Below are 72089 nucleotides of genomic sequence, written 5' to 3' on the forward strand. Positions count from 1 at the left end.
CACCTTCTTTGCCCCAAGCGATAATCCATTTGTTATCTAGAGAATGCAGAGAATGTGCTTATTTATTCTCACACATTCCACAAACAAGAGAGGCCCAATCAACAAGGAGAATAAACCAGCCATATTTTAACACCTGCAGATTAGGGAATCTGGCATTGTCCTTCTACTTTAGGTCTCTTGCCCTTTAAGGCCATTAGTCAAACTAATGCTGATATCTCAAATGGGAATAAAGCATCCCCAAGTGCCATCTTTTTTGCTTTCATCCAGTTCTCATGTGCTACAGGATTACAAGGAACAAAATATCTTTCTTACCCCTATAGTGTTGCACTTATTTTCTGAAGTGTGAGGTTTGATTACTCTTATTTCTTCAGGTAAAATCACTGACACAGTTAGAAAGGAGTTGAGCTCTTTTAAAGAACCAGGTTCTCTTTAAGAATCAGGCAAGATTTTTAAACTGGCATTTCACAGGGTAATTGCTTGCTTTGTGTTATAGGATTTTTTCCTACAAACATGTTTGTTGTTGTCTATGTTAACAGACTTTGCTTTCACTGTATTGACCCACCTAATCTTGTTTTTCTAATCACTGCCTTGGGAACTAGATTAGAAAATGTTGTGTATGTGGGAGAAATGTGGAGCAACATTTTGGACACCAAATTTTCTTCTTTTTGTGCTAATATCAGTTATTTTATAGTGAGCACAGGAGAGATATAGATCTTAAAAAGATAACAAGCTGCTTCTTATAAGTATGTTGGTATATGTTGTTGGTATATGTTCAGCACTGAATGAACTATTTCTCATATGATACTCTCATAGCATACCGTGACTTATACAATGCATCAGCACAGGTGATCTCATTTGACCTACACAACAACCTTATGAAGAGTGTGTTATTATTGCACCATTTTTTATAGGTGAGGAAACTAAACCTTAAATGGACAAAATGACTTGCCTAAAGCTGCCCAACTCTGACAGTAAAGGATAGGGCTTCAAACTTAATCTTTCTGCCCCTGCTCTGGAGTTGTATTCAATCTCTAACCCTGAAGAATGTCAGGACCCTTTATCTGGTTTCATCACTGTTCTGTGGGTGACATCTATCTACCAGTCTTCCCTTATAATAGTGTGGCTTATAAAATCAATGTGTAGGTATGTCCTGAGCAATGCTGAGTTTAGTGAGGTGATCACTACCCTGCTTGAGTGGAAAATGGCATGTTTTTATAAAATCCAGGGTCATGTTCCCTTCTTCAGATGCCTTTCACATCGCTGACTCATGCTGACCCTATGATGAGGGAGCGCTTGCTGTCAAGAGATTACTAACAAGTCCTAACTCATCTTCAGTAAAATCCCGCAGTTAAATTTCAAATTCAAATTCCCATTGGATGCTTTATTCTTCCAATATTTCTAGATTTATTTTTTAATTTTGTTCTGTGCTTTGATTTTACGGCACGACTGAAATGACAAGTTTTTATTTGGCATCTTAGAGTATTTTCCAATGACTTGCAAATTTATATCCCCTTCTCATAGGTAATATTCATTCTTACTAAGGACTCATTGAACAAGGATAAATGGTATGTTTTATTATATCAAGAACTTTTAGTACCTTATGCTGAATAAAATGTTGGGAAATTTTATACACTGTTAGTAGTCTACAATAGAGGTTTTTTTCAAAAATTAATTTTTAACTGAGGTTCTATTGGGATACCCCCATGAGGTAGTACCACCATAATGCACATACCACCTACTCACCTACTCACTGTATTCTACCACCATATACCATTGTGCTTCCTTCCCTGTTTGTTCTTATTCCTCCCCCAACCCCTCCCACCCTTGGTGTTTCAGTTCTGAGGTCAGTTGTCAAGGGTTAATTTTTAGCTTGTCTTTCCAATCTAGTTATTTTGTATTCTACATATTAGTGACACCATCCAGTATTTATCTTACTCCTTTTGACTTCTTTCACTTAGTATTATCCCTTCAAGCTTCTTCCATGTGCCACAAATGGCATGAGTATATCTTTTCTGATCACTGAGTAGTATTCCATTGTATATGTATACAACATCTTCTTGATACACTCATCTATTCTGGGACATTTAGGTTGTTTCCATAGCTTTGCTATATATATAGCACTGCAATAAATATGGGAGTGCAAGTTTCCTTTCAAAATAGCGTTTTTGAATTTTGGGGGTAGGTGCCTTGGAGTGGAATTATTGGGTCAAATGGCATATCCATGTTTAATGTTTTGAGACACTGCCGTACTGTTTTCCATAGGGTCTGGACCAGTTTGAATTCCCACCAGCAGTGTAGGAGGGTTTACTTTTCTGTACATCTTTGCCAGTATTTTTTGCTCATACTAGAGTGGTATTTTATTAAAAGTATTTCTCAAATACACACACACACACACACATATATATATATATATAGTAGTGCTTTTATCTATTCAGCTTATATAAAGAATAATCCTGTATGTAAAAATATGAGATGATACTGAACATATTATAAATTGGGATCAAGGCAGCGTCAACTCACAGTATTTGAAAGTGCCTTCCAGTCAAAGGAATTCATTTCTGAAGTCACATCTCTAAGAGTCAATTGGAATTATTAGAAGAACCCATTTACTTGGTTTCTAAACTAGCAAGTAATCTAAAGTATCTATGGTATAAGTAGAAACATGTTTTTCATTAACTGGCTTATTTTGGTGCTATTATATTTCCTTATTTAAATTTTGTTTTCTGGACCTCCCTTGTGGCATAAGGAGTAAGATGCAATGTATGAAGCTGTCTGCAGCTACAGTGGCATGGGTTCTATCCCTGGCCAGGGAGCTACCCACATGGTGCAGCAGACCTCTCCTGGCTCGCCCGCTGCTCCCCTCAGCAGTGTATTTCAGTTAGTCTGCCTGTTCTGCTCCCCATTCTGTCTCTGGTGAATCCTCTCACCTCTGGCCTGTACCCCAGTTCTTGTATGCATAAGTAAATCTTTAAAAAACTAAATTTTGTTTTCTCTTCTCATTGGAAAGAGGAAGCTGTTAGGGCAGTGATCTAGCTCGTCCTAGATAATCTCCTCTCAAAGATTTCTCTAAAATGTGGGAAGTACTGGGTTTAATTTCATGCAGGTAATGCATTTTTGATATGAAATTAAACCACAAAGAAAAACTTTTGAGTTGTGAATATCATTTATGAATCATAGTCAAGATTTAGAATCTAGTCTATGTTCATTTTTATTTTGTAGTTCCTTGATCTGATTGCCTATTTTTGGCTAAGATGATAACTTCATAATTATGATACTAACCCCTGTCTTCTTTCTGAGTAATGGCAAGTGCCTATTATAGGTGTATTGCCAGGGTGCTACTGTGAGGGGAAGTCTCTCTAAGTTGGTAGGTAAACCCTAGTGTGCAGATATTTTCTCTTTTTATTAACCTCTCTTAAAGAGCTAAATGGATGGTCAGCACACAAGAGAAACAATATATCCTATGTAAGTTGTGAGTCCTTTATAGTAGGGAATTAGCCCTGACACTATCCTGGGATTGAACAAAAGTTGTGGGAGCACCCAAGGATTTATTGATCAATAAAACTCTTACTGATTTCACTGATTATCTGGGTGTTAATCTTTCTGTACCAGCAAGGGAGCACTGACTCTACACAAGGAGTATATCCAAAATGTTTGAAACCAGCATTTGCCTAAAATTCAGAAGCCTTTGCCCAATGGATGTTTTGGACTTATGCCCTTCCTTTCCCTCAGTCACTCCGGAGTACAGGCATTTTCTAGTCCATTCTACATACACCAGTGATAGCTCCATTATGTTTTTTTTTTGTTTTTGTGTTTTGTTTTTTTTTTTTGTTTTTTTTTGGTAACAATAAACATCCCAAAGGAAAACTTGACATATCAACCATGTGATGAATCACCCTAAACCAGAAATGTCATATCTCTCCAGAAAAGCTAAATACCATGTAATTCTCTACAGGACCAGTTATCAATTCTTTGCCACTGTCACTGAGCGAATAAGTTCTAAAGACTAGAAGTTCTGATGTAATTTTTAAAACATAGAAAATAATTTCTATCTCAGAAAACTTATTGTCGTAAAGTAGATCATTCTTCTAGGACAGTCAGGTTTTTGTTTTTAGTAATGTTTCATGAAACTCATGCAACTGTAAGTTGGATTAGATACCCATTTAAGCTGTGATAGTAGATAATTGTTTCCATATAGTTAGATCAAGCACAGGGTTTAGATATCCTTGCCTCTAAAGCTTTCATGTTCTCAGTAAATAATGCAAAGTTTTGAAATGACTTTTTTGAATTATGAAATTCATGAATAGCAAAGCTATAACTTGAACCAAGTTACCTTAAATACTCAGGTAACGAGTTGGAAATTCAAAGATGCCAGATCCCCTGGGACATTTACATTGTAAAGTGGTCGGAAAGTATGGGCTGTGTAGTCAGAAAAACTTGCCTTTGAATATTGGCCTTGCCCTTACTAGATACAGTTATTAAAACCTACCTTCTAAACCTACCTTCCTTATATCTATACATTTTATAGATATATAGATATAAAAATACTAATACTCTTCATAGGGTGATGTTTCAAAAAGTAAAGGCTATCTTTACTTGATGATATTTCAAAAGTAAAGGAATCACTGTAGTACCTAACATTAAGGTTTTCCTTTCTCAATTATTTTCCTATTTTCAGGATACATGAATTAAACAAACACAAATCCACATCCTAAGTTAGCAGTCCTTCTCAGAGGAAAGTTTTATATTTATTTACTCATTTGTTCAACAAGTATTTAATGTTTATAAAGATCATAATGTAAGATAGAAAAAGCTAAACTTGTGCAAAGATAACCATTCTCAAAAAAGCAGGGTCTAAACTTGGCAGAGAAATCTTCTACCTTGACAACAGATAATGTTCATCGTATTAGTATTGGAATCACACTGATTATGTATGAACTTGGTTCAGTCACTCACCAGTTGTATTATCTAGGTAATTACTCCATTGTTCTTAGTCATCAGGGCTTTAGATATATTCACTAGTGCTCGCTTCGGCAGCACATATACTAAAATTAGATATATTCACTAATGATTATAGATAGTGTCTACCTCATAAGATTGCAAGGCCTAAGTCATTATTATACACAAATTGCATGTAATAAGTGCTTAATATGTGCTTACTATAAATACTTGTGCATTTACTATACATTATTACGCAGTCTATACTTACTATAGATATATGCTTAATATACTAAAATATATATATATTTACTATACAATGCAAGTATATTTTCTAAATAATAGTAGGTGATATGTGCTTGTTATCAATAATGTCATTATTTTCATGGAAAGCAAGGTGTGAGTATGTGTGTGTGAGAGAGAATGTGTGTGTAGATATTTGGTATGTGTAGCTTATCCCAGCCTTCTAAAATTGAGGACAGATACCGTTGGTGATTTACTTCTCAAGCCATCCCAAAGAGCACAAGTATGCAGTAGCATAAAATGAGAAAGTAAATATCGGTTGGGGAGAGGTGTGGAATGGGAAATCTTAATTGGAACTGGGAAATAGGGACAGAATGGTGATGACTGATAAAAGCAAAAACAATAAGAATAAACCCCTCCGCTTTGAAAATATAAGATTTATTTTAAATTTTCACTAATTTAAACTTTTACAATGTAGGCAGTCACTTACCACTCTCTTGGCTATTTTCTCATTCAACATATGTTTATTGAGAGTAGGATTTATGAGGATGAGACAGACATGACCCTGCTTTTATGAAGCTTACAGTCCAGTGGAAATGATACCTCTTAGCACCCACTCCTAAATCAGCTTCTCTCCTCAGGCCCTTTAGTTCACTGTTTATTTGCTGTACTTTGCCCGAGAAAGAGAGTAATAAAAAATATCCTTTATATGTCTTTGAATAATTTCTATGATTAAATTGAATATCCCTAAATTATCTAATATCAGTCATTATCTTTATGCTATTGAATATAGCTTCATGTGCATTTAAAATTAGAGAAATAGAAACATTCAGAACGTAATATATTTACTCACATTTCAGTTAATTACTGAGATACAGAGCTCTCATTTGTAAGCATTGACAAAAATGTTTTCATGAGAATTTCATGAGAAAGTTCTATGTGAAGATTTAACAAAAGAGTGAATATATTTATTATGAAGGTAACCTAAGGATTTTTGTACCTATTTATGAAAAAAAATGCATTAACAAAATGAGAGATTAGCATAAATTTACTTTACTGTCCCGTAAGACATTTACGCTGTTGTAGTTTGTGGTTGTTGATATTTATGGAAGTCATTAATGTAAACATTGGGGAGAAAATACTTTAAATAAAGCAGCATAATGAGAAGCATGATCAATATGTACTATAAAAGCATTTTCTTCTGAAAGTTTTATTGGAGCTAAAGGCTTTGATTATCACAGTTGCCCAATTACAAAACAAAGTAGGTATAAAATTCAGAGAATAAAAAGTGCTTTATGTACATGCATTTCTTTTATTTTACAACATTCCCCTTTTTATTCTCAAGATAGTGACAAAATTGTGGTCACTTAAAAAAAAATCTGTGTTTCTGAAACAGGAAAATTTTATCTCAGATTTTAAATATACCTGTGCTTCCAAGAGAACCAAAAACTTCATTTCTGTGTTTTATTTATGAAAACCTTTCTATAGTTATTTCTCTAGTAAAAATGAGAAATGTTTCCTTTAAATATATTCTGAATGCACCAAACTACACAATAACAAAAAGATGTTGATAATCTGCTGTTGAACATGTTGTTTTATATATAAAGGCCAAGAAAATTGTTCGTGGTGTTTTGTGAGGATTTTTTTGTATGTCTACATAAAATACTTTTTATCAATGAAAATAATCTCTTTGAAGTTAGGTAGATTTAGTTTCAAATTCTTATTTCTTCTGAGTCTACTCTTGCGACCTTCGAAAATTACTAAAATTTATCTGGGTCTTATTTTCCTAAAATTAAAATTTGCTGCTATTTATTGACATAATTATGATGGTTAAATCATCAAAGTATAACTTAAAATCTTATTAAAGTGTCTTATACACATCATAAGATTAAGTAAATGTTCATAGGTTTATTGTCAATAATATATTTAAGATTCACAAGTTTATTGATTTACAGAAAAAGGCGAGTAAAGGCAAAGTCTAAGTATATAAAATTAAGTCAACACAAACTTCTGGTTCAATATGGTGTTTGACTAGAGAATTCTGATGAAGGTTGTCATTATCGCCAACTGAAAAATGATCTGTTAGCACATAGAAGGAAGTGAAAATGTAAGATACCTTAAAACTAAGAAAATAAAATGCTATAATTTAAGATGGTAGAATTAAAAGAGGGTAATTCACAGTTGAAACAAATCCATGTAGTTTCATTAAGAACTGCTATCCTAGCTCTGTCACATGCTTTGTTGCAAAGTAGGAAATGGAATGTCTTATTCCTTCTCAACTTCCTTCAGCTATGCATTAGAGACTCACTCTCTGTACCCATCAAAAAAATGGAACATGTTTCTTCCACTGCTTTGGTAATTGTACTTAAAGTCAGTTGCTGATTTCACTAATACTTCTTTCTCTTTTGAATGTATTTTTCTACCACTTTCAATAATAAAATACCTCAAAAATGTAAGAACAATGAATGTTAGTGGTTACAATTTGACAAGAATTTTGAGGTACAATTGGCCCTCCAGGGTGATAGTTTATTTCTAACAAAAACTTGCAAAACCCAATCACCATCATTAATTAACACTTTGCTTAAAGTTGTGCTCAAAGTTAGAGAACTCAAAAGAGAAAAAAGAAAAATCACAACTATGATAAAAAAAATTGGACAGATAATATGTTTATATAATTAAAAAAATCCAACAGCACCATTGCCCAACAAAATGGACAATGATGGGAAGTTTCAGTTAGTGACTATGAAAAACAATAGCTATAAATGGTGATTAATCATTTGAAATGTGGAATGTTCGACTAAGGACCTGATATTTAATTTAACATAATATAAATTGATTTAATGTAAATAACCAAATTGGTGAATGACAACTATATTGAACAGTACATCTCTAGAGAATCACTTAAAATCGCTTAGAATTAAAAGGTACATCTAGTTAAATGGTAGATACAATATCAGTAATTTTTATGTCTTTTTCCATACACCATTAAGTAATTGAAATTAAAATTGGAAATGCTTTCAATTCAACAGTGGGTTAGCATATCCAAAACTGTATAAAATGAAAATTTTCTTTAAACTACTGAAAAATTTAAAACATCGCTGAGAATTTTGAGAAAGATATTTGAATAAATGAAAAGAAATGTGTACTTTGGATGAAAAGATTGATTATTGTAAATATAAAAGTTCCTCCTAAACTAATTTATGGGTTTAAGATTATTTTACTAAAAACTGCAATAGGACCTATTTTGGGACTTAATTTTTAATTTAGCATAGATTTGTACCTTGTGTTATACCTTTCTCTGAAGTAAAATAGACTGAAAATGGATCTACAAAACTTCTACAAAACTTTCATAGGTTTTAAATCAAGTATCTTAGGAAATTCTTAGTTTACAAAGGGAATAGAGTTTTTTGCTTTCATTAAAGTAGTGATCTGGTATGAAGGATAATAGATTCAAACTAAGGAGGAAAACAGGACAGATTTTACAGTGCAGTGCTTTATGATTCAGGAATTTCAATGTAGGTAACAGGAAAAATCTAGGGAACACACACCTGGCTGGAACTTCCATCTTATATTTTTATCTATTCCCTTCGAATTTTAAACATTCTGGAGGGAACTAGACTAATAGATGCCTGCCTGGGAGCAGACACTGCCTGCTCCAACATAGGACACTTTGCCTGAAAAATCTTTTAGACTTAGAGAATTGTATTCCCCAGATTTTCCAGATCAGTTGTTGTTCAAATGTCATTAGGTTAACACAGAATATAGAAACTTTGCCTTTAACCTTAAGAGGTTCCTGAGCATAAAGTTGGGATTGGATGTTGGGAAAAAGTGCAACTATGCAGTTTTAGTTTCCTTTATAAAGTTAGCCAGCAACTTAACTTCTTTACTTTGGTTTCCAAAGTGAGATTTCAGCAATTATTGCTAAATCATTCTTATAATTATTTTATCTATATAATAGCCCATGGTTGTATCTTACTGGAAAACACATTCCCCCCCCACAGATTTGCTCATCTATTTTCTCCTGATTTCTCCGTGTTTGTACAAAGAATTTCACCCCAAGACTATACTCCTGTTAGGATGGATTCACAGGAAGTAACATCTGATTCATGAACCCTTGCCACTGTGGGGAAAAACAGGTATAAGACCTACGGGGGGAGGTTAACCACCTATGATGCTTGGCCTTTGGAATGGGAAGCAAACTTTCATTTGTTTGCCTACTGCAAACTTAGGTGAGGCTCAGTTGCTATTGCTATCCACTCAAAAGTTGAAATTAAATGAGGTTCCAGGTTACCCAGTGTTTGGGGGAAAGATAGAGTAAAATTCACATCCCAAGGACAAAGAATTAAAAAGTTCTAGTCAGGGTTCTAGTCATGTAAGTGTTGATCCAATGGCAGAGGAAAGTGGAATAAAAGGCAAAATAATGTAGAATTGTTAGAGTTACCCTGATAGGAAGACCTTGAAAACTGCATGGTAACCTCATAGTTTTGCTGTTGTCTGAGGTCCAGCTACACTGAGTAGTTCTAACAAAAATAATACTACATTAGCTCTAACAAAAATAATAGACTTAGTTCTAACAAAAATAATACTACATAAAAAGAACTGATGGACTGAAGATACTGCAGGCCAAATTCATTGCTTTTATCTGGGCATGGTAGGCCTAAGCCTATATAGAATTCCTAGGGGGAAGACCTTGACAAATATTAGTAGTAAAAGGAATATAAAGGAAAAGAATTAGCATTTCAAATGCACTGTAACTAGGGACTTAAACTGCATTAGTTATTTTAATATTAGTAAAAGCTGAGTAAGTATTATTATCATTTCATATTAAAATTTCTATGGCAAGACTCAGGATTTAGATTGTAGCATAAATATTATTTGGGGTTTGGTACGTCATTGTTTTAAAATATATACTTTTGTTCCCATACTATGATACACCCAAAAACCATGTTATATTGAGAAGGGCCAAAGGTAATATTTACCACATACTTCCACATACATCTCATTTGACTAAAGATTTGGTATACAGATTAATGGAAAGTCTTTAGTGCTTTATGGAATTATAATAGCTAGATTACTGAGCCATTTTTTATAGACATCTAGATGCAGAGTACACTCATCTGTATTACTTGCCCTTTAGAGAATTCAGAGGGACAACTTCTTTGTCATCAAGGTGGGAGGCAAGCAGGATAAATGCACAGATTGCCCTATAAGCCTGTCCCCTGAAAAGTGCAAGATGAATTTATGGAATTAGGATTGAGCCTGTTACTATGAAGAATAGGATCAAAACTTAAAGATCCTTGAAAAGAAGCTTAAGAATCTAAGTTACAGTAAAACTATGCATGGGTCTTTGAAAGTCTTAAGCTGCAAAAGAGTGTGCTGATAAGAAGTATGAAATGGGGAATACCAGAAACACACAAAGAGATTAAAATGCCAGCTACAGGAATAAATGACTTCAAAGGGGATTAAATTAAGATATAAAGGACAGAGGAATTTGTGGTTGGCTCAGGTTGTTGGTGAAAGTTATAAAAGGTTTTTTTTTTGTTTGTTTGTTTGTTTGTTTTTAACTAATTTGTGCGCCTGAATGTAGTTTAGGCTATTGTGGTAAACTGGATACTAATAATCACTGTTTGAGCTTTCAGCATAGATGTTAGTGCATGTTTTTCCAAATCAGTTAATTCCAGACCCAGTCCTTTGTCATTCTGAGAACAGGTTGGAATTGGATAAGCATTTTTTATTTGCTGTTTTGTCAAATACACAAAGATTTGCCAAAAATATTGCAGGAAAATGCAAATCAAATTGAGACTATCAGGCTAAAAGATAAAAATGGTAAAGATTCACTCCTTCATGTAAATAATATTTATGGAGTACTTACTATATACTAAGCACTAGAGTAATTGCTAGGCAACAATAGTCAATGCCCTGTCAATCTTATAGTCTAGTTTTATCAAATAACCATATACTTAAATGTAGGACTGCAACTATAGCAAGGGTAATGAAGAAGAGGTAGATAGTGCTTATAAAGTACATTTAAAATTGACCTTATCAGGTGATCAGGAAAGTTTTCCCTAAGGAGATGATTTTTATTCTTAAATCTTTTGAAGAATGAGTAGGTGTTAAATAGGAGAAAATGATGAGAAAAGTTCTCCCATAAAAAGGACATAATATCTGCAAAGCTTTCTGAGGCAGTAGGTAACAAAATGAATTTATGAAACTTAAAGAAGGAGTAAATCAGAGAAAGCAAAAGGATAAAGAACTTATTCTAAGAAGAGGCTAGAAAATAAGAGAGTCCATACTGGGTCATATTTTTGAGCTATACCTCCCAACATGGTTGTCACTAACTGATATGATTTATTGAATTTTGATTTAAAGTAATTTAGAATGCATAAAATTAGAAATGTAGCTTCTCAGTTAACTAGCCATAATCATATGCTCAATTGCCACTTGTGGCTAGGGGTTACCCATATTGAAAAATTCAGAAAAGGTTTCCATTATAACAAAAATTTCCACTGGATAGCACTGTGTACTAAATTAGTATAGCTTTATCATAAGAGTAATGGGAAGGATTTCAACATTGAAGAATGCACTGATAACATCAGAAGGTATATATTGATGGTTATAGAATGGAGACCAGTTTCGCTAGGTAAAAAGCCAATTGCATTTAAGTAGACTATTTAGAAAGCTATTTTGCAGTTTCCAGAAAGAGATTATAATGAATGGAAAGGAGAGAAGTGGACAGAGTTGTACTAATTTAGGAACTAAAATAAATAGGACTTCATGCGTTAAATTTGGATTGGAAATTTGGCTTTTTAATAGTTTCTGGGTGGTTTTGTCATTCATTGATAGGAGGGACACTGGAGTAGTATAGGATCTGTTTAGGAGAATATTTTCTTTGAGGTTCCTGGCCAATTCAGGATTTTAAGAAGCAAGTGAATGCAAACCTTCCTTCCCTCCCTTTATTACTCGTGAGTCACCTCACAACTTGTTCCTTTTGATATACTATTCAGCTTAGAGAAGGTTTTGAGATGTGTATTATCATCACATTTTTGACTTAGCAGTGCTAAATGGAACACCAGTGATCCCATGAAGAAGTGCCATCATTTTCTAGATATAAAGACCAAATGCTGGAGAAACATCATGATTCAGTGATTAATGGCAAAGACAATTCTGCTTTTGCATAATACCTTTTTTCTGCTTCCACTGTGTTACTTCCCCAGGGTGAGAAAGTAAATCTTTTCTGGTATAAAACTTTTGCAGTAAGCAGTTGTAGGAGAAATATCTGTGGAATTGACTAGCCCAGAGGCAAGTAGTGTAGAACTCTGTTTGAAAATGAAAGAGAGAAAGATGCTCACTAGGTTTCGTGGCACAACTTTAAAGGCATAATTCTTCAGCATTTCCTGATACTATAGCAGTATATTTTGATGGTATCTGTGAGCTTCTCAGAGAATTTCAAAACAGTTTTAAATTTCCTTAACCACAAAGAGCTTGTCAAAGAATGCTGAACAGCTATGAAAATGTGAAAACAAACACTCTTGGTGAATACAAAAAGCTTACTGATTTGGAATAGGTCTCTAAAGACAAATTTTGACATTTCTTGTTTGAGATAATGTACTTTCTGGTGTTTCATTCTGTTCCCTCATTTTCTTGCTTTATTATTTCTGTTTAGATATACTCTAAATTTCTGTGGAATCTTAATATTTTGTTAGTGTCAGAACAATGTAGTTTACTTACCTGAATAATTAATTCATTACAAATATAATTGAGGAATGTTAATCATATATAAAATAAATTTTTGCAGACCTCTTTTAAAGAGGGTAAGTCTCTAGTTAAAGTAATCATTTTCACTTCAAACTATCTTGGGTTTTTATTCCATATTCTTTATAGTTAATAGAATCTATATTAAGTATTAAAAAACTAGAATAATCCTTTCATTTCACTTTTGTAAATACTCAAAGCATTTGGCATTTGTTCTAAATAATCAGCCTAACAATCTGGTGACTTACAAAACATTGCCACTCTTTTTTCAAACTCTGGGAAGATAAAATGTTAGCAAAGTGAATTCGCAATATCTGACAAGAAATTAGTTGATGAAAACTAGGTAAGCTTACGGTTCCTGTGGAATATTAACCAGTTAAGCCTAACTCTATAAATACATATTATTGTGTCGTTATTATAAATATATATGTCACTTGCAATCACAAATATTTTCTTACAGTTAGCATTTTGGAAATAAATTATCAATGTTACTGCTAAAATGATTGAAATTGAGCTCTATTTCTTTGTTGTTAACAGAGTTCATCCCCAAATATTTTATTTGTAGCAAATATTGAGGCCAGAGCTCATATTTCTGGTTTAACTACTATGTTAAAAGATAACTAAATATTAAAATTAAGAAAGGTTGATATATATAATTAATCAAGATAGGTAAACATGGAAGTGATTATTCTTATTTTGAGCCAAATGTTCTTAGTAGATATTAACAGATGAAAAAAAAATCAATTTGGGGGGTATAAGATAACTGTTATTTTAGCTCCATTTTTTCTAATTTTGATGTAAATGAGAAAAAATATATAGTCACGAAGTCACTATTATATCAATTTTATACAGACTTGACCTTGTACAAAGAAACATGCTTTGAACAGTAGAAACGTACCCAGCTAAGTAATATACATTAGTCATTAACATTAACTCAATTTTCAGATAAATAATAAATCTCTTCTGATTTTATAGCTGGGAATTAATCCAGTAGAGTGGTTATCATCAACTCCAAGCCTTTTGGGGTTTTTAATTGTTCTATTCAAATGAAAAGCTTTATGCCAGCTTTGTTACCACCCAATTAATTCTCAGAACCAATTAAGATAAAATCATACATAATAATCTCCTAGTTATTACTAAGTATATAAAATTTGCCTCCATTACTTACTTCTTTTGACCTACCATTGACAACTCCTGATTAGTGGAGCTCCGGTACTCTTTGCTTTTTTGCTTATTAGCATTAATGGACATTTGGAAAAAGACACCCACTTCAATTTGCTAATTCAAATAGACATTGCACATTCCCTAGAATTTGAATAGCCTTGTAATTGTTTGTTTCTGAGTTCCTGACTTCACATTATTTGTTTTTTAATATCACTCCTGCTTGGAAACATCATAGTACTAATATAATGTGATGTTATTAACCTGGCTGTTGGTGAGTTATCACTCTCTTTCATATAAATCTTCTGAGAATAAAAACCTAAATATTAGCAGTGGCCTTTTAAATTTCTAAAATCAAGTATATAAATTGTATTTCTGATTGATTTTGATTTGGGCAATTTATAATTTTATGATACTATGTATAATTTTATTGGCTATAATTAATTATATTTAAACTCTAGATAACATTGCATGCATTTTCAACAATCATTCAAGTAATTTCATTATATAGCTTTAGCAAAAGTGTTTTAAATTGCATTTTATTATATTTTTTTAAGTAATTCTATAAGCAAAGTTTATTTTTTAAGTAATTTTTGGTTTATTTAGTTCATCTGAAACTTTTTTTAAATTTATTTTTAATTGGGGTAATATTGGGATACACCCATCAGGGATTGCCACCATAGTGCACCCACCACCAACTCACCGATAGTCCACAACCATAGCCCATTGTGCTCCCTTCCCTCTTTGTTCTTATGCCTCCACATTTCCTTGCCACCTTCTTGCTTCAGTTCTGTAGACACCTATCAAGGGATAGTTTTTAAAACATCTTTATCTGACCATTATTTTAGCTGCTTTACATTCCACATATTAGTGACACCATCCAATATTTATCTTTCTCATCCTAACTTATTTCACTTAGCATTATCCCTTTAAGCTCCATCCATGTAATGCAAATCACATGAGTATCTTTTTTGGTCATGGAGTAATATTCTATTGTGTATATATACCATATCTTCTTGGTCTACTCGTCAACACTTTAATTCTTTCCATAATTTAGCTATAATAAATAGCATTGCAATACACATGCAATAAATAGTGTGAGTTTCCTTTTGAAATAATGTTTTTGAATTTTGGGGATAGATATCTAGGAGTGGAATTACTGGGTCGAATGTCAGATCCATGTTTAATGTTTTGAGACACCTCCATACTGCTTTCCACAGGGTCTGGACCAGTTTGCATTTCCACTAGCAGTGTAGGAAGGTTCGCTTTTCTGTACCTTCTCACCAGCACTTGTTTCTGTTCTTTTCAATATGGGCCCTTCTTAGAGATGTGAGGTGGTATCTCACTGTGATCTTGATTTGCACTGTGAACATTTCTTGATTGTGAACATTTTTTCATGTGCCTCTTGGTCATTTGAATGTCTTCTTTGGAGAAGTGTCTATTTAGTTCTTTTGCCCATTTTATGATTATTTGCTTTGTTTTTATAGTTTTATGAATTCTTTTGTATATCTTTGATATCAGTCCTTTTTCAGATAGATGTCTGGTGTGCAAATATTTTCTCCCACTTGGTTGGGTATCTTTTTGTTTTAGTTATGTTTTCTTTCACCTTACTGAAGCTATAAACATAACTTAGCATTATATACATTCACATTTACTGTAATAGAATTGTAAATTTAGTACCAAGATATTTTTGCCATTTGAATTTAAAAATAGTCTAGTTAACATCCGGAAACTAACAGCATTTAAATGTATTTTTATGTTTCATCTATATAAATGAATCACTATATTGTTTAAAGACATGTCTATTATAAAGTTGAAAAAAATTAATAGATTGATGTTCATGCAATACTCTGGGATAAATCGTAAATTTATTAGCCTGTTGAAATTAATTTGCAAAAACATCTGAAATTGTGATAGATTAATTCGTTTTCTATCTATATAATGCTTCACTAATGGGGTATTTCTGCATTCTCATTAGTTGTGCATATAAGATAGCACACATGTATTCCATGTGTCTAATCTACTTCTCTAATGACAGTGAAAGTCGGCTAGTGAAGTGGTTTCCAAGCATGCTTTTAATAAGTAGTGGGGGAGAGGCATTTCTTTAATTTTATTAAAAATGTTGGTTCATGATAAACTATGAGAGGATTATGAAGTGAAATAATCAAAGTTTCCCTTCAAAATGTCTTCTTTGAAGCTATCACATATTTACCTCATTTTGTACATAATGTTCCATAATTTCAGTTTTACAATTAGCAATAAAAATATTTGTGAGTTGAAAGGTAATGAAAAACTGCAATTTGTGTTTCAACTCTGTAATTTAAATGTCACAGGTAAAGTTTGATTAAATGGTGGTGTCTTGGATCACTGATCATGGAAGGTTGAAAATTCCATGTACCAAAGTTCATCAAGAAATTAGTCAGGAGTTGGGAGTATGGCAGTTACCCAGTCTTGATAACATAGAGTACATATAAGAATAATACAATAAAGAATATGTTGGAATGACAGATAAAGGTTGAAGTCTACAAATGAAAGGGAGCCTTTGTGCTCTCACAAATTATAAAAGAAAGATATTTATTTAGAAATGAAGAATGTGGCATCAAAGGAGACGAGAATGATAGGAGAGTTATTCAATGTGTGAATTGTGGATTTCTGATAATCTTAATTTCAGGTAGTAAACTATGTTCTTTGCTTTATGCAAATGCTGGTATAGATTTTAAATATGCCTATTCTGCTAGACTGGTGATTTTATCTCAATTAGATAAATGAGAAGAAATGAGCCTGACTGTCCTGTTTTTCACTGAAACTCCAGCTGCCCTCAAACAAAGTATTGAATTGGTAAGCAGGAAGTTTAAACAATTTTAAAGAAATTCAGACATCATTTCTTAACATAAAGTAAAGATAAAATACAAAATAGAATGTCAACAGTATCAACAGAAACACAATCATAACCCAATTTGAAACAGTTGGGACTGCATTATGCAAGAGTAATCCAGAACCTTAAATTGCTAGGGAACACAGGTGGTACAATGACTTTTATCTGTATCTGATATAACTTGGATCAAGTTAGAAGAAGGCATCTTTTTGAGTAAAAAACTAGATTCTCACCTGGAAACATTTTACCTACAAAGGCATTAACACATTTTTTTTGATAAACAAATGACCCTGAGGCTTTGTTTCCTCTATAAACACATACTCATAGATGTTCACCAATAGTTGTAGGTTTTCAGAGTTTTCTTATTCAGCATTGGAAGTATCTCTTTATAGAGTTTGGTTTCATAATTTTATACTTTATTGACTGTAGCTACCTACAGGAGCCTGTAAATTAAATACTCAAGAGATGTTGAAAAACAGGCACCCCTCTGGAAATCTTACTTTACCTGCATAACAGAATTATGAACATTAAAATGATAAAGTATATTTAATGACTTTCTGACTGTGTATATGCTTGCTAGATGCTTTTTCTGGCTAACATAAGGTTTAGAATTTCAACCCTCTTTGTACCTCACTGGCAGACAGTAGGGCTAAGAAATGGCTGAATGTTTTTGAGAATTAACAATAGTGTATTCAACACATACTTTGGGGAAATTAACTATAGAATCATTCATTAAAAAAACATTCACTGTGATTCTACCAGAATGCAGTTCTGTGAAATGAATGAGAGTAGTTATTATACTGATTCAGTTCTGTACTCCAGAAATTTTGACAGATTTAATGACCAGAAATAGATCCTGACAAAGGCAAGGATCTGATCTTGAAGGAATGGTTGTGTATGCTGCATTTGAGGACTTGTGTTTATTCTTTGAAAATTAGGGAATACAGAAGAAATTCAAGTAGGCATTTTAATACTCACTACCTGAAAAATGGAATGGAATGTGTCACGTCTACAGTAGAAATATCAGTAAGGAGATGTTGGCATTGTCTTGGTATAGGTAGTAAGACTCTGAACATTAGTAGCCAAAGTGAGAGTAATGACGAGAAGACAGATTTGAAAAATACTTGGGGAAAAAAACAAACAAACTCTATAACCATCTCCTTTACCCAGCTTTAAGGATTAATAGTCATCTGATAGAGGTCCTTCATTAATCTTCTTCTTTTAAACTTCAGTCACCATTGATAATTCAAATTCTACCTCTAGCTTATATCTGTCTTCTGATCTCTATTATTTACAAATACCTTTGTTTTTTACACTTGTGTGTTTCAAAGGCATTTCCATGGCCAACTGACTCACTTCCTTTGTCACTTATCTTGAAATGTGGTTCCACCATTTAATCAATTTTGTAAGTCAGAACTGAAAAACATCCTTAAAATGTTAATTTTGCCTTGTGCAAAACATCTACTTAACTCTTTTATTAGTAGCATTCCGGAAATAAAGTAATTTGGTGTTATCTGCCCCCCACCCCCACCCCGTGCACGGCCTGATATTATTCTTGCCCTAGCATAGCTAATCCATTATGTCTTTGCCTTTCTCTTCCCCTTCTGGACACTAATCCAAGACTCCAACACTTTGCCTGGATTGTTGTAGGAGTTTCTTAATGTTCTTTTTCCCCCATATCTGCACTTAGTCTACTCCCAATACAACCTGCATAGGTAGTTGCCAAGGTCTTCTCAAAATGCTTTCTGATATGTCATCTTCTTCTCTTCTTGAAATTCTATAGTTTTTTTGAATTTGTTGAGATAAAACTAATTTAATTCATTATGTGGTTCATGTGTAAAATGTTTTTATTCTACATCTATGTATATTACACTATGATTGTCACCAAATCTAATTTTCATTCACCACCATAAAATTGACCCTCTTGCCAGTTCAACTGCTCCCATTCCCCTTACCCCTCTCGTAATCACCACTTAGTTATTATTATAATGTAGGACTTTGTTTTTGTTTTTCAAGTTGCAATTTTATGGAGACTTCATTATTTTATGATAAACACTAGACTCTTTAATAAGTTCTTTAATATTTCATGTAATCTAGTCCCTGGCAAACTCCCTACCTCTTATGTCACTCTATAATTTAGTTTCTAATTCTTTATTATACTGGTTATATTTTTCTAGATTATATGCCCTCTTTCCTGAAGAAATTTGCACATACTATTTCCTATGCCTAGGATATTCTTCACACCTGTTTGTCTGTGTAACTCCTTCAACATTAATTCATTGGGTTCTTCTAACAGCTTATCTCTCATCCCTTTACAGTGATGGTACATACCTCTTAGAAGTTTTCATAGTTACCAACATATTTTGATTCATAGAACTTATTGTAGAATTTGTATGTTGGTGGAATGTCTTTATTAATCTCTGGCTTCCTCCCTAGACTGAGGGCAGGGTACATATTTATTTTACTCAGCAAATAGATTTTAATCAACTATTCTATAATAGTATGTATAAATTTAATAAATAATTGCCAATTGAATCAATAGAAGAATTAATGATCATTAAAGGGAATAAGACAAATAAAATATTTCAAGATAAACCAGAAATTACTGAATAAAAATAAGTTTATACTTGGACTCATCTTACATGGCATTACAAGTCGTGTGTGTGTGTATTTAATTGAAATTTTTATTTGGAAAATGAAGACTAAGGCCATATTAAATGCCAAGAGCTCTTTACACTGATTTTATTCTTTGTTTGATTATGCTTTAGAAAACTATGTTAATCAGCATATCTAGGTTTTTATGATAAGGAAAAAAGTAATAGAGCTCTGTGAGATTCTATTATATTTATATTCAATAGGTGGTTTTAAAAATTTCTCTCAAAATTTTTTTGAGTTTATCACATAGAGGCCCAAGAAAGGATGAAGTAAAATGCCATATACTATGCAATAAGATACCAATTTTGGGGGCCTCCCCAGTGGCACAGCAGGTTGAGCGCCAGGCTGTGATGCTGTCCATTGCCTCTGCACGTGGATTCGATTCCAGGCCGGCCAGAGAGAAACCCACATGGCGAGTAGACCTCTCCTGTCTCTCCCACTGATCCCCTCAGCAGTGTCCTTGGTCCATCTGCCTGTGCTAGTCCCCACTCTGTTTCTGGTGAATTCTCTCATCCTCTCATACCTCTGACTGTACCCCAGTTATTGTATAAAAAATTTTTAAAAAATATCAATTGTTAACCTTAAATCTATTAGTCACAGTACTCAGAAAACCTTATTAAAATCTTGCCACTGAGGCCTCTCTGAGGGAAGCTTTCTTTTATAAATTCATTTACTAACAGCCTGACCTGATAGGGTAACACAATAAAAATATTTCCTGGGAATTCAACTTGGAGTGAATTGAAATACAGCGCTGCCACTTCATCAGTAGCTCTGTGACTAAGAAATGAAAAAGAGCTAAAGACCTGAAAATTTATATTTCCTCCAAATCTCAGGTTACATATTCATGTTTATTTTAGAAAGAACATGATTTTCTCTTTCAAGTAAATGGAGAAATGGAAGCTCTTTGGTTTGCATGTGCATATAATTATATTTGAGAAGGCTGAGGACCTCATTGTCCTGTCAATGAGTTCAAATCAAATAATTTCTGTATATAAAAATGTTTAATGTTTTTATGACAAAATATTTTATGTTTTTATGACCAAAGTTAGGGACTAAGGCCACCAACCACTAGTTGTACTTAATGAAAAGTTGATGATTAATAATGGTACTAACCTCATAGATTTGTGTTGAAGATCTGTGTGCTGGTATCAACACTTAAACAGTATCATCCACAATATATTTTACTATTTCTATTACTATCAGAATTTTTAAAAATCTGTGCCCTTTAAAACCTCGCAGTATATATGTAGATCTAGTTAACACTAGGGAAACCATAATTTCAAAATAACAACTAATAAGCTGAAATTATGTCACTAGGCAACTACAATTAATTGCCAGATAAATTTACCTTTTAATGATTATTGTAGGAGAGCAGAGGATAAAGAGACCAGTTGGGATGGGATAATCACTGAATATTTTCCCAAAGATCATCTTTGGTACTGGTAAAAATTTAAAAAATGGTAAATACTGGTCCTTCTTCAGTTAGAAATTTCTGACAATTATTTGCTTATAAATATATTTAGTGTGTATTTAATATTTTTCCAAGAATATTAGGACAATCATATGAATATAAGAGCATACAAAAGTATGGTGAAAATATACTCTAGAGGAATATTCTTAATAAATAGTTTCATTAAAAAGTCAAATGCCCTTTTTGTGAGGGTTAAGATTGGAAAGCTGTTCCTCTGTATCCCCTACCAATGCTGAAATGCCAATGTGGGCCATTCACTCAACCATCCAGGAAGCTGATGAAGTACATGAATAAGAGACAAAAAACTCATGATGACATTTCATTATTAGTGAAAACTGTTCATTATTAATGAATGTTGCTTTCTTATGCTCCAAGTCTTCAACCTATATCTCAGTAATCATACTCACTGGAGGAAAAAAGGGCAGAGTCAAATATAGAAACAATTTCCTTCTTTTTCTATGGGTTAACCTGCTATCAGAGATGCCAGCTGTGGGTTTTCATAAGCCTGAACAGTCCAAGTGCAGCTGCCCCCACATAGGAGAAATGTAGGAGAAATAAAGATCCTGGGTCAGACTGGGTTCTAAGTGCCAGGAGAATCTCCCAGGTGGACGGACAGAGATGTCTTCTTTCTCTTTTCAAATATCTCCCCAAACATTGGCAATTGATCTCTAGTTAGTCAAGGCTTTAGAATCTAATAAGCCTTCCCTTTCATAACTTGTATGGAGTAGTGTTTAGAATGAAGTGGAAGAGCCTTCCCCTGAGAAGTATGTTGCCCTTGAAAGAAGATAAACATTAAATTAATAATTAAAATAATCAGTCTCTTATTTGGCCAAGACATGTATGAACTCAACTTGAAGACCATGGTCATGAAGAGTATATTTAGGACATATTGTTTGGGGAGAACTGAATTAAAGAATGCTAGCAACATACGAAGGGCTAACTATAAGGGAATCCAGATTATAAATAGCCTGAAAATGTTTATTAACAGTTTTAGAAGTCACTTCCAAAAATTACAATTTGTAAGTCATCTTTTCAGAAATTACACTCCTTCATAAAAGCTCGAACTTCCAGTGTGAAATGAAGAAAATCACATGTTTATGAATTCTCTATGAAAAGTCATTATTCTTTTAGTACTTATCTTGATTTCCCCCACCATGGACACTATCTTTTTATGAAATTATCAGATCTAACACTAGTAAATGGATACCCTGAACATAGGGAAAAAAAAAAAAAAACCTGCCAAAATCTTGAAGAGGAAAAAATAGGTGCCTAGGAGAAATTAATTGCACTGTCTAAACTATTGATAACAGTAGCAAGAAAAAGATGCCACTTTCATCATTTATTCAAAGCTGCCAAGACAGCATTGGAGATATTGATAAAAAATAACTACATTTGCAATTTAAATAACAAAATATTTCATTTTTAGCTGTTCTCTTATTTCTTGAGTAAATTCATTCCTCTTTTCAGCTTCGTTGGGCTGATTGTGCACCTTCATAAAATACTGTTTAGAATGATTTAAATGCACTTCCTTACAACAGAAAAAAGACAAATGGAATTTTTTAAAAACCCACATACATATGTTTTGACATGAAATTCTCCGCTGAAATTTATTATGAAGTTATTTCAAATTGTAAGCATTAGAATTTGGAAATACAGAAGGAGAGAGGAAGAGTTTCACTTACCGTGAAGAATTTAACTGACAATATAAAATGGGACATCTCTCCTATAGAAGTCTTCATGGGTTTCATTTTAATTAACCTACATTCATTTTTAATGTTGTATTATTCAGTTTTACTTTATGGTGCCATTTAGACAGCAAACTTCCATACATCTGCAGAGGCTGATAACAATGGGTTTAATTTAAAATGAAACGATCAGTACAATTTTAAGATATCAGTGCTACTAAGAACATTTGCTACAATAGCATATATCAGTGCTTTTATTTTTCAAGAAGTCTATAAAAATATTGGAGGTCATGCTTAGAATTTTTATCCTATTTTTAAAACCAGCTGTTCATTTGTGTTAAGATTTGGACCTCATTTAGAAAGTAGGCAGTTCTTGATTCTCAACTAATAATTTGTTACAGCTTCTGTAGGACTAGACTAAACCTTAGTTATTTAAACTATAGTGATTATTTGGAATTATTAAGAGTTTGATATTTTGATTTTCATTGAAAAGTAGGAATTGTCATATTGCCTTATATATAGCATCATTTCAGTGATTTTTGAACAGTAAATAATATATTCAAAAAGTACTTAATGAAACAAAGGGAATACATTTTCAAGCAAAATTGGGGGACATAAAGCAAATAAATGAAGCCAGGAAATACCTATGAGGAAAAAAATTATCTGATTTTGGCTTCACTGCTTACAGCTTAGCTTCACATTTGCTTTGATTTTTAGACTACTCTGAAGTTACTGAAGCTCTCACCTTATTATGCAACCAAATATTTGTTTTCTCTGAATTCCTGTACTTTATGATTTTAAGCATATTATTGATACAAACACTCTTATGCTTTATTCAAATTCCTCTATCCCAGTATAGTCAAGGAATATCATTTTTCACTCTCCTAGTCCTGACAATGCCTCCATCAAATTTGAAAAAATTATGTGAAGTCACTAGATTTTAATGTGTGAATTTATTACCTACAGATTAAAGGAAAATATTACCAGATAACTAAGTGTGAAAAACATTCAAATAACCCAGGAAAGAGCATCTCAGTAAATAAGTTAATAATAAATTTCAAGTAATCTTGTTAACTAAAACATATAGAAATAAAAATGTTAACCAGAAACACAAAGTAATAGTCATATTGTTTTATGCACAAAATTAGAAATGGTTTAGTATTCATTCATTAACTAGATATTTGTGGGGTATCCATTATGTTCTAATCATTATTTTTGATGTTGAGGAATATCAATTTGTTTTGGTGTGTGTATGTGAAAGTACTTGAGAGAAAAATAAAGCAGTATAAGGGCCAGAGGAAAATTAAGAATTTGCAATTGTAAGTAAAGCACTCATTTCTGCAGATTCAGTCAGTAATCAGGTTGTTATTGAGGATACACAAGGAACAATGGGAGACAGAAAGCCAAGCAACAGATCTAGAACCATGGCAAAAACAAAGGATGAAGAGTAGAGGTTCACGCTTACTTGCTAAGAAGGCACTATCAGATAAACAAGAACTCAAGACTAGAATAAAAGGGAATTACATGGCTCTTTTAAGTCAGATTTACATGTCTTCCTCTCAGTGCTGATAATTTTTGATCTCTATTCCATTGTGTTCTGTCATTTAAAATTTCTTGAGATAGATGCTTAAGTGTACACCCCAATGAGTTCTTACATACCATTACTAATTAAATGAACCATTACTAATTAAATGAAAGGGGGTTGATTAGTAACAATATATAGTTTTCCCACTACCCCCAAAGATTCTATCATGTCCTCCCAGAAATATGCACTTTATATTCTAAACAGTAAGTCAATTTGCCTGCTCTAATTTGTTCATATAAATCAAATTATATAATATATACTCTTCTGATTCTGATCTTTTCATGCAGTATATGTAAGATCTTGTGGGTCTGCTACTCCTAGGCAGCCTATTCAGCCCCCATTTTGTCACCTAAACAAGGTCAAAATGGTCCGGCCAGTTAGGAACAGGAGCCCAACCCTTCAGCCCTTCAAATCAAACAAAAGCACAAAGTTGGATCACACTGGGGAGGTTCTGCATCACAAGGTAAGTCTGGAACTCCCAGGGGGGTTGCTGAGGACCCATGCATAATATGAGCATCAGGAAATATGTCCAGAATGCCCAGGGGGCTGAGGACCAATGCATAACACATACTCCCGACTTATACATCACGAGGTATGACCAGGAACGCCCAGGGGAACAGAACAAGGGACCCCAGAAGCTAATCAGTGGAGCACCTTGTTGATAAGATTAGAACCATGGTGGGGGGGGGAATTAAGGTGTGTCATCAAGTAGATAAGAAGTGCTTGGAGGGCAGTCTCACAATCCCTAATCTTCTACACCCTTCCCCTTTCTTTAATCTCCTTACAACCAATTATGTGTGTCAATAAAAGGGTCAGGATCTTGCTCTTCAGCAGCATCCTGCATTATATAGCCTGCTCCCCATGACTCCTGTTTGTCAGTGTGGTGTTATCGGATGCAACAAGATCTATCCTGTTGCTATTTTATGTTGCTCTTCTATTAAGGTATACTGTACTATTGTACCAATAACATGACTTATTTATTCCATTTATTACTGAAAGGCATTTGAATTGTTTCCAAGTTTGGGTTATTATAGATAATATCTGTGATCAACATCCTCATACAAATCTTTTGATGAATACCAGGAGTCATTTCTGTTGGGTATATGCCCAGGTATAGAATTGCTGAGTCAAAGAATTAGCATATATTTAGTTTTAGTAGATATTGCTAGTTTTCCAAGATGGCTGTATAAATATGTACTGTACTCTTGCCAACAGTGGATGAGAGTTTGAGCTGCAACAATTTTTTGTTGTCCATCTCTTAACTTAGCCATTCTGTGGTAGAATCTCTGTCATTTTAGTTTGCATTTCTCTGATGACAAATGATGTTAAGTGTCATTTTATATGTATGCCAGTTTACCCCCTTCCCAGTGGAAATTATAGACCCATTTTCAGCTTTTCTTTAGACTTTTAGATTGTGGACAGGGCATGGAGAGAATGCAACAATGATAACACAGGGGGTTATAACTGATTTAAAAATATATATTGAAAGGGGAATAATTTCTTCACATCATGGTTTGGGGTTCAAGTAATATACATTCCAAAGTTAGCTTCTGCCACTGATCATCTGTGAACTTTGATAAGACAGTTTGTATTTTTTTATTTACACACAATTTTAGTAGTTAGTTGATGTGGGAATAATATAATATCAACCAATTTTTAGAGGATTTACTAAGTAATTAAAGAAAATTCAGGCACTATAGTTTAAATTTAAATTATAATTTTCATGTGAGTAAGTCATGTATTAAAGTCATGTAGTAAGTCATATAGTAGGGTATACATTTGAATTGTTTCCAAGTTTGGGTTATTATGGATAATATCTGTGATCAACATCCTAATACAAATCTTTTGATGAATACAAGGAGTATAAAAGCACATTTTATGCATTTATTAGAAAATGAAATTATTTCAGTGCTCTCTAGAGGGTCAGTGTATCTAGATCTTAGTGAGCCAGGCAGAAAGTGGTGGTAGATGAAGTTGGATTAGATAATGGAGGATTTTTGTCCTGGTAAGGACTTTGAATTCCATATCAGCTGTAGAAATCATTTAATGGCTTTTAAAGTAGGTGAGTGGCATGAGGTCACACTCTTAAGAAATTCTTTTGGCAACTTGAGAAAAGTGGGTAAGTTGCCATTACCATTGTCTGAGTAAAAATTTATGATACATGTATAAGAAAGATAGACAAAAAGAATATTGAGTTAGATTTTGAATATAATAACAGGAGTACATGCTGTAAATTTGGACATGAATGAGGAGGTAATGAAGGAAATGAAGGGAACAATAAAGGAAAAAATAATACTAAATTTCGTTCTTTTCATGTAGGTATAGATTATTGTTAATTGCTGAAATGGCTGCTTATGAAGGTGGGCAAAATTAGTAGGTAGAGTAATTTTAAAACAAATCTAAATTTAAGGTCTTAAGATTTTTTCTAAGTAAGAATATGAAATAAGCAGTTAAATATACCTATTGGCAATTCAGAAAAGATCTCTGGACAGCAGTCTATTTGCAATCATGAACCTACCATGGTGTTTCTAGTTAAACAACTATTTGATGCAAATTGATAAACATTGTGTTAAACCTTACAGAATCATCACATTTTATCATACTTTCTCTACTTATTTGCCCATTGTTGCAAGCTATCTTTTGTGAAAATATAAGATAATCCAAGCCAAGTGACTTTAACTACATATAAAATATGAAGCAAGATAAATATGGTTTTATATGAGAATATAGTATCTCAATAATGTCATCAAGAATATCATATCTTCATAGTCTGCTTTTGTAATACTGACTTCATTCTTGACTTATCTTGAAACTGTCTTCCATTGTTTGTATCTGACAGAAAAGTGGGAGTATCTTCATCTAGTTTTCACCTCAAAATCTTGAAATGCACTTTGATTTAAGTTACTTATATCAATCATAAATACCTTCAAATCCATATCTTTCCCTGGGCTTCAGGAAGAACCAAGCATAGCAAAAAGAAAAATGTGTGCCGGCAGGGATGCTAAGCTTCCTAGAAAGTATTTACTGAAGCCACAGCTGAAGTCAGATGTGTGCAAAATGATGGGACACAGAGTTCCAGAGATATTTTGCTTGAATAATGGGAGAAAATTGGTGGTAAAAATGATAGGGCAGGAAATAAAGCCAATAATTAAGGCCAGAATTATAAATACATGTAAACTCTCTTCATTTTTGAAAAGTGGGACTATAAAGTTTGTAAGTTTTCTAACAACCAATGGGAAAATGAAAATATAATCAGTTCCATAATCATAGGAATTAATCAAAAGATGAAATGAAGAGAATTAATAGGAATAACAATTCAAGTATTGAGTACCCCTTTCCCAATAAACTCAAGATGCATCCAAATGAAGGGACTGTATAATGTAGTAAATCATCCTCAACACTGTCTTTAAAAATCTCTGTTCAGGGCCTCCCCTGTGGCACAGCGGTTGAGCGCTGGGTTGCAAAGCTGCCCGCAGCCTCTGCAGCACTGGTTCGATCCCCGGCTGCTCCCCAGCCATTGGAGGAGGGTCCCACATGGCGCGCAGACCTCTTCTGCCGCCCGCTGCTCCCCTCAACAGTGTACTTCGGTCCTTCTGCCTGTTCTGCTCCCCGCTCTGGCTCTGGTGAATTCTCTCACCCTCCCGCGCTTCTCACTGTACCCAGTACTTGTATAAATATAAATAAATAAATAAAAATAAATCTTTAAAAAAAAATCTCTATTCATAGATTACATACTAGTTCCTTGTACTGGCAGTGGCATTTTACTAAATAAGCCCACAAAGCAGTTTACTGAAGATCAAAATTGATGTGGAGATAGTACTTATGGAAGAGGTGAAGAAATAGTCAAAATAGTCTTTAGCAAATATGTTGAAATACTGTTTTTCTTCAAAAAATATTTGGCAAGCCTTATGGATTTTAATGTATTTTAAACATATATGTGTACACATACCACCTACTAAGATGCAATTATAACATACATAAGGGGGTGATCAGTTTTTAATGAAAATTTAGATAAATATAATTCTGTACTATAACTTTGATGGAAGAAAATATGCAAACTAAATGAAAGCAGTAGTCATAGTATGAACATAAACAGCATTCTTAAAGTGAGCAGTATTTCTCAGGCCATACTGCATCATTTATTTAATTCTGGTTGTCTAGATTTTAGACAGATATCAACAGGTAAGCCTTTCCAGAGGCAAGTAAAAAGGAGGAAATAAAAATGCTATTCATATTCTATAAAGGATGACTAAGATAACTGGAATGGTTTCATTTTGAGGGCAGGGGATGACAGAACTTAATAACCAGCTTCCAAGATGAGAACAGATGTCACTGAGAGATGTGGTAGGCGTATGAGTGTTGATCTGAGAGGCAGAATTAAAACCAAAATATACCAGACACAGAGATGGAAGGAAGACCTACTTATTAGTGAGAAATTTCAGATATCAAATAGGCTTCCTTGGAGAAATATATTAGCAAGAGATGATTCAACTTTCCATTATATAGTTGTAGTAAATAAGTATAATGTTAATCAGAACACTAAAATCTGTCATTTTGGTCAACATGCAAAGTCTTCACTACTAATTAATATTACTTCAATGAACATTTTTTTCAATCAAATAACATATGCTACACATATTTCTTAGAATTGGAGGATACAGCAGTAAACTTAAAAAAGTGAAAATGCCCTTGAAGCTCACCCTATTTGAGATGGTTTGTGGAAACAGATTAAAAAATATGTGAGAATGTGAGAGAAAGAAAGGGAAGGTAGAACAAAATGCAATGTCTACATATCTGAGGAATATTTTTGAAGTCACTGGTACTAACTGCTGCCTATGAGGATTGCTGTGTTTACTTTCTAGTCTGTAAGTCTCTGTCTAAATGTCTGCATTGTCTCTCACCACCTGCTATTAAATATATTGGGCCTCTTCCTGGGGATACCTCTCAGATCACTGGGTACTCAGCATCCTAGTCTTTTCACTCAGAATATAATTTAAGTTACTTTTCTGATGATATGAGCCATGATTTACAAAAAAGTGGTGGGATTTGAGTTGGAACATATTACAGCCATGGTTACAAAAAACAGTCTAAAACTTCAGTAAGAAACATGGTGTTAATAGTGTAATATCAAAGATACTAAAGCAAGATGTCTCAAAGCATGGTCTGAATGGCATTTATATGTGAATCATAAGAATTTTTTTTTTAAATGCAGATTCCTGCTACTGCAAATTTTATTGATTTTTTTGTGGGTAGAAACTGTCAATCACTTTCTTGAACAAACTCTTCAGGAGATATATATATCTCCTTATTCTTAGATATGGATGTTTTCAAGCTTATTCCATAGGATTCAACCAATAAAAAGTACAAGGATCTTAAGTGAAAACTTGGAAACATCAAAAATAGAGAACTCCTGTTCACAAGGGCCAAAGAAAAGAAAAGAAAGTTCTTGGAGTACCATATGGCTATGGTACTTAAAGAAAGTTAGGGAACTTTTCAATCTCCTTATATTTATAAGTAATACACAGAAGTTTTGCTTACCCCACCCCAGCCAGAGGCTAATTCTGTTTATACCAAACAAAATAATATAAAAATGTATCATATTAAAACATGTTCAGAACAACAATTGCTAAAATAAAGATTATTAATTACTTGCAAATGGAGCCATATTAAGTTAATCATCACAAACATGCAATAAAATTTTCTATCTAGATTTTAAGTTTCTTAAGGAAACCTTTGATAACCTTACTTCTTGTAAGAGAAGAGAGCTTAAAAATATTTATCAGCACATAACAAATATTCAAAAAATAGGGCCTTCCTGGTGGTGCAAGGGTGCACAGCCACTGTGGCTCGAGTATGATCCCCGGCCAGGGTGCTACCCACAGGGCACAGCAGACCTCTCCTGACTCACCTGCTACTCCCCTCAGCAGTGTATTTCAGTTGCTCTGCCTGTTCTGTTCCCCATTCTGTCTCTGCTGTCTTCTCACCCCCACACCTCTGGACTGTACCCCAATTCTTATATGCATAAATAAATCTTTAAAAATTAAATAAATATTCAATAAATAGTTTTTAGTGATAGTAAGACATTGTTAATGGTCAATAAAGAGTTTTCTGGGATGATTAAGAAGGGTAAACAAGATTTTAATGTATCTTATAGTTGTTTCCTTACAGAGGGGAGAGTGGGAGGGAGAGAGAGGGAGATAAAAAAGAAATTGCATTGGGAGAAGATTATGGACTTGATTTATTACATTAAAATTTAAAAAAGTGATAGCAATGGATTATAAAAATCCATTTACCAACATCTTGAAGAATAGAATTCCCAATTAAATTCTCCCTGAATTTTTAGAGAATACACTGAATCATATTAATTTATTTTCAATGACAGTCACTGCTCTTGCAGATCTGCAGAAGTCCTACCTACAATGTCACTTGGTGTTAAGGAAGGTTTTGATTTTAACTCTATGAGAAAAATATAAATTAGGTGCAAGAATTTATTAGACAGCAAATAGTAAAGGTATAGTTAAGCTATTGAAACTGAATATTCCTATTTGGAAGCAGAACTTCTACAGTATTTTTCTTTGTATCTTCTGATCAAACTAGTCATTCTTAGCACATCTACATGGTGGTGTAATTGAAATGCCTAATCATCATGGATGCCTATAATTATACTGTCCTGTGAATTATTTGTGACTGATTGGTTGGATTTAAAGTCAGAATTAATTTCTAATGCTTCTGCTACAGGAAGTTTAGAAAGAGCCTGAATGATGTTAAGGATGCTACTCAGCTATTTCCACATATGACTAGGCTCAGGTGACAGATTTTACTAACTCTGACTAGAACTCTGAGAGTTATTTGTGAGATTCACATGACACACACTATCTTACAAGTTCAAAGGCAAATTCTAGGAGGATCCCATACTGATAAAGAGAGAAAAAATAAGTACTCTTTCAAGATATTGTAAATTTTTAGAATAAAATACTGCTATTTCACATGGGAGTCAGATTTACACCCAACTACTTTAAAGATTAATGTTTAAGAAAATATAGATATTGTTTTTCAGTTTAAAAGTTCCTACTGGGGACATTAGCCATAAGAGATTATGTTCGTACATTCAAGCAGAGAGTTTCAATTGCCAAATATTTAAAAACCAGATTAAAAAGATTAACATTACTGGAAGGTTTAATGCAGAATATTATATTCTTTTTCATACATATGGCAATGATATAGAACTTAATAAACAATATTAATCTAGGTATAGGAGGATGTGTTATGCAATTGTGCAATTAAAAATCTATGATTTTTCTTATGAGTATATCTTTAGTGAAGCTTCATAGATCTAGGATACGGTCCTGAAGAACATGAACAGTGTGTGTCATCCACCTACCCATCATTCTAGTATTTATCGTCTGTCTATCCAGCTGTTTAGCTATTTGTCTAACAGCTAGCTATCTGTCTGCTTACTCTCTATCATATTTCAAGAAGGATTTAATTGGTTCTTTGATGCATACATAGGAAAATAGTGCACAAATATAGCATCTCGTAAACTTGTATTGGATTATATTTGCCTATGATAAAAATAGCTACATTTTCAGGTAGTATTTTTTAAATCACAATACATAATCTTGAGTAAGAGCTTTAGAGGCATGGAATAATAATGCCTGTTTTATTATATTTAAAGAAAAAATATTATTTAACTAAGAGTGATGACACCATGCAGTGAAACTTCTACATGTTCCTCATCGCATTTAAGTACCATGCATACTGTGTTCCTCTCCAGAATATCCACTAATTCTCCTAATTGCTATTACATGTAGGACAAGGGTTTTCAACTCTCCAACAGTTTGTTTAACAATAATTCACTCAAAAAGTCATCCATGTGGAGGTTTCTATAACAATGTAAAGTTCTCCCTAGTGTGTAGCAGGTAATTATTATTCTAAAGTTGAGTTGGACAATAATCTTTGTGTAAACAAGACATTCCTGTACAGCGTGTTGATGATTGTTAATTAATTTTTGCCCATTGATGTAATGCAAAAATTCATTTAGAAGCTGTGAATTGTATGAAATATTAATTACATTCTAGAGGTTTCAGAGCACCACAGAATGATAACAAAAGTGAGCATTGATAAGCTTTTAATTGCAACCCATTCAATTGAGCTATTGTGTTTTCATAACCCCTTATTTTTCATTAGTTATCTGTCAGTTTATAATATAGCTGTTAATTGGAATAGAAGCAGAATGTGTGAACTTTGTTTTCCCAATTGTATGCTTGAGTTATCCAGGAAGACAAACATACACGTAAGCATAGTTGCATTGCACTTTCAAGGTTAACAAAGCTAATAAGATGGAACAAAAAGAGAAATTGGGACTGAGAACATGACACAGTCTCATGAAGCAGCCTCTCCACAGCACTCCATGGAGAGGGACAATACACATGACTCAACCACCTGCCAAGTACACAGAAAGCGCTGATGAAAAAAATCCTTTTTGTGTTCATCCAATGTAAAAACATTGAAATAGAAAATGATTAATTATATTTATTCAAGGATGTAATATATTTAAAAATTTTCCAATATGTATCCTTGAATAAGTCTCGCTATCGAAGCTACTTCATTGTTTTTAAAATGATTATCCAAGCATGTGACACTGTTTATATATTTTTAAGATTCTTTAAAACTAACGCTTGATAATGGGATTAGAAGGAAATGTTTTGATGTTATCAATGCCCTGCTCCTAGGCAATAATGTGTGATTAAAAGATAAATAATATATCCATTTTATTTAATATGTATTTTTGATCATTTTTAAACCCAATTTGAATCTTCTTTGTGTAGTATTGAAGACTGCATATATTATGCTATCCATTTCTATCAAACTTTTAATTAGAAACTTGACCTCTTACATCTGTCAGAGTGATATTTTAAAGAAATGTCTTGAAGTTCACTAAAAATTACCACATCTATAGATTTGGTAAAAAAAAATTATTAGTAAAAGAAAGCTAAAGAGTTGCTTCAATAAACCATCTTGAAAACTAGAACTCTAGAAAATTTCCTTTTTGCTGGTTGCAATGACTGTAGTTGCGTTTCCTTGATAGAATGGAAAAGTTTAAAGTTTACCCTTTATTATGCTTTACAATATTTACAATATATAAATCAAAAGGGCTTTTCTAAATCACACATATAACTGTGTGCATTCTAGTCCAAATAGGTGCTATTTACCATGTTTAGTGATGTTTTCTTATTACTTTTAAATACAAAAAATAAACAGTGTGAAACACACACACACATATACACACACACCCCTCATTTTATTCTCATCCAATGTTATTCCCCCTGCATTTTCATGTGGACATAATACAAAATGTATATTCTAAACATAAGTGGAATCAGATTATTTATATTTTCTGTAAGTCCTTTTCAATACATTTTCTATCAAATACATAATGTCAAAAACATGTCCATGTATTTTGTTTCTTGGACACTCATTTACATAGTAAAAATATTCTAATAAGATATTGCTTGTTGGATGGTTTTTCTGTTTTAGCGTGAGTAGTCTCCCTTTGAATTTTGTTGTTTCTTAAGACTCTTTCTTAATAAGGCATGCATGTGTGTGTGCATGCATGTGTGCATACTCACCAGGATCATATAGGAAATATTTGAGGCTTGTGCTTAATGTGCATAAATCAGGAGGAAATTTGCATTTTTCCTTTATGTGGTTATTAATAGTTCCAGATCACTATAATTTTCTGTTTTCTTTTTCACATCCCACAAGGGCTAACTTTATGATTAGAAATTTATAATGAATAATTTTATACCTAGTGACATGACTGAAACAGGTTAGTATACAACCCTGTCTAATAAAGCATACTTTTCCCCAAATTCGCCAAGAGATTTTAGTATTTTAGAGATGTGGGGGCCATATTTCCTATGTTTCTGATCCCTTTTAACCCTGTTCAAAACCCAGGTTTTACCTCTTATTTCCTAGATTTGAATGGCTAATTAAAGTTCAGGCTCTAGGTAAACACAGATTACTACATCATATTCACCAGAGACAGAGTGGGGAACAGAACAGGCAGACTGACGAAATACACTGTTGAGGGGAGCAGCGGGTGAGACAGGAGAGGTCTGCCACACCATGTGGGACCCTCACCAGCCTGCCGGGATCGTACTCGGGCTGCAAAGGCTGAGGATAGCTTCACAGTGCGGCGCTCAACTGCCTGTGCCACCAGGGAGGCCCAGCCAGTTATTTTCAAAAAAAATTTTCCAAGCATTATCTGGCAGTTTAGAATTCTGAATCACAAAATATTTCTCTAAACATACAAACTTAAATATTATTGCAAATAAAGTCTCCCAGAAGAGATAATAGTAGCAGTTACATTATTATCTCTAAATTTTCCATTTGATTATTTTTCATAAGAATTTCCCCTTGTTTTCCCATACTTGTTTTAGAGTTGTATTATCTCTTCTATCACTCAAAACAGTAAATGTGTATATATTAAAAGATATTTGTTGTTGTAATATTACTTATGTAGAGGTTTTTTGTTTTTTGTTTGTTTTTAATGCTTTTGGGATTGTGAGAGGAAAATAAAACCAAAAGGGTAGGACAGTAAAATCATGACTTGTTTCATCAGGGGTCACTGATCCTGAAATATGCAAATGATTCTGAATAGTTCAAATATATAATATTTACATAATGTAATTTTAGACTATACTTAATTACATCTTAAAGGAAAAATATTCTAGAAAATGCCTAAGAGTAAGTACCATATCTTGAAATACTTATAATATAGAGAAATGTGAATTGAGTTAAGCCATTACTTGCTCTTAGCTTGCCTGCAGTGCTTCCATGCAGTGCCTATATCTTGTAGTTTGTTCTTTTTTCCTTAGGAAGCTGATGGGCAACTATGGGCCAAACTATCCCAGAGTGGTCCAGTGCCATCCTTTTCAATTGGTAAGTCCTCAGTAGGTCAGTAAGGGAGAAGTAAAATCAGACCTACAATTTGAGAGACAAGGTGATGTAGCAGCTGGTATGAAAAAAGGAAACTCATCTTAACTTTGTCCCCATGTTGGTAAAGGCCTCAAATATTGACACTCAAGATTAATTGGGAAGAACCTAACTTCTTCCCTAATTGGGAAGAACTTAACTTCTTCCCTTTGGTGATCTCTTTTCTTTTTAAGGTATTCTTTGGTACTTATATACTGAGAAATATGTTTGTGCAAATGTATTTAATAATGTATGTGTTTATGCGTGTTCTTGTATGTGCACACTTTCATCCCTCTGTACCTACCTCCAATATGCTTTCATAAATTCACCAGTTAAGATTACCAATTAGTCATTTTTACTTTTTTGCTCTTAGAGAAAGAATTTAAGGTGCCCAGTATCCTTGTCTGCCACTATTATTTTGGTTCTCATCTCAGCTTTTTCTGTTTCTTTCAAATATGTAGCTATGTGTAGCTATGGAAACATTCATCATGTTTTCTACCTTTTCATACAATAGTTGGACATAATGTTACCTTTCATTCAGTGACATTTAGTAGTATTAGATGGTAGAAATGAATTAAAATTCTGAACAAAGGCTGAGACAAGTATTACAGTTCCTGAAAGTACCTGAAACTGCTAATCATTATGATAAATGGCCCACTGTGAACTGGTGGAAATACAATGAATTGTCATAGCTCCCTTTTGAATTACAGCTGCTTTTTGTGAAGTTAACAGTTTGAGAAACAGAATGAAGAGGCTGTTATTCCTAGATATTGCTTTACCTTGATTTGATGTAGTATGCATGAAATATGCTAAAATAAATTTATGTGGAAGTTAGCCCAGTTTCAAATCATTATACATTTTCTTTTTTGGAACAATGTAGCAAGAGTATCCACACTCCATGAAAATATTATGAATGAAGTAAACTTATATTTTTGTAATCTATATTGCAAGTCTACTAATGAACATAACTCAGAGTATATTGAATGAATATAACTCACAGAGTATATAAGGTTAAACTCACTCTTGACAACAAATCTTTGAGATGGAAAATGTTATTCTTCACTTGTAGTTGAGGAAATTGAGTTTTAGAATGGTTTAAATTATATACATCTGAGCAGTATATGTATTCTGATAAATTATAAATGCTAACCAAATTTAGAAAGTTAGGGATATAATTTTTATTACATAAAATCTATCCCTTTATTAATAAATTTATGAATGGGGCAGCATCCCATTTAGATATTTATAGATAAAAGAGGGTGGGGCAAGATTATTAACAAAAGGAAAGATTCAGGTAAAACCTCAGGGGAAGACAGGGGCAGGGGTCTTATTCTACAGATAATCTCCCTGGTGCTGATTAGAAAACTTTGAATTGATTGATGGGATTCCACTTTTGGGAGAGGTAGAAACTGAAATAGGTATTAAGTAAAGGTAGGGGATTCCCCCAGCATGAAGTGTTAAAGTGACCCAGAGCTGTTGAGTTTTGCACTCCTGGGCTCTGGAGATAGCAGGTGGGATAAGAGCTCAACTCTGCTGCCTGATGTGCAGTACCACCCAAGCTGAAGGAGAAGTCACCCATGTAGTGCCATGGTCTGAATTCCGCCCCTGACATCCTAAGCAATGGGATTGCTGAGAAAAGAGCAAAGCTAAGTAGCCATTTTTGTAAGCCTTTAAAAAGTAGCAGTGAACATGGGATCTCTCTCTGTCCTTTTTATTGGAGCTGGTTGGGATGGCAGCCCTGTGTAAGAGTGTGAGCTCCTTAAAAAGGAAAGGTTCCATGTGCCTTGCCCTACCTAATGGAGGGTAGACCTGAGCAAGAAGAAGGAGAAGGACCTGAAGAGGACTGGGAGGGAGACTTGGGGTACCCCTCAGTCTGTACTCTAACACCCCAGCCAGTGGCAGTTCTTTCCCCCCAACCCCATTCCCAGGGCGGTGGTGGAGAAACCCCAACCACAGCGTAGCAGCTTCTGCTACACCCATCCAGCTTCTTTGCTGAAACTCTACCTCACACCATCAATTGATAACTGGACCTTCTCCCTCTCCCTCTACCCTGTTAGCGAAAACTAATTATTTTTCTCTATGCTGCTGCAACAAAGGCCCTTTTGTTTGTATTTGTGGTGCTAGTATCTGTGGTGATAGTCGTGATAGACCCAGAACTGGTGAAAGAGGTTTTGAGGCACTAACAATTTTTAGACCTTTTGCTTGGTAACAGAAGTATTTTGCTTTGTGCCTATTTTTTTCTATTTTTAACATAAATATATACTATAATTTCTTTTGTAATTGATCAGCTCATCAGCTTGAGGGTTCTATTTAGTTCTATCATGTGTTTTTAGAAGAAAGAAGTAAATTGTGTGGGGAATTTTGTATGAGGAGGAAGGGTAACTCATGTTTTCTCTGCAAATATACATAGGTTTTTCAAATTGGTCATTTCTATAGATTTCTGTAGATAACCCTAAATCTGAATCATACTCCGAATCTCCATTCTCCTTAATGGAGATGCAAGAGCTTCTCCTTAACGTTCAGGGCCTCAACTCAAAATTTGACCCCAACTCCAAAAATATCTGCATGCCAACGTTGACAATTCCTGAAGATGCCAGTTCTGAGAATCTTGGGAAGGCTTGTTCTGAGTACTTCCTGCACTGGAAAGAAAAGCAGCTATTTTATGTGACACTTACTAATAGGTATTTATCTTTGCTCTATGATTAAATATAATTAGACGAGGTATTAGACGTTTATACTTTTCAGAATCTTTAAACACCAAAAATTTTTGTTGTTATTTCTTTACTTGCTAATTAAATTCTTGCATCTAATTAATTAAAACTCTGAAACCTACCCATATTTTCACAGGTACAGATCTAAAAAGAACTTCTCACTGAGTATGTCAAAAGTAGATATAGTTTAACATCTTTAAATGTACCCATGTGTATACATGATGAACCTGTGAACAGAACTCTCGGTAGCAGTTGCTTTAATTTGTACATCTTTGCAGTCTTGAGTCATGCATTACACTTTTATATTTTGACTTGATTCTGATGAGACACTGCATACCATTTCTTTGAAGGTGAAATCTTAGGATAAGGAAATAGAGATATTTTAAGTGAAATGAAAGTGCAAATATTTTCTGTGTGAGACAATTATACAGTTTAACTTGTCGTTTTTGCACCGAATAATCCCAGCAGTGTTCCTTTGTAAATTGGCCACAAGTGTATAAATTCCCAATTATCTCTCTGGGCTAGCATTCTCCAACTTTAGTGAGCATGGGGATTACAACAAGAGTGTTCACATTAAAGATTCTTTAACTTTACCTTCACATTTTGATTTAATGAACTTCCTGTGGAGTAAGGATATTAGTATTTTTACTGCCTCAAATGAGTTTGATGCTTAGAGCTTGTTCTCAAACTGCCCTCTGAGAAGTCCTGGATTAGCCATCTCAGAAAATTTGCGTAACCTAGTGTTTACAAAGCCATTTGCTCACTTTAATCTCAAGAGTAAATAATTTAAGCACCTAAATTACATTCTCATATCATCAGGCTAGTTTAGCTAAAATCCCATTCTCTCTGCAGAAAGGTTAGATGGAAATGTTTCACAATTTAAGAATGAAAAAACCTAACTTAAAGCGAAACATAGTCTTTTCTCTGTGTTAAAAGCACAGTTAGGAAATTTATGTAGAATTGACATTGGAAAGAAATTTCTACAAGCAATCATAAACCTTTATTGAAATAACCCTATGCTAGTTTTTATTTCACTCATTGTCAGAGCCTGAGTATTTACATTATTTCGTTGGTTCTCAGGTTTGGTCTGCGGGATTACCTAGGATTGTTTTGTTAGAACCCAAAGTCTTAGCATTGGGACATTGAAACTTTAGGTTGCTGGAATGGAAACACTGGTATGAGGTCCAAAATTTGCATTTCTAAAAATTTTCCCAGTTGATACTGATGGTCCAAGGACCACACTTTAAGAATCACTGAGTAATTTTAAAAGAAAGTAATTATTTTGGACTTTAAGTTATCTTGGACTATAATTTTACAACTGTAGGTTTTTTTCAAGATCTCAAGGAAAGTTCAGTAATGTATGGCTTCCCTCCCCGCCAAATTCAGATTACTGAATCATACACATTAGATGAGACTAGGATATTATCTATAATTAGTAAGGTAATTTGGTTTATGCAGAAGGCTTTTTGTAGCCTTTAAAAATCAAAAAGTTTTATTTTCTAAGTCAGTCAGTGCAATAAAAAATTAGTGTATTTCAACTTGATGGCACACTAACTTGCAGCTCACTGGCAAGCATGCTGAAGTCTCAGGAGTAAACAGGAAGGGGACAAGGCAGGAGATGATTGGTAAGAAGAGGAAACTTGGAGAAACTAGTCTGGCTTTAGATGCCAACACTGGGAGAGAACCAGAAAATCTCAAATTCTATGGGGTAATATTTTATCTTATTAATTGATGATTTTTTTTCTTCTTCAATATTTGTATGTGAGGCTTCAGTTAGTGTTTGGGGGTTAACTGACTCAAGGAAGGAATAATACAACAAAACAAAACAATCAGTGTGGCCAAGCATAACAGTGGATGAGCAATCAAGGACAACTTAACAATTAGTTATTAGGACAGCCATTAGTATTAGGATTAACAATGTGCTATCAAAACAACTCACTTATCAAGGAAACAGTTCATTTAATATGACTTACTTCAAGATTCCTGCCTTGTTATTTCATTAACCTATAATGTCACAAGCTTCTCACTGCCAATAAGTTTTTCATTTTGAAAGATTTGCAATAATCACTTGATCCCAGAATCCAAAACTCTTTTTTAACATCCGAATCCCCCATATTTAGAATTTGGAGAATTTAGAATTTTAGCATCCAAATATGCTCCACTAACTTCCCTCTTCTGTGACATTGCCAAGACTGCCAAGATGGTGTTCTCATTTATGTAATTGTATTCTGATAAATTTAGTTTTGCTTTCGTTGGGAGTGTTGTAGAGTAACCCCGATACAAAACGGGGTGCCTGACTGTGGGTCCTCACCCGTGCGCTTAAAAGGACTTATCAATGCTCTACTGCAGGCACACGTGAAAGGTTAATAAAAGGTTTATTTACAAGGGAAGGGGAAATGAGGAAATATACAGCTCTGGGAGAAAAGCGGGAGACAAAGTTTTAAATGAGTCCTACCCGATCCGCTGATCAGGAACCCCAAAATGGCGCTCTGAGAGCTGGCCGCCAGCCAGGAGCGGTGAAGCCGGGAGGCGAGCGATCGCGAGCCAGAGAGAGCCCTAGGCCCACGTGTTTGGTTTTTTATATCCAACCTGGCTGCCCAACTCCACCCTCAGGTCCCAGCCACCCTCCCCTTGGTGGTGATGGGATTTGTCTTCCCCAATGTCCTGATGGTTTTAGTCTGGAGTGGGGGTGGAGTCCACAAAGCCTGTATGGGATTAACTCAGGACATCACTTCCCCCTAACAATTCTCCCCTTTCACTTTTTGCCACCATTTCCATGGTGATGAAGATCAAACATATGGATGCTGGGATACAGTCTCAGATGAAAGTTTTCCAGGGTTCCAGTCTGAAAGAAAACGAATCCCTCCAGGTATTGTCCATTGTGGAAAGCAAAAGTCCTCCATTCCTGGAAAAACAGTTCATCAGTCCCAGCCGAAAGAAAACATCTGGAGGCATTAGCCAGAACAAGACAGCAGATATGTCAAGATCACAGGAAAAAATGTTAAAATGGTTCAACTTATGCAAAAATGAATTCTCTCAACCTTGATCCCAAACTTTAACAGCATAGCAAAAGTTTGCAATTAAGTCTACTTTTAAACCATTTTGCCTATTTTTGCATAAAATCACAGGGCAGAATAACTAAGCAGCAATTTTAGCTGGCTTTGTTGAAATACTCCATATAGGATCAGAGCGAACCATTGGCATCCGGTCAATGTAGGCTTCAGGTACAAAGTTAGTCTCATCAGACTCCACCTGGGCTTTCCTCTTCTCGAGGGTACCAGGGCATTTTCGTTGGCCGGGTTGTCCAGTCCTGCCAATGGAGGCAAGCTTCCTCACCTTCTTTGGAGGTCTCTGGAACCCTACAAACAAGGCAAACAGGTTCTCCTCTTCTTGGTTCAGCTCTGTTTCAACTTTCTGGAAGAACTCCACACAAAGCCACACAATGAAACTTATGTCCAATTTTTTTCAGTTTAAACAAAATCCCTATGGAAGTTATACAAAAACAGACTCTGAGATAAGTAGTAAAAGATTACTACCACTATTTTTATGCTGTGTTGGTATCAAGGGGAGAGAAAATGCAAATACAAGTTAGCTTTGTTGGAAAAAAAAAATTACAACCTTGCTGCAGATCCTGGTCACCAAAACAAGAAAACTTTGTGGATTTAGAGCAAAATGCAAAAAAATCATCAGTATTATTATGTCAAGGAAAACTTAGTAAATATGAGGCGTATGTCCAAGTCTATTCAGTCCTTAGTAGAAAAGTTTTACTCTCAACAGTTCCATCAATAGGAATCTGTTGAGACCTTTTCTCCCTATATTTTCAGAAACAATTTCTGTAGATGTGAAACAATTGAATTATATAATATTACAAGGTGACAATCACCATTGACAATTTACATACATACCAGATACTACTGTTAACATTTTGTACATACCAAAGTTTTACCATTTTCCCAAGTGACAATGCTTCCCTTCCAGTTTTACTTCATTAGGTAAAATCCAAATAGAAAAAAATTCATCTAATGCCTTTCCCAGGAGGAAAGGGAGAAACTTTGTGGAGTGTCTCAGGAGCTCTACTGAGGTTCCACAAAATTTCCTTGCATCAGCCAAATGACAGGCTACCAAATTTGTACTTGAATTTAGATTTCTGGGAAGCTTTGCCATAAATATCAGAAAAATAACAGAAACAACAATGTTCAATCTCTATGAAGGCACCGGCTTAGTTCAGTAGCACAATGTTGACAATCAAACCATAACCTTTAGTTTTTTCTCATAACTGGAGACTCTCTTTTTTTTTTTTTTTCAACGTCTATGGGCACCATGTATACCAATTAGTCAATCACTTGAGGTCAAGACAAGGACACAAGGAAAGGACATACAGACATACAACATATAGACACAAAGAGCTCATTAGTTACCATTTATCACGCGTGGGATATCTCATGCAACTGCAGTTTCACTCATTGGCCAAAGTAACAAAAAGAAAACAGAGAAAAAAATCTCAAAGGTAAAAAAAAGCAGAAAGTTAAAAAAAATAACAAAATCAAAATCAAGATTGAAAACCTTTCTGTGTAAAAAAAAATAGTGGCACCATATGCATGATCCTAGATGTTATTTCACGTCTCCTAAACTTTGAAAAGAAGAAGATTGGTTAGAGCATGTTAGTTTTCTCAGGGTTTCTTCAGGAAAAAAAAATGAGTCCTTGGGTATCCTGTAACAATAACTGGAAAAGAAGTCAGTAACATTCAAGTTTTTGTCTGTTTCTTAAACAAATACCTCAAGTCCTCAATGGGTTCACAAGACCAGTGGGACTTCGTCTCTGGGTCAGTTCCTCCTGGGGCTTTCTTAACTCTGGAATGATGTACCCAGGGTTTTATGCCTGCAAGTTTCAGAGAAGTATGTGTGCTCAACAAGACATCATAGGGACCAGTCCATTTTTCTGACAGCTGGTTTTGAGCATCCCCGCTCTGCCAAGTCTTCAGTAAGACCTGATCTCCAGGTTTGAAGGGATGCAATGGTTGATCAGGAGGCATAGAGATCCTTGAGGTTGCAAAGTTATGAATCACTGCCAGAACCTCCTGGATGTGTTTCACATATTGCGTGATCCGGCAATCTTGTGTTATTTCCGGACTGGCTTTCAGAACTGAGGCCTGAAAAGGTCTTCCAAACACAATCTCAAAGGGGCTTAATTGTAGCCCACTTCTAGGTGCCACTCTTATGCGGAGGAGGGCAAGGGATAGTACCTGGTCCCAACGAAGTTGTGTTTCTTGGCACAGTTTTGCCAAGGTTTTCTTCAAGGTGTGGTTCATCTTTTCTGTTTGCCCGGAAGACTGCGGTCTCCAAGCAGCATGCAATTTCCAGTTTATCTGTAACGCACTGCTTACTGCATGGGTGACGTCAGAGACAAATGCCGGCCCATTATCACTCTGGATAGAGTCCGGCAACCCAAAGCAAGGAATTATCTCTTTCAGTAGCTGTTTGGCAACCTCGGAAGCTTTTTCCGTCTTTGTGGGAAATGCTTCCACCCATCCCGAGAACGTGTCGACAAAAACCAAGAGATATTTGAAATTGCCTGTTGTTCTAGGCATTTGTGTGAAGTCCACCTGCCAGTCCTCAAAAGGACACTTGCCCCGATATTGAACCCCAATGGCTTTAGGGTGGGAGTTAGTCTTGGGGTTATTCCTGGCACATAATTCACAACCTCTGCTGATCCGTTGTGCTATTTTGTGTAAATATGGGCCCTTCAAATATGGGCGCACTGTTTCTAATAAGGCATCTCTCCCATAGTGAGATCCCTCGTGAAGATGTTTTAGCACCGGATATACCAGGGCCTCCGGGAGGAGTATCATCCCATGAGAGTTTACTCTCCAAGTAGAGCTGGGATCAAACTCAGTAAATCCCCATGCACGAGCTCTCTCCTCATCCCGCTCGGTGTATTCAGGAGCATACTGAGTCAGGTCCACAAGAGGGATGAGTGCACCCTGGAGGGCAGAATGGGCAGAACGGGCAGCGGCCTTAGCCACCCGATCGGCTGCCCTGTTGCCCTTTGCCATGTCAGACCCACCCTTTTGGTGGCCAGGACAATGCATCACGGCAACAGCTGATGGTAAAGCTACTGCCTTTAACAGGGCCAGGATTTCTAATGGATGTTTGACATCCTTGTTACTGGCAGTAAGAAGTCCCCGCTCCTTCCAAATGGCCCCATGCATGTGGAGAATCATAAAAGAGTACTTGGAGTCGGTAAATATATTGACTCTTTTACCTTTCGAGAGTTCCAATGCACGGGTCAGGGCTATTAATTCAGCTTTTTGCGCTGATGTACCTGCCGGAAGAGCCTTGGCCTCCACGGTGTTCTGGAGCGTCACCACTGCATATCCAGCACATCGACGGCCTTGGTCCATGAAGCTGCTGCCATTTGTAAATAGCTCCCACTCTGGGTCTGGCAGAGGCTGGTCAGTTAGATCTGGTCGGCTGGCATACACTGTGTCTATGGTTTCTAAACAATTGTGGATTAAAGTGTCATCCTCAGGTCCATCTGCATTGCTTGGAAGCAGTGTGGCGGGATTCAGGGAGTTAGAAACCTGCAGCTTCACATTAGGATTGTCTAACAGAGCTGCTTGATATTTTCCCATTCGCCCGGCAGTCAACCAAAGTCCACCCTTCTGCTCCAGCAATGTCAAGACCTGATGTGGCACACACACAGTGATGGGCTGACCCAATGTAAACTTCTCTGCCTCATGTAGGAGGTCACAAGTGGCAGCCACAGCATGCAAACATGGAGGCCATCCCTTAGTGGTGTGGTCCAATTGTTTGGACAGATATGCAACGGGCTGCATTTCTGGTCCCAACAATTGGATTAGTACTCCAAGGCCAACACCCTGTCTCTCATGTACATAAAGTTTGAATGGCTTCCTAAGATCTGGAAGCCCTAATGCTGGTGCTGAAATCAACTTTACTTTTATTTCTTCAAAGGCCTTTTGACATTCTGAGGTCCAAGACAAAGGTTCAGAGTCCAGGCCTTTGAGAGCATCGTACAAGGGTTTTGCTATTAATCCAAAGTTAGGAATCCAAATCCTGCAAAACCCAGCCATACCCAAAAATCCACGCAACTGTCGCCGGTTGCTGGGGACTTTAAGGGCTGAAATTACTTGTTTCCTTTCTGTCATCAAGCTCCGTCTGCCTTTCCTAATTTCAAACCCCAAATACGTCACCGTTTGTTTACAGATCTGTGCCTTTTGGGGTGACACCTTATAGCCACATTCTGCCAGGTGGTTCAGTACCACTATGGTATTTTCCAGACAAGATTTGTAGTCTGGACTTGCAATCAATAAATCATCTACGTATTGCAACAAGACGCCCTGGTTTAATTGAACCTTCCTGAGATCCCTGGCCAGTATTTCCCCAAAAATAGTTGGGGAGTTCTTAAACCCCTGTGGAAGCACAGTCCAGCAATACTGGAGAGTGCTCTTGGACTTAGGGTCTTGCCACTCGAAGGCAAAAAGCGGTTGATCCTGGACATCTATTGGGATACAGAAAAAGGCATCCTTCAGGTCTAATACCGAAAACCACCCAAAATCACCAGGTATGGCAGTTAATAAGGTGTAGGGATTAGGCACAGTGGGATGTAAATCCCGAACAATGTCATTAATGGCCCTTAAGTCTTGGACAAAACGGTACTCGCCTGTATGGGGTTTCTTCACTGGCAGAATCGGAGTGTTATACGGTGAGCGACAGGGCCGAATGAGTCCAGATTGAAGGAACCTTTTCAATACTGGCTCAATTCCCCTCAAGGCTTCCTCCTTTAAGGGGTATTGCTTCCTCCTCGGGGTTCTACTCCCCTCTATCACTTCTATCTTTACAGGCTCAGCATTTTTCGCACGTCCTGGGGTTCCATCAGCCCATACCCATTTACTTACTCTTTCAACAATTTCTGGAGGTAAAATTTCACCTTTCGGTGGAACATCTTGAGTAAGCAACATCTGGAACCGCAGAGCATGCTCTGGAGGCACCTGTAGGTGAAGCCTCTGATGTTTTGGTGAGAATATAATTCGTGCGTTGAGCTTACTTAAAAGGTCACGACCAAGGAGAGGGATTGGACACTCTTCCATGTATAGGAAGCTGTGCTGGAGCTGTGTGGTGCCTAGCCGGCACTCCAAAGGTTGCAGGAAGGGTGTCTGTTGTGACTTCCCTGTAACCCCAATGACTGCTGCAGTCTTTTTGCTCATTTTAGTTAATTTCGAATTCAAAACTGAGTATGTTGCTCCAGTGTCCACCAAGAAATCAATCAGACGATCCCCCACAGCGAGGGTTACCCGGGGCTCTGAGGGGGTTATTCTAATGGGCTTCTCTAGATCTAGTGGAGCCCCCGGGCACCCCTATTCTGCATCTGAACTTTCTCCATGAACTATCATTTGTCTCCTTTCCTCTGCACTCGACTCTAGATTCCTTCTCCTCTGTCTGTATTCCCTCCTATCTTCACCTGAGGCTCTACCCTGTGCTGTCATTTGTCTCCTGTCCTCTGTACTGGGCTCTCGATTCCTTCTCTGTCTGTATTCCCTGTCATCATCTGAGCCTCCACTCTGTGCTAACATTTGTCTTCTTTCCTCTCTCCTTGGTTCCTGGTTCTGTGTGCTCCTTCTATATTCCCTCCTGTAACCCCTACGTGAATCATCATGTCTTGGGGTTCTCTGTCTTCTATCCTGCCTTCTATAATTATTGCGTCTGCCGCTTCCCTGTAACCTGGGACAACTGTACTTCCAATGTCCCTCTTCCCTACAGAAAGCACACTGATTTCTTCCTAGGGGTTCACGTCTCTGTCCATTATTGTTTCCCTGAAACCCTGTTCTGTGTTCTCTTTGTAAAAAAACAGTCGCAGGTTTCGGTCTCCTGTGCTCTCTATTATTATAAACCCTGAATGCCAGGTCCACTACCTGGGACGGACTCATCTCAGTGACGCCGTCCACCTTAGCTAACTTTTTCTTTATGTCTGGGGCACTATGGGTAATGAAAGCCGTAGTGATCAGACGAGCATTTTCTGGGGCATCTGGGTTTATGTCCGTGTGGTTAGTGTAAGTTTGAATAATCCTCTCAAGGAACTCTGACGGATCCTCATTAGCTCCTTGCTCGAGTTCCAATATTTTGTTAAAGTTTTTTTGTTTGGGGATCCCCTGCTTCAGTCCTACCAATAAGCATTTTTTATAGAGATCCAACATCGCCGTTCCTCCATTGTTAGGGTCCCATCCAGGATCTCTCTCTGGGACAACAACCTCCGGCTCTGGGGACTGCCTATCCTGTTGGTGGAGACGGTCAGCCTCCTCCCTGGCTTTCCTGAATACCATCCTCTGCTCATCCAGCGTTAATAAAGTATGCAGCATGGACTGTATATCTGCCCAGTTAGGGCGGTGGGAGACAAAGATAGAGGCAAACAAGTTCTCCATCCTCTTGGGAGCCTGCCGGTACGAGGGAACAGAGCTCCTCCAATTTAGGAGGTCCGCAGTACTGAACGGATGGTGCGACCAAAAGTACCCAGCAGGTCTCCCATGTTCATTTAAGCCACCCATTGGCATCTGGCGAAGGGGAAACTGCCCTGCCTCAGGTTGATCCTTCCTGCCAAAATGGGTGCCGAGTCTAGTGTGGGGAGGGGACGCCATTTTAGTGTCCTCCCCAGAGGGCAGTGGAGGCTGTGCAGCCTCAGGGGTCTGTACGGGAGGGGCTTTGTCACGTGGAAGAGGATTTTGTCCTCGTGTATTTAAAGTATTTAAAATATGATGCTCCTCCTCTTCTAACTCTGCTCGCTGGCTGTCCTCATGGAAAGGGGAAGGTCTATCCTTTCTCTGCACCATTAGCCTAGCCTTCGCCTCCGCCATATCTAATTTATGGAGGGCGGCCTGCATCTGGTCCTGCATACCTTTAAAAGCTGACTCAAAAGTCCGATTTTGTTGTTGCACTTGAGACAGCATGCTTTGATAAGCTGACTCAAAAACGTTACGATTTTCATCCCTTATACTCTTAATAGTTAAATCAAAAACCTGATTTAGTTGTTGTATGGCCACGTTAAAAGCCTGAATTTGTTGTTGCACATTCTCAGTATGTGAAGTAGAACTTCTACCTCTCACAGAAACAAGAATGTAGCAAACGGCGCTTACACATATTACCAAAAAACCACCCAGAAGCACAGTCTGTAAAGGGATGGCTTGTAAACCACCCATGTATGTATACAATAGTAAAATCACGTGCCATACACCAGGCTTCATCAAATTATTTATATTAATGAAACTGGTGGTGATATTTAATGGAAGAAGGCTGCTCAAATTCAAGGCCGGAAGGAAACTGAAAGAACTCAGGCTAGGGATGAAACTGTATAGGCTCATGGTTGAGGCCATATTTGAGTCAAAACACACCCACAAGGGCTGTACGCACAGGGGAAAAAAAAAAAACAAAAACAGACTTTTCAGGACTAGAGACAAATATTATACTGCTAGTCCTGCAGAACTAGTGCGCTTATGGTGACCAACGCAAGGAATGTTACTTTGGGCTGGTCAACCGCGGGTGTAACTTGGAAACCACGCTGGGCGCCAAACTGTTGTAGAGTAACCCCGATACAAAACGGGGTGCCTGACTGTGGGTCCTCACCCGCGCGCTTAAAAGGACTTATCAATGCTCTACTGCAGGCACACGTGAAAGGTTAATAAAAGGTTTATTTACAAGGGAAGGGGAAATGAGGAAATATACAGCTCTGGGAGAAAAGCGGGAGACAAAGTTTTAAATGAGTCCTACCCGATCCGCTGATCAGGAACCCCAAAATGGCGCTCTGAGAGCTGGCCGCCAGCCAGGAGCGGTGAAGCCGGGAGGCGAGCGATCGCGAGCCAGAGAGAGCCCTAGGCCCACGTGTTTGGTTTTTTATATCCAACCTGGCTGCCCAACTCCACCCTCAGGTCCCAGCCACCCTCCCCTTGGTGGTGATGGGATTTGTCTTCCCCAATGTCCTGATGGTTTTAGTCTGGAGTGGGGGTGGAGTCCACAAAGCCTGTATGGGATTAACTCAGGACATCACTTCCCCCTAACAGGAGCACAAAAGGAATAATCCATAACTCTGGGTTCTTTCAGCCTGGCAAATAATCAAACCATCATCAGACAGATTGATGAGAAAAAAAAAGTTTAATAATAACATATATATCTTGTATATACATGGGGGAGACCAACAGTGTGCCCATGTGACCCCTGTGGCTTTAGAGGCCATCTTAAATAGCTTAGCTAAAACAAAGGAGGTTGGAGATAAAAGGGAAAGTTTAGCTAGGGGGTTTATCAGGAAAACAAACAAAAAAATATGCAAATTTAAATTCTGCTTTCTCCATTGAAAGGAGAAGAGATTAAGTCTTCCTGGGGGAGAGCCTTACAAAGACAAGTTTACATATAAATATCAAAAGCAAGTTCCACCCAGCCTTTAGAGTCTCTCTGTGAAATAAACCTCTTGCCCAAAAGGCATATTTTGGAGTGTCAGAATTTTGCTCCCCTATACTTTATTAACAGTTTTCCTGGTGACATTGTAGAGAGTTCACAAGAACAATACTTTCATTAAGTCACTCAGTAAACTTTTATTTATTTTTTATCTCAAAATTTATTAAAATTATGTTATCTCCAACAGTCCATTCAATCCTATGTGGATCAATAAACTTTTATTAAATACTATGCCTCATGTATGTGCATTACTCTAAATATGGGGGATTTGGATGCTAAAAGAAAAGATGGAAAGAGTGAATCCAAACAATTAATGTCTATAGAGAGAAAACCCATAAGTAAACAGACAATTTAACACATAGAATGACTAAATATGAGTAAATAACAAGGTGTTTTGAGGTCAAAAAATAAGTGTTTGTAACTGAAATTAGAGTTCAGAGAATCACATAGACTTACATTGATGTAAATAGGCTTAAATGAAGGCAAACACAGGGCAAAAATGGACACACATGACATGTTTGAGAACTTCTAATTAGGTCAGTGAGGTTTAAGAATTGGGAGAAATTGAGAAGTGACAGGAATGGAAACAGGAGAAATTAGCTGGACAGGATGGTTACAGGAGGGAATTTATGAAAAAGTCATTTCAAATTTTTTTCTGACATTAAAGAATCAGAATTGAATTCATAAAGAAGGAAGAAAGGGAAGAATTTCAAGCAGGAGAGATGTGCCCTTAATTAGTATTTTAAGAATATGATTCTCTGGTGGTAAGGGATAATGAACGAGATGCAGATGAGATTGAAGGCAGTCAAGATATACATAGAAGGCTGCCCAGTTCTAGTTGCTCTGACTGAGAATTAATGAGGTTCTCCACTAAGCTAGTATGGCTGGTATGTAGGGAAGGAGAAAGCAGGGTGAAAAAATTAAGACTAGGTCACTGAATGAGAAGCCTTGAAGGCCATGCTGCTTCAATTGTCTAGAGGATAACACTGTACAAAAGGCCAAAATGGCAAAGAAAATCCCTAATAAGTGTGGCCCAGGCTCAAGTTGTCTCCTCAGTATAGGTTGTTAATTGGATTGTTGTTTTTCTTGTCCAATATTTGTTTTCCCCAGACTTGGGGAAAATAAATTAAACCTATTATTAACTGAGGTATGACATATATGTGTATGTATGCAAGCGCGTGCATGTGTGTGTGTGTGTATATACTCATACATATCTAGAATTATTATCACGAAAATTTGGAGAAACACACACAAGTTACTTTTAGAAAAATTAAGGTACAAATAAAATGACCTGTCTAATACCACCCAAATAGCCAGTGTTTCTGTGAAACTAAAATTCAGAAAAGGAGTTTGTAGCAGCATTTTTTATAGCTTGATTGTCATGTTTACAATTTTCTTTCTCCTGTGAAATTCCGAACATATGTTCTGTTATGTTCCATGCCTCCCAGATGAACAAGGAGTATGACTTGTAGTAAATGTAAATGTAGATTTGTTCTCAAGTTTTTATATAAATAGAAATAAGGGAAAATAAATTCTTAGCTGCTGAAACCCTGAATGTTTTTTAGTAGAAATAATATCAAAGTATATAACCCATATTCTTTCAAATTACATTATATTTTCAATTATGATGATGCAACTCTTTAGAAACTTTAGACACTACATCCAATTAGAAGTGCAATATCTATTATTAGTATGTATTATTATGTCCCAACATTTGGAAGTCTTAAAGGTATAGGATTTACATATTTAGAAATGTGTTTGTTCTATGTGGATATATATATCATACTGGTGTCATAAAGAAACTTTTAGTTCAGTATGAATTTTACAAACTGATGGAGGCAAGCAAAGTGTAGGGTATCTTCTTTTGCAAATAGGGCATAATATATTATTATTTAATCCAGTTGTTTTCTGAAAATAGATATGGAATGTGAATCTTGTGATGTTTATGTAGTACCTCCTATTATTCCTAAGCTTGTTTATATATTATATTCCTTTAAGAAAGAGCAAATTAGAAAATGCAATAAATTAAATAACTTTGTCCTTAAAATAATAAAAAAAAAAATCACAGACATTGAACCATTTATTTGGTAATACAGTTGAAGACATTGTGTTCTAAAACAGCTAAGCACCATACAAGTTATTCTTTTTTTTAAAGATTTATTTATTTATTTATACAAGCACTGGGTACAGTCAGAAGCGCAGGAAGGTGAGAGAATTCACTAGAACCAGAGTGGGGAACAGAACAGGCAGTCTGACGAAATGCACTGCTCAGGGGAGCAGCAGGCATGGCAGGAGAGGTCTGTTGCACCATGTGGGACCCTCTCTGGCAGCCAGGGATGGAACTGGCGCTGCGGAGGCTGTGGGCAGCTTCACAGCCCAGCGCTCAACTGCTGTGCCACCAGGGGAGGCCCCATACAAGTTATTCTTTTTAAAATTTTCTGAATATTCCTGAATCTCTTTACTAGCTCTTAATATTATCTAAAGTTAATAAAGAGGTTGCTAAAACATTAATATTAAGGGACTTACGCCTACTCCACACATATCATTTAAACAGGGAAATATGTATACTATAATCCCAGCCTCTGAAGTTTCATTGTCTGCTATTTCTTATGACAAAATTTCAGTTGCCCCCTTTAGGGTTCATATATATCTGTAGTGTAAACATGGGACTGGAGTAGGAGTGACATAGTCTAAATTCTGTGCCTATCAGTACCACCCGTCATAGCTTGAGTATTTTCAACAAATCATTTGACTTCCAGAGTTTCATGTTTTTAGTCATAAAAAGAAAGAAATGGGATAGATGATATTTAACCCTTTTTATTCTAGCTTTCAAAACTTCTAATTCTGCCCATCGAAACCCAAGACCAGGATTCTGACTATGATCTTTTTTTTTTTCTCTCACTTAGGTTATGTACTTTCCTTGCTAATTTAGAACCAATTAAATAAGAGGATTTTCATAATTAATATTTTCAGCTTATTAATAACAAATTTAATTAAAGGTTGTAGACCACTGCATGTTCTGGTGATACACATAAACAGAAATGAAAGTGTGAAATAATGAGATCCCATGAAATAATGTGCTAGTGTATGTATCATATGTGCACTCAAGGGTAAAGGGAGAGCCATATGGCTGGCAGGCTCTGTGGGGTGAGAGCATTGAGATCCTGCTGCTTTATGTCTTTCCTTTCAATTTCCAATACCTGCCCTCTCAGCAGCATGATGTGCAACAGAAGCTCAAAACACACAGGTGACATTGCTACTGTTGCATCTCTGCTTGTATCACCTGCTTGCAGAAAGCCAGTGAAAGAGCCCGTCAGCCATCTTAGTCACCAGATACAGACTTTCTAGTTTAAACAGGTCATGATATTCTGCAGCAGAATGAGCTGATAAAAGTCAGAACATTAGTTTCCTTTCTTGCTTTTGCTAAGTGGGTGATTCAAAAAAATAATTTTGTAAGTTCCAAGATGCCTCCTTTTCCCTCTTGCTGCCTTCCTTAACCTACCCTTGACCTTCACTAAATTAGCAAGTGCAGTTTGTGCTGCCTTTTAAATAAGGCAGTTAAGATGTAAAGGATTGTTCAGGAGTGAAAATCGCTCTACAAAAAGGTGGTTTACTCTAAAACGCACTTAAAGTTTCACACATAGTAAAATACTTCACGTTCATTGTTATCAATAGAAATATTGAAGTTATTGTCAAATAAATTTTATATTTATTTATAACTCCTTCAAATCATATAAGGGCAACAGAGAGATTTCATCTGTGTTCACCTAATTCCAGAGACTAATTAACTGAAAACCTAGAGAGTAAGAGAATAATAAGATTATTTGTAAACCTTCTGTGTGTGTGTGTGTGTGTGTGTGTGTAATATAAAAATTAACCAACCTGGGTCTTTCTTACCCTTTAGTCCACCCCAGTTGCCTTCTTAAACAACTCTTAATTCTTATTTTCCTTTTCTGTGACAGAAATCTTAATACAAAAATTGAAAAAAGTGGAAGGTTTACTAATCCTTGATATAGATCTCATTGAAAATTTTATTATAAACCAAAACTTTGATAAGTAAACTTTTCTTTGGTATTCTATAATCAAGGATAAAAAGTTATCACTTTCAACGTGGCATTCATCCTTTAATAATAATCTCATCTCTTTAAATGCACAATCTTCACCAAAATGCCTATATGATCATTTAACCGGTCATCAGAAAATTTGCTAGATCATGGCAATTATTTCAATTTATTTTCATAATTATGCTTTATAGAAGAGCCAGCATCCTCAGTTTCTGCCCACTAAATGCTAGATATATGACAACCAAAAGTGCTCTACAAAATTTACAAAACACCCCTTAGTGGTATTTTTCCTATGGACAATTACTATTCTAATCTCAGATAGATGTGCATATGGATCTTCCTATAGGAGAATAGCTGTGGCAGATGGGAGACAGAACTTTCATCCCAAAGATATTTGTTCCTGTTCTGTCTAATGTAGTGACCACTATCTACACAGGCTTTTATGTATATCTACGCTTGATAGCCACTCGGAATGCAGCTAGCTCAAATTGAAATGTTCTCTACATATAAAACACATGACAATAAAAATGTAAATTTACCTCATTAATAATTGCCATTGATTTCATACTAAAAGGCAATGCATTAATATAATTGGGTTAGATTAAATATAACATCAAGGTAATTTCATCTGTTTTTTACATTTAAATTATGGTGACTAGAATATTTAAAATTACCTATGTGACCCATATCTGACAATACTGAGCTAATGAAGGAAACTCTTGAAGAGAAGGAGGGAAGACTAATACTGGGTTATAATTCATTCAATGAGTTATTAACCATACTTCTTTGTAGGGCACTCAAGGAAGTGTTGGGTAAATAATAGTGAATGAAATAGACAGTTCCTGTACTGATGGTGTCAACAGTATCCTCAAGTGACAGAAGCTAAATAAAGCAATATAAAATTATAAATTATAATGTCATTAAGTAAAGGTAGCTGAGAAAGTATCACAAGGATTGTTAACTTAGAAAGTCATGGAAGACCTTTCTAAGATGATGACTGAGACAAGGCAATGTGGCAAGAGGAGCACTAGATACAGAGGGAACAGCTTGTGCATAGATTCCAGGCAAGAAAGAGATGAATAGTACCATTGTGCCAAGGTGGTGCCAAAGACTGGGGCTAAAGATGGGGATGTAGAGGGGGAGATTGGCCAGTTATTATTGACTATGTTAACACTTGGAAAGGGATTTAAGCGAGTTAAATCATTTGCTTTGTTTTTATTTTTTTTTTTTTTATAAATTTTATTGTTATATTCCCCATACAATTGCAGCCCCCCATTCTGACCCCAATCCCTCCCCTCCCGCCCCCGCCCCCGCCCCCCTAAAAGTGTCTCTGGTTCATAGTTTTTTGTTGATTTTGATTTTCACTTTCTTATAGTTATTCATTTTCCTGGTCCCTTATTTAAGTTTTCTAGATTCCTGCTATGAGTGAGACCATCCGGTATTTTTCTTTTTCTTTTTGGCTTATTTCGCTGAGCATGATCCCTTCCAGCGCCATCCATGTTGCAGCAAATTGCATGTGTTTATCTTTTTTGAATGCTGAGTAATATTCCATGGTATATATGTACCACATCTTCTTGATCCAGTCATCTATTTTTGGGCATTTGGGTTGTTTCCAAAGCTTAGCTATTGTAAACAGTGCTGCTATAAACATAGGGGTGCAGGTGTTCTTTGGAATTGATGTTTCTGTGTCCTTTGGGTAAATACCTAGGAGTGGAATTGCTGGATCATATGGAAGCTCTATGTTTAGTAGGTCCAGAAATCTCCACACAGCTCTCCACAGTGGTTGGACCAGTTTACACTCCCACCAACAGTGCAGAAGAGTTCCTTTTTCTCCACACCCTCGCCAACATTTGTTGTTGCTAGTTTTTTTAATATGTGCCATTCTCACTGGTGTAAGATGGTATCTCATGGTAGTTTTGATTTGCATTTCCCTGATGACAAGTGATGTTGAACATTTTTTCATATGCCTGTTGGCCATTTGCATTTCCTCTTCAGAGAAGTTTCTTTTTAGCTCTTCTGCCCATTTTTTGACTGGATTATTTTCTTTGTTGTTGTTGAGTCTCATCAGCTCTTTGCAGATTTTTGTGATCAGTCCTTTATCATTAGTGTTGGGTGCAAAAATGTTCTCCCAGTTGGTGGGGTTTCTCTTTGTTTTTGTTATTGTCTCTTTTGCTGTGCAAAAGCTCTTTAATTTGATGTAGTCCCAGCTGTTTATCTTTGCCTTCACTATCACTGCTTTGGGTGATGTGTCTGTAAAGATGTCTTTGATGTGCAAATCACGTAGTGTTTCTCCTATATTTCCTTCTATATATTTTATGGTTTCAGGTCTTATGTCTAGTTCTTTAATCCATTTTGAGTTGATTTTTGTGTATGGTGTGAGGTGGTGGTCAAGCTTCATTCTTTTGCATGTAGCGACCCAGTTTTCCCAGCACCATTTATTGAACAAACTTTCTTTGCTCCAATGCATATTCTTTGCTCCTTTGTCAAAGATTAGTTGACCATAAATCTGTGGGTTTATTTCTGGATTTTCTATTCGATTCCATTGGTCTGTATGTCTGTTCTTGTTCCAATACCATGCAGTTTTGATGATTATGGCTTTGTAGTATAGTTTGAAGTCTGGGAGTCTGATGCCTCCATTCCCTTCTTTTTTTTTCAGGAGAGCTTTGGCTATTCGGGGTTTTTTGTGATTCCATATGAATTTCATCAATAATTGTTCTATTTCTTTGAAGAATGACATTGAAATTTTGATTGGAATAGCATTGAATCTGTATATTGCTTTTGGAAGGATGGCCATTTTAATAATGTTTATTCTTCCAATCCATGAGCAGGGGATGTCTCTCCATTTCTTTGTGTCTTCTTCTATTTCTTTTAACAGTGTTTTATAGTTTTCTTTGTATAGGTCCTTTACCTCTTTTGTTAGATTTATTCCCAAATATTTGACTTTTTTTGTTTCAATAACAAAAGGGATGGTCTTTTTGATTTCTTCTTCTTCAGATTTATTGTTTGTGTATAGGAAGGCTACTGACTTTTGCGTGTTGTTTTTGTATCCTGCCACTTTACTGAACTGATTGATGAGTTGAATTAGCTTTTCTGTGGAGTTTTTGGGGTTCTCTATGTATAATATCATATCGTCTGCAAATAGTGATAGTTTGACTTCTTCTTTTCCTATTTGGATTCCTTGGATGTCTTTCTCTTGTCTTATTGCCCTGGCTAGGACTTCCAGTATTATATTGAAAAGCAATGGTGAGAGTGGACATCCTTGTCTTGTTCCAGATCTTAATGGAATTGCTTTCAGCTTTTCACCATTGAGAATGATACTGGCTGTTGGCTTGTCATAGATGGCCTTTATGATGTTGAGGTATGTTCCTTGTATCCCAAGAATTTCAAGGGCTTTTATCATGAATGGGTGTTGCACTTTGTCGAAAGCTTTCTCAGCATCTATTGATATTATCATATGGTTTTTATATTTCTTTTTGTTGATGTGTTGGATAACGTTGATTGATTTTCGGATGTTAAACCATCCTTGTGCCCCTGGAATGAATCCAACTTGGTCGTGGTGAATTATCTTATGGATACATTGTTGGATTCTGATAGCTAAAATTTTATTGAGGATTTTTGCATCAGTGTTCATTAGGGAGATTGGCCTGTAGTTTTCCTTTTTTGTGTTGTCCTTGTTCGGTTTTGGTATTAGTGTAATGTTGGCTTCATAGAACGTGTTTGGTATTGTCCCTTCCTTCTCAATTTTTTGGAAGAGTTTGTGAAGGATAGGCACTAATTCGTCTCTGAATGTTTGGTAGAATTCATTTGTAAATCCATCAGGTCCTGGGCTTTTGTTTTTGGGGAGGTTTTTGATTACCATTTCAATTTCGCTAATTGTAATTGGTCTGTTTAGGTGTTCTATTTCTTCTTTATCTAGCTTTGGGTGATTGTAGAGTTGTAGGAATTTGTCCATCTCCTCTAGATTGTTAAACTTGTTTCCATATAACTGTTCATAGTAGTTACTGATTATTCTTTTGATTTCTGCTGTGTCCGTTGTGATTTCTCCTCTTTCATTGATGATCCTGTTTATTTGTGCTTTCTCCCTTTTTTCCTTTGTGAGCCTGGCTAGGGATTTGTCTATTTTATTGATTTTTTCAAAGAACCAGCTCTTGGTTTCATTGATCTTTTGGATTGTTTTTTTAGTTTCAATTTCATTTATTTCTGCTTTGGTTTTTATTATTTCTTTTCTTCTACTGGTTTTGGGGTTTTTTTGTTGTTCTTTTTCTAGATCTTTGAGCTTCGAGATTAGGTTGTTTCTTTGCGTTCTTTCTTGTTTCTTGATGTGAGCTTCTATTGCTATATATTTTCCTCTTATTACTGCTTTTGCTGCATCCCATACATTTAGGATATTGGTGTCCTCCTTGTCGTTCAATTCAAAAAATTTTTTAATTTCTTCTTTGATCTCCTCATTAGTCCAATGGTCTTCCAGTAGTGTGGTTTTTAATCTCCATGAGGTAGGAAAGTTCCTTGCCTTCTTTTTATGGTTTATTTCTAGTTTGATGCCTTCATAGTCAGAAAAGATGGTTGATATGAATTCAATCTTGGTGTATCTGTTGATGTTTGTCTTGTGCCCCAGTATGTGATCGATCCTGGAGAATGATCCGTGTGCGCTTGAGAAAAATGTGTACTCTGTTTTTTTGGGGTTTAGTGTTCTATAGATGTCTGTTAAGCCCAATTGCTCTAGGTCTTTATTTAGAGCTTTGGTTTCTTTACTTATTTTTTGTCTTGTTGATCTATCCATTGTTGATAGTGGTGTGTTGAAGTCTCCCACTACGTATGTGTTTTCTCTGATGTCTGTTTTCAGAGAGGACAACAGTTGTCTGATATATTTTGGTGCTCCTTCATTTGGTGAGTATATGTTAATGAGTGTTATTTCTTCTTGAAGTATTGTCCCCTTGATCATAATGTAGTGACCATTGGGGTCTCTTTTTATCTTTTTGAGTTTGAAATCTGTTTTATCTGATATAAGTATAGCTGTTCCTGCTTTCTTTTTTGGTCCATTTGCTTGTAGGATTGATTTCCATCCTTTAACTTTGAGCCTATTTTTATCTTTTGTAGCTAAATGTGTTTCCTGGAGACAGCAAAAGGTTGGGTTTTGTTTCTTAATCCAGGCTGCAACTCTGTGTCTTTTTATTGAAGAGTTTAGTCCATTTACATTTAGAGTTAATATTGATATGTTAACATCTGTATTTGCCATTGTGTTTGTCTTTCCTTTGATTTTATTTATTTATTCTTTTAATAACTTTTTTTTTTTTTTTTGGCCTTCTTTCATTGTTATTCGTCGCTCTGAGGTTCTGGCTTTAGGACTCCTTGTAGTATTTTTTGGAGTGGGGGTTTAGTTGCAATGAAATTCCGGAGTTTCTGTTTGTCTGGGAAGGTCCATATTCTTTCTTCAAAGAGGAAGGAGAGCTTTGCGGGATAGAGTATTCTTGGTTGGCATCTGTTTTCTTGGAGTCTGTTGACTATGTCCCTCTACTCTCTCCTTGCCCGTAGTGTTTCTTCGGAGAAGTCTGATGTCAGCCTGATTGGTTTTCCTTTGAATGTTATCTGTTTCTTCCCTCTTGCCAGCTTCATTATTTTTTCCTTGTCCTGGATTCTTGGGAGCTTTACTATTATGTGTCTTGCTGTATTTTTCCTTTCGTCGTGGAAGTTTGGTGTTCTTCTTGCTTCTTGTATATCAATTTTCAGCTCCTTCTTCACATTTGGGAAGTTCTCTTCAATTATCTCTTTGAATATTTTCTCTGTTCCTACATCTCTCTCCTCTCCTTCTGGTATTCCTATAACTCTTATATTTCCTTTCCTCATGGAGTCAGATAGTTCCCGAAGTCTTTCTTCGTTCTTTTTCCTTCGTACTTCTCTTTCCTTTTCTGTTTTGGTTCTTTTTATTTCTGTGTCTTCAAGATTACTTATTCGTTCTTCCATTTCATCTATTCTGCTTTCATTGCTTTTCCCAGAATTCTTTAGTTCTTCCATTAATTCTTTGATCTCCTGCATTTCTTTTACTTCCCTCTTTAGGGACTCAATTTCTTTCTTCTGACCATTGTTTTCCCTCTCTAGGGACTCAATTGCATTCTTCTGATCGTTGATTATTTTTCCCTTATTATTGTTTTCCTTTATGACTTCTGTCAGTTTTTTAATCACCGCAATTTTAAATTCTCTTTCTGGAAGGCTCAGAAATTCTTCCAAGTTATTGTCGTTGCAATCTGGGGGCTGGCTTTCTTTTTGTGGTGTGCTTTTTCTCTGGAGAGTTGCTAGGTTGCGTGTGGTTCTTCTCCTCCCTACTGTCTGTTTTCTAATTTGCCGTATGCATTGGGACACTGTGTTGTTGGGACTGGCCGGCATCTTGGGTGGTCTTCTCTGTTCCCCTCTGGTTCTTCCAGGAGTCATCTGTCAGTTTCAAGCAGCCTTTACTGGAGAAAGGTCCCTGTTCTAAAATGCCGATGTGGGGACACACTCCCCTGTGCGCCTGGTCTGCCCCGGCGGTGGGTTCCTGCTCCCCTCTGGGCTTGGACTGCAGGCCAGAGGGGGTCTGGCGTGGGCGAACTTCCCCCGCTCACCTCTGGCTCCTGAGGAAGCCTTCTGCAGGTAGTCTTTACTGAAGAAATGTCCCTGTTCTAAAATGGTGATGTGGGACACACTCCCTGCGCTTCTGGTCTCAGGCACACTCTTCTGCGCGCCTGGTCTGCCCCGGCTGTGGGTGCTCGCTCTCCCTGTGGGCTCAGACTACTTGTTCAGAAGGGGCCCGGTGTGGGCTAACTCCCCAGCTGGCCACTAGCTCCTTCAGTAGCCTGTGCTGGGGTCAAGTCGCTAGGTGGCGCCAGAGATCTCTCCTAGAGCCCTTGGAGAGCTGATTTTCCACCCCGTGGGACAGGGAGCAGAGCGGGGATGGTAGGGTACACCTCAACGGCTTTGGGGTGCTGTGTCTGCCTTGTGCCCCACCGTCGTGGGGAACCCACGCCCCTAATTTCGTGCCCCGGGTCTCAGTTCCAAAGCCCTCAGTTCCAGGACGCGGGCTGTAGCCCAGATCAGTGGTGCAGGAATGGCGCCTTTTGAATCCCGCTCCCCTGCCTGGGCGCCTTGTTCCTGCTCACTCAGGGAGGGTCTCCGCCCGGGTCTCAGTTCAGTGGTGCGGGAATGGTGCCTTTTGAATCCCGTTCCCCTGCCTGGGCGCCTTGTTCCTGCTCACTCAGGGAGGGCCTCCGCCGTCTCCCCGCAAGCCTAGGTCGCAGGCGCGGGGACCTGGGCAGCTGCAATCCGAGCCCCGATTTCGCGCAAGCGTACCGGGCGGCCGGGGCTGTGTGCTGGTGCTGGTCTCCTCCTGGGGGGCGGGGTCTCACTTTAATGGCTTCCGGAGCTCACCTCCGCGGCGGATCCTGCAGGGTTCGCCTCAGCTCCCGTTCACGGGGTGTGGTGGCTGAAATAGTTCCTTTCCACTCACAGTCCCGCTTGCAGGGTCGTTTGTTCTTGTTGGCCGTTTTGGTTTGTTGTTTTCCTCCTCTCTGCCGGTCGGAGAGTGCCGCCTCTGTGGGCGGGGGAGGGGAGCAGGGTTCTGCGCTTCCCTCCCTTCTCGTCCTCTTTTATGGCCACTTTCTTCTTCGGGCAGTTTGCTGGAGTCGTCCGTTTATCTTCCGTGTCCCAGTTCTCACTGGGACCTGCCGCTTTTCCTCCCTATTAACTTTTTTTAATGGGAGATCTTACTCGCAGCGTCTCCTCGCCGCCATGTTCTTGCTTTGATTTTAAATGTCAATCTGGTATGGTGCTGAACAGTTAGAGCACAGCAAGTGTGAATGTGGAAGAGAAATAGGAAGACTAGGCAGTAAGCCAAGGTCAGAGACTAGGTGCTTGCTTCGAGTGGAGCAAATGATGCTGAGATTCTCTCCTCAGCACATGCAGTGTGCTTTCTCTTCTTTAGGTGGCAATTGCACTCTAGTAGACTTCTTTCTATCCACTTTCCATCAGTCTCAGGAAATTATCCCTTTATTTGTCCTCTTTGGATTTTGCCACAGACAGACTTCAACTTTCTGATTCACATCCCTCATGATTCTTGATTAAAGCTTTCTTGACGTGGTTTCAGAAGTGATGTGTAAAAAAGGAAGCATTTTATCCTTGTTCTTGTCATGGTGGATACAATGAATTTCATAGATTCAGAACATCAGAGAACATTATTGCTAATAATTGTTGCTTTTCTACAACAGGGATTCTTTTTCGCTTCTAAAAATCCTTGGAATTATTTTATTCTCTTACCACTGGTGAAACTTTTAAAATATGCACCAAACACACAAATTAATTTAAATAATTTATTTAGCAGGTAGGGAGTGTTTTACATGGTTCAAAAAATTTAGAAATTATAAAAAAGTTTTCAGACAATTATTATAATTTTCTGCTCATTTCCTGATCCAGTACCTGAGTATAGTTATTTCTATCTTGTATAATCTCAGAAATTATTATTTCAAACACAGAAGAACACTTCTCTCAGGAAGAAAGCCCCTCCCCTTTATTGTCTTTACACATGGGGTATGCCATAAAAATTGCTCTACATTGTGTTTTTACATTTCTTTTTGAGGAATAAATTCCAAATGGTAAAAATACAGATAATACATATACAGCTTATTGAATGTGAGAAATTGTATATACCCGTGTAACCCACAGACCTACCTATCCTATCCATCAGAAGATTACCTCAGCCTTACCTTCAATCCCATTGCTAATGGGCCAACTTCTCACAATCTCCACTGTTATCTGACCAGAGCTTCTGCCATCACTTACCCCAATTGGAAATGATTTCTTAACTCATTTCTAGGCTATCTGAATGCAATAGAAGATTTAAAAAATATAAAACAGCTTATGCCATGTCCTTATGCTTCTCCACATATTTAAAATGAAGAGTTTATAAATCCTAAATAATCTGGCTACTACTTACCCCTTTATTGTCCTGGATATATAATTTATGGGGTTCAGTGCAAGATAAAAAGGCAGGGCCCCTTTTCCTGCCTTTCTGTATTCCATTAAAACTAATAAAATAGTTTTTTCTTCTTTCACGGTCTCTTTCAGACTGTCATGTTTTTAAATTGCTAGTTAATGTGTTATGCCATCAGGCATGGGCACCTCCAAGGGCAGGCCCTGATAGGTGCCATGGGACCCAGCCTTACTATAAAGTATGCTATGGGGCTCACTGGTTCCTGGATTCCCTCTCCCTCCCTCCACTTACTGCAGGATCTAGAAACTGCACCCTGCTGTCATATGCCAGCAATAGTGCTTGTGGGGAAGGCAGGATCCTTAGTTAGGTGGCAGTTTGAAGCAGAGATTAGATGTGAAGTTCTTCTCAGGCAAGTTTTGGCATGTTAAAGATCAAATGGGGAAATCTTCTTAATGAATTATTCTCAGGTGGAGTCTGTCCAGACACATCTGCTTGCCCATCCTACATTGCTTTCAAGGTCCCAGGGTTTCAAATATGATTGTCCCATTTTCAAAAATGGCACCATTTCTAAAACTTGATGGGTACTGGTACAAGCTCAAACCTGATTGGTGAGTTTTTTAAAGCACAGCTGTTTCAAAACCCACATCTTCCTGCTGTGTCAAAACAGGCCCTGTGTGGCTTGGCCATCAAACCCAGATCACATCGGGTATGGTGGTGGGGGTAAGGGCTCCGCAGTGGAGCCAGGCCCACCCTGTCTCTCTGCAGAACCAGAAGCTGCTGCCTCTTCTTGTAAAATATCCATTGATTCTGTGTATTTAATACTAACAATTTTAATGCACTTGACTTTGACTCAGTGTTTGAACTTCTACAAATTCTAATTAGGAATGAGGGATAATATCAAACAGCATTTTCATGAGAAGTCCCTAGGTACAGATAATGATAAAATTTTAAATTAAGGAGGAATGATTATAGGGCAGTAAGAGAATAAACAAATGGCCAACAGGACTAGCAGATATTTATATTAACCCACTGCAATTTCAATATCAAATTCAAATGGATAAATATTTACACATCATTTATTACATACTCCAGGCATTTGCAAGCTACTTGAGTCACAGATAATAATCTAACCCAACCTCACAAGACTATGGCAATTTCTATTGTCTGTGGGCCATCAATTCCAGTTAAATACTAAATAGATTTTTAAATATTTTGATATATTTTATTTTTTGAATTCTCATGCTATCCTATTTCTTATACTTATTATTAATTCCTTCAGTTATTCTTTATCATCTCTTGATAAATGACTTTGTCCTAATTACTTTAGTCATGTCTGGGTTATCAAAATAGACTCTCTGTCTTTATTTTTTACTCTGACAAATTTAGTCTAAGCACAACAGTCAGAATATAAGACCATTCATGTCTTACTTTTCTCTATAGCACTTAGCACACCTAACATGCCATATAGTTTATTTTTTATTATATGTCTCCATCTCTCTCCCTTACCATTAAAAAAATAAGCTTCATGAAGGAAAATTTTTATTTGTTTAATCTGCAGTTTCCACAATTCCTAGGATAGTGACTTGCTCAAAATATGTATCCAATATATAGTACATCTTTTTTCCTTTGATGGTTTTAGCAGAATTTCAAAATAATGCAAAGGATTGAAGAAAGAAAGTTTTTATTCCCATCACAGTGTATTTTGTCGTGTAACAAATATTTTATAATGAAATGCTCATTTCTACAATATCTAAAACTCCAGTGTGGTTTGAGTAGTAACAGGAGGTTAATACAGATATACTGACAAAACTGTGCATAGATTTAATAAGAACATGTTAAATGAATTGAAGATGATTGTCAATCTGCTTAGTTAAATACATAAATAAGTTAATTTGCACTATACTCAGTGAGATAACTCATTTTAATGACTTCAGCTATTATTTCTGTAAAGTCAAGTCTCAAAACTATGACTGTATCCTGGACCAGTTTCCTTAATTTCTTCTGGATAATTCTATACAAATACCAAACACAGAGGGTATAAACTACATCAAAAACATTATTTTTTATTCAAATTTGCTCTCTTCAGAATATCCTATTTATTACAGTGACATTGTTTTTCTAGTTTTCCAACCCTGAAATACTATAAGTTGTTATTTTTACTCTAATACATAGAAAAGGGAACTTGTATGTTACTAAGTTAATAAAGAATGCTTTATCAGAATAATTTTTTGAACAGAATAAAATGATTAAAAGGATTCTAGGAAAAGTTCTTTATTGAGGAAGGAAATAACAATTAAATAAGATCTTTAGGTCCTCTTACAGTAAGATCTAAGAATAGAATTTTATAAATGAACTCATTAGACCAGTAATGAATATGCAGTGGAGAATTCCTGTTAAATTAAAGGACAGTGGCTTTATCATATATTCACAATCTCTCTCTAATCATTGAAGGATTGAAGAATACAAGATATTCTTAGATTGCATGAGTTCAGGATATAGATTCTAACATGTGTAGAATGGTACCTATCATTCATGTTCATTTCATTGATTTGAGATTTTAATGAGACTCTAAATGTGAGTTAAATAAAGATATGCAAGAAAGTAAGGCAGCCTGAATCAGACTGAAAGGTTTGGTGACCCAAGTGAAGGATATGGTGGGGAGCAGGGGGACATTTTCTTAGAAATAAATAATTTAAGTCCTTAAAATCTACTTATCAACATGCAAGGTATTAAAAAATTATGATTGGGAAGACAGAATTTGGCTGAAAATGTTTTCTGTCTCAAAGAGAACTCTTATACCATAGAACAGTTTTGTTTGAAATTTCTAGAAATTCCAACAGCAATTTTTGAAAAACAACAGAGGTCATTTCTCAGCTCTGATATTACTTTAAGGCAGGAAAAACACTATCAAGGCAGTTTGAGCCAAAATGTGTGATCTGGGAAGGTTTTAGACTAAGTGATTTCTATTGTTTCCGAGATGCTTAGGCTGCCATGAGTTCAGCCATAGATTGGCCATCTGTAGCTATTTGTTACTGAATTCTTCTCTATTTCCCTTAGCCTTAAAAGGAAAACAAAGTTTGAGGAGAAGGAAAGTAGTTTAAGTTGACAAATTGAGGAGTGCACCAGACTCTTGTCTGAAAGACTACCATCATGCTCTTTGGCAGAGGGCAGGAGTATTTATCCAGAGTTATAAGGGAGTAGAAGGGCAGAAGTGGGCAAGAATTAGCATGCCTATTCTTTTGATGCAGGCATCTGGAGATTTTGGGAGATTCAGGTTGGTACTAGTTTGCTTTGCTGTCACCTGGTCATCAGCAATTTCAATGCTATATTTTTGTGGTTCTTTTTCCTTTGGAATGTAAGAAAACAAGGTGGTTAAATCTAAAGTGTCTTATGGGATTGGAAGAGAGACATGTCCTTTTCTCACTATATCATTCCTGTTTCATTTAGACAGGTGACTTTTTTTTTCCCCCAGAATACTGTATTTTTTAGTGTGAAAAAGATTCCAGATCTTTTTACATAGACTTTTAACACAGAGAAGTAGTCGAAATATATACAAGCCACAATTCCCATTGCTTCTGCTATTACTACCTAACTATAAAGCAAATTACCAGCAATGTAATGGTATAAAACAACCATTAATTAGAATCATGGATTTTGTGTGTCAAGAATTTAGATTGATGTCTTCTCTTTCTGCTTCAGTGGTCTGGGATCTCAAAATAATGAAATATTACCTATAAGAATATCTGTTCTCCAAAAACCAAGAAAGAAGTGTTAGAGAGAATGTAGAGAGAAGGGAATCCTTCTTTACTGTTGATGAGAATATAATGTGGTTTATCCACGTGGAAAGCATTATGGATATTCCTCAAAAATTAAAAATAGAAATTCCCTATGATCCAAATTTCTCACTTAGGTGTATATATATATATATATATATATATATATTCCCATGTCTTATGCAACATTGTTTACAGTTGCCAAGCACTGGAAACAACTAAAGTTGGGGGAGAAAGATCCAAAAGGAGATTAATCTGAGCTGTTAGCACTTTACCTTATGATATATATGTCACTCAGCATCTCCATCCACAGCAATTTCCAGTGTTGTCTATCCTTACCAGAAAAGAGGATATTGGCAAATAGTATTCTTAATATTTGCTCCAGAACACTATGGTGTCAAATAGATTTAACCATTTTTGCAAAGGCTATTATTTTGAATTTATTCTTCATAAAATAATTACATATAGTTGTCCACTATAACTACTAACATAGGAAATTTTAACATAACATTTAAAGAACCCATGGAAATAAGTTCCATCTGTCATCTTAGTGATACGAATCCTAATTGTCTAGGGTGGGGCCAGTTGGCGAGGAGGCTAACTTGGTTCCATCCGTGATCCAGAACTTAAATCAAAAATTTCAGTACTAAAGTAGTACTTAAAATCAAGCTTGATTCATAGGCTTTGAAACTAGATAAGCGGTCTAGACTAGAGCTCTACATAGTAACAGTCTGCACAGGCACACCTAGGTTATGCATTATAATAACAGTAAGTGATTTTAACATGAAAAATGATAAATATCCACTGCACATAAATAGAGAGAACCCATGTGCTGCAGGAGGTCTTGTTGCCCCAGCCAGATAGAATACTGACAAGCAGCTAAGAGAAAGGGCCTCACACCGTGGGGCTGAAGATTTGACATTTCTTTGTTTTTTGTTTATGGACATAAAAAAAAATTTATTAGAAAGTATATTAGGCAATAAATTATATGTATTAGCATACTGTAAGTAAATAGCATGAAAAATTGTCTGTTTAAAAATTAGTTGTTGGGCAGTTTGGCCCACTTGACAATGGAAGATGGTTTGTTGTGCATGCCTGACAAGTAATTTAGCACAATTGTAGTAGGTCCTTTTATTTTGTTTTTTCTTAAAGTTTTTGGGAAAGTTTTTAATATAAAGCTATTTGAGTTAAAGAATTTCTAGGTAGAAAAAGTTCTGATAGCTGAGCAGCAGCTGGTCTCCGGCTAAAGGTCATGTGAATAAAATAGTCCTTTGATGCTTAGGCTTTAGCTGATAGGGATGCACTGGCGGTTATTCACTGTTTTAAATAATTGTCTAAATGAAAAAATAAGTAGCTTTAATGTTAGGTTTGGTTTATTATCTGTTAACCTTGAAAGCTGTCGTCTAGCTGAGACCTGTAGGGGCCAGTAGTCTATGAAAAACATAATATACTAATTGTTTATGCTTTACACATAATAATGTATTTCCTTATTATTATTACTAATAATGAATAAAAAAAAAGACCTGCTGAGTCTCTTGGCAGAAGATACTAGCACCTCACCAAGTGTCAATGTCTCCTCATTCTACCTCATTCCCTTTCCCCTCAGCCCTTAAGTTTCAGCCCTTTCGTTTTCGCCTAGGCCGTCTCATCCTTTCAGGAACCCCAGGCAAGACGTTTTGCCGGAGGCTGGTCCCCGGCAAAGTGGCGCCCGAACAGGGACTTGAAAGGTAAGATTTCTTTCCCGTGCGGGGACGGCTAGGATCTGCTCCATAGGGTAGGGCGCATACCCGCCTGTAGAGAAAGCAGGTTTGAGGGGAGCAGTAATTCAGAACCGTAATAAGGCGAGTGAGTGTCTTATTACGTGATAAGGCGAGTGAGTGTCTTATCGTTGAGAAGCATTGGGCCATATTGAGTCTAAGGAAAAAGGACTCTTTATTGATATAAGTATACTTGTTAAGAGAGGCCTTAAGGCCTCTCATGTGCAATTGGCTAGTTTCCTAAATTTTGTTGAGATGTGTTGTTCTTGGTTTCCAAAAGACAGAAGAGAATCATGGCTGTCTGCATGCCTAAAGGACATCAAAGAGGACTCAGCTGACAGCCCCGTATTAACAAAACAGTATTAGAGAAAGTGATCAGGATTCTTGGGATAGTAAAATTGTTTTTCAAAAGCCAAAAGTTGATTCTAGAACTAGTACTGACCTCTTTGCAGAGGCATCGGCTCCCAATTATGAGACCATTCCAAAATCCAGCCCAAATTTCCAGCCCCGACTTGGCTAAAATTGTTGAGATAAAAATAAAAACTCAAAAACAAGTAAAAAATAATGTGTCATAATCTTAAATGAAAAAAAAAATGCTTCAATATTTTCCTGTTAATTATTTGGGGAGGAGGCTAGGTTCCCCCTGGTGGAGTTTTGCCATTTGTTTCTTTTAAAATAAATAAATAAATAAATAAGACATTTCTAAATAATAGTATTCAAAGTTCATTCACAATTGGTAAAGTAATAAAAAATGGTTAAATATGACTATGTAAAATTATATGACTATAATATGACTAAAAGGTTTTTATTAAAATAGTATAAACCCACTTCAGTGGGCTCGTGGGGGCTGCCCTTGATCTCAACAAGCAGCTGCCTGGACTTTTTCTCCAGTGTTGAGATCACTGGCAGGTCTCTACTGCCTTCCTGCTGTGGGGGACTGAACTTTGCTATTGTCCACCTTAAAAAATTATTTTGGTTCATTCTACAAAATAGTTCTATTTCCCTGTGTTTCTCTGATTTTAAAGTCTAAATTGTCTTAGGCAAAAACTGTTGAGTTACTTTTGACTTGTTAACAAGCTATGCAGAATACTTATTGGTTAAATAAAAGCTTTTAAATTTACTTATTAAAACTGTAAAAGGTTAAGTTTCTTGTTAAAACTACATGGTAAAATATAAAGTGGTAATATAGACATTTTTGAGCTAAATTCTAAACCTCAGTATCTTCACACATATTGGTAAAATAACTATATTTTAGAATATATACACATGGCCAAACTTTTAAATGTATATCAAGAAATCTCTGTGTCTGTTTGTGTCTGTCTTTGTGTTTTTGTTTTGTTTTGTTTTTTACCTCCGGAGAACTAATAATAAATGGCACCTATATAAATTCTCATAAAAACAAATTTTGACATCATCTTCCAAAATTTTTAATATGCAAAAACTAGTTCAAATTTTATAATATAATTCAAAACATATATGCCTTAAAGTTATGTTAAATATTAATAATCTACTCTGTGTAAATGTATCTTTAAAGTATTTTTCTTTCCTTGACTAAAAACGTATATATATGCATATATGTATGTATATGTAAAATTTTTTTTTTCATATTAACTTTACCAAGTGCAACTAAGCTATACTGTTTTTAAGTCAATTTTAGTAATCTGCTATGTTTAAAGTAACTTTTTGGGGTGGTGAACACACAAAGCACCTCCTTATGTTCTGGACTACTAAAAAAAAAACACCATCATAATTTGTTAAAAGTTTCAGTAATGTCTAAAAAAAAAAAAATTAATGACTGATGGTTAATTTAAAAAAAAAAAGGTAAGAAAGAGTAGTTTTGTCTTAAAATTAAAATGTCTGGTTGTGCCAGAATGTGGAAGAATAGAAAAAAAAGCTAAAATTGAGGGTATGTAGTAAGTTGTAGAAGGTTTGAGGAAAGTAAATTTTATTTGCCTTGCTTTATAAAACCTGCAAATAATGGGTTTGAAGAAAAACAATGATATGTGTTGGAAATTTGGCTGTGTTACATTATTTGATCAATTTATTCATTTGATGGAAAAAGGACTAATTAATACTAAATCTTGCTTTCGTGTGGCCATACAGGCCGTTTCAGTGAAGTTGTCCACACAGGCCATTTCAGTGAAGTTGTCAACACAGGTCATTTCAGTGAAGTTGTCAACATTGTGGTGCTGGACTAAACCGGTGCCTTCATAGAAATTTTGTGTTGTTGTTTCTGTTGTTTTTCTGATGCTTATGGCAAAGCTTCCTAAAAATCTAAATTCAATTTCAAATCTGGTAGCCTGTCATTTGGCTGATGCAAGGAAATTTTGTGGAACCTCAGTAGAGCTCCTGAGACACTCCACAGGGTTTCTCCCTTTCCTCTGGGGAAAGGTGTTAAATATATTTGTTCTATTTGGCTTACCTAGTGTAGTAAAACTGAAAAGGAAGCATTGTCATTTGGGAAAAATAATAAAACTTTGCCATGTACAGAAATGTTAACACTGGTTTTCTAAAATGTGTATAAAACCTTTCAGTACCTGATATGTATGCAAATTGTCAGTGGTGATTGTCACCTTGTAATATTGTATATTTCCATTGTTTAATGATTATTTATTATTTATTGTTTACTGATTGTTATTACAGAAATTGTTTCTGGAAAAATAGGAAAAAAAAGACCTCAATGGATTCCTATTGATGAAACTGTTAAGAGTACAAATTTCCTACACAGGACTAAATATACCTAATATTTTCTAAGTATATTTTTTTGACATAATACTGGTAATTTTTTTGCATTTTGTTCTGAATCCACAAAGTTTTCTTGTTTTGGTGATCAGGATCTGCAGCAAGGTTGCAATTTTTTTTCTTTTTTTTCAGAAAAGCTAACTTGTGTTTGCATTTTCTCTCCCCTTGATACCAACACAGCATAAAAATAGTAGTAGTAATCTTTTACTACTTATCTCAGAGTCTGTTTTTGCATAACTTCCATAGGGATTTTGTCTGTTTAAACAAACAAATTTGGACATGAGTTTGATTGTGTGGCTTTGTGTGGAGTTCTTCCAAAAAGTTAAAACAGAGCTAAACCAAAAAGAGGAGAACTTGTTTGCTTTGTTCGTAGGGTTCCAGAAACCTCCAGAGAAGGTGAGGAAGCTTGCCTCCATTGGCAGGACTGGACAACCCAGCTAACAAAAAGTCCCTGGTACCCTCATGGAGAGGAAAGCCCAGGTGGAGTCTGATGAGACCAACTTTGTTCCTGAAGCCTACATGGACCGGATGCCAACAGTTTGCTCTGATCGTATATGGAGTGTTCCAACAAAGCCAGCTGAAATTGCTGTTTAGTTATTCTGCCCTGTGATTGTATGCAAAAATAGGTAATATGGTTTAAAAGTAAATTTAGTTTACAAACTTTTGCTATGCTGTTAAAGTTTGGGATCAAGGTTGGGAGAATTTGTGTTTTACATAAATTAAACCATTTTAAGATTTTTTTTTTTCTGAGATTTTGACATATTTGCTGTCTTGTTTTGGCTAATGTCTCTAAATTTTTTTGCTTGAACTAATGAGCTGTTTTTCCAGAAATGGAGGACTTTTGCCTTCTACAATGGACAATACCTGGAGGGACTGATTTTCTTTCACACTGGAACCCGGTAAAATTTTCATCTAAGACTGCATTCCAACATCCATATATTCAATCTTCATCACCATGGAAATGATGGTCAAAAACAAAAAAGGGGGAGATGCTGCAGGAGGTCTTGTTGCCCCAGCCAGATAGAATACTGACAAGCAGCTAAGAGAAAGGGCCTCACACCGTGGGGCTGAAGATCTGACATCCCTTTGCTTTTTGTTCATGGACATAAAAAAAAATTTATCAGAAAGTATATTAGGCAATAAATTATATGTATCAGCATACTGTAAGTAAATAGCATGAAAAATTGTCTGTTTAAAAATTAGTTGTTGGGCAGTTTGGCCCACTTGACAATGGAAGATGGTTTGTTGTGCATGCCTGACAAGTAATTTAGCACAATTGTAGTAGGTCCT

Source organism: Talpa europaea (assembly GCF_964194135.1).
Source record: "Talpa europaea genome assembly, chromosome: 2".
NCBI classification, from domain to species: domain Eukaryota; kingdom Metazoa; phylum Chordata; class Mammalia; order Eulipotyphla; family Talpidae; genus Talpa; species Talpa europaea.